This window comes from Ovis canadensis, chromosome 11 (genome assembly GCF_042477335.2).
Source record: "Ovis canadensis isolate MfBH-ARS-UI-01 breed Bighorn chromosome 11, ARS-UI_OviCan_v2, whole genome shotgun sequence".
Classification (NCBI taxonomy): Eukaryota; Metazoa; Chordata; class Mammalia; order Artiodactyla; family Bovidae; genus Ovis; species Ovis canadensis.
The window spans coordinates 34,278,903-34,350,991 of NC_091255.1; the positions used below are offsets into that span (position 1 = coordinate 34,278,903).

Consider the following 72,089-nt stretch of genomic DNA (forward strand, 5'->3'; position numbering starts at 1 on the left):
CCCTTTAGTTGGAAAATGCAGCCCACATGCCCTCCCTGGACTTTGGAGTCCAGGCAACCTGGGCTGGAATTCCAGCCCCATCATTTGCTGTGAGATCTGGCAAGTGCCTTAGATTCCTTGAGCCTCAGTCTCCTCATCTGTAACACGGGAAGAATATTTCCTTCCTGAGGCTGATGTACGCGTTCAATGATGCAAACAGTTCAGTGCCCAGAAAGTGGAACTGGCTGTGACTGCCATTCTTGTGGGCTCTGTACAATTACTGTCAGCCTGTGGGGCTCAGTTTGCTGTGCCCCTTCCCCTGAGGGGCAGACTAGCTCCCTCCTTCGAGTCTCAGACCCTCCCCTTTGGCCCATCCTTTGGGTCGTGGCTCTGGCTGCCACAAGGGTATTTTCTTGGTTAGCCAAGCTCGCCCTGGACAAATATCTCTTGCCAAAATGAAAAAACAAAACAAAACAAAACAAAAAAACAGCCCCAGAGACTTTGGGGGTAACCATGGCAACTGCTTTCTGAGTAGGATTACTGTTACTTTCTCAAAAAGTTCTCTTTTCCATCAGCTTTGGGATACTCCGAAGTTCACTGAATTTTTAAGTGTGGTTTTATTATATCTTGGAGCTAAATGTTTTTGTGGCAGAAACCCTTCCCCAATCAAGTAATGCAAGTTGACCGGAAAAAGACTAGAAATTGGTTCCAGTGACAACTTTTTACCCCCAAGTTGCTCACAACCACTGTCTATTTTTACCCCCAGTGAATGTGATAATCCGGGCAAGATGATCTGGCAGTCTTGTTGATGACCAGTTTTATTTCTCCATGTCTCCTTTAAGCTGCTCCATCCATCAGAAGAAGGGAGAGACTGTGGGATCCTCAGGGCAGGGACCCTGTGGATTCAGGTCTGTGGCTGAGCTCCTGGGGGCCAAAGCTGGGATAAATGATGGAGAAGTTCAGTGTTCCAGCAGTGGGACTGTAGGTGAGACTCTTCACCTCATGGGTCCCAGGTTCCTCACTGTAAAGGGGGTCCGTGGTACCAAGCTACCAGCCCAGCGACTGTGTGGCATCTGATAAGTGCTCTATAACCGAATGGATGGATGGATGGACAAATGAATGAACAAGTGAACCGTCTAACTAATTAATTCCTTGCTGTGTCTCTTGCAAGGCTCAAGTGAAGGAATGATTATGGAAGTTCATTATAAGCTGTGAAGTGCTCTTCAGTACATGGATTGCAGTTACTGTGGTTAATAATTAAAACATCGCCCACTCAGTCTGCCGAACCACCTCCTGCCCATCCTGCTCAGCTCAGGTTGGCTTCTTCATGCCCTGTCTCAAAAGTCTTCACTCCTCCGGGACTTCCCTGGCAGCCCAGCGGTTAAGGCTCCATGCTTCCAATGCAAGGGTCACGGGTTCTATCCCTGATCTGGCAACTAAGATTCCACATGCTACGTGGTCAAAAACAAAACACAAAAAAAACTTTACTCCTTATGGAGGAAAGTGCATGATCTTGACAGTGAAGACCCCACAGTTTGGTTCCACTCTGACTTTCCAGGTGAATCTGTTTGAGTCCTTCTGCCACGGTTCAGACAGAAAGCCTCCTCTTTCCCGGAAGGGTGAAGAAGGGAATGTGAATGCCAAGGTCACAATGTCAGAGCTCACTCCATCTTGTTGCTATCAAGGGAGAAAGAAAATCCTGGGGGTCATTCAATGATGTAAACTGTTTCCAGGAAATAGCCATGCTGCCCTTCACCCCCTCGAGCTTAGAGCTGCACAGACACTGAATGACCCCCATTCCACAGCCCAGCGCGTGGTCTGGCAAAGCTGAGCCCATTCCATGGCATTTTCTGGTGCCCAGGACTTGCCCGGGCAGCTGCCTGTAGAGCAGGGACGAAGAGTGAGTGAGGATGGCTAGAAAAAAATAGAGCAAGCACTTGCCAAGGGCCTAGCAGGTTCCAGCTACTAAGCTAGGCTCCGTGTATGTACTTAGCTGCTCAGTCATGTCTGACTCTGTGTCAGACAGACTGTGTGTGTCTGTGACCTGTGGACTGCAGCCCACCAGCTCCTCTGTCCATGGGATTCCCCAGGCAAGAATCCTGGAGTGGGTTGCCAGTTCCTTCTCCAGGGGATCTTCGCAACCCAGGGATTGAACCTGGGTCTCCTGGATTGCAGGAGAACTCTACCATCCAAGACACCAAGGAAACCCCAGGCTCTGTGTGCCCTCTCCCTAATATAAATCCTGCCCAGTGGAGATGGTTGGGACATTTAACAGATGAGACCCAACAAAGGAAGGAGCCAGCTCCTGGACCTTAGCATCAGTCTCTCTCACACTCACTCCACCTGGCCCCAGCTGGTGGCTGCATCCCAGGAATGTTGTGGTCCCATGTCTGGCTCTCTCGACCTCCAGAAAGCCCCTGCTAAGCCCAGAGCCTAGCCTTAGCAGAGCCTGAGGGAAGGATCTGCGGAAGGGAGAGTGGGGCTACCTGGGAGATAGAAAATCCTGAGGGCAGGGGAGTAGGGAAGGTCACCTGGAGGTGATGTCCACCGAGAAGAAAGCCTGGACCAGAATCCTGAGGGCCACTGCCTTTGAAGGGGAGCTTTCTCTGCTGACCTCCAAGGACAGGCTATTTATACCCACACTTTCAGTACCCCGGCCGGACCGAAGCAGGCACCCAATGAACACTGGCTTCATCCGTGAGCAATGCCGTCTTGAGGAGGCTTCATTGTAGTGACTCTGGCAAGGATGCCATTCCCTCTGCTATCCCGCTGATGTGAGTGTCTAAAATTAGCTGGTCGATACTGTAAATACTGCTGAAAGGTCAGGCCTCCCGCAGCCCGTGGCAGGGAAATCTCAACACTGAGTGACTTTGACCAAGTGAGAAAGCACAGCTGTTTGAAATTGTGAAGCTGGTCTGGAAAGAGCTCAGGGCTGGATCATCTAAGATTGCTCCCTTCCTCAACCACTTAAGACCAATGTCACCTCGTCCTGCTCATTCCAAGGACAGTTCCCCTGTGCCATCCACCCAGCCCTAGCTCTGGCCTCACTATTTTCACTTGGAGGATCATTCAGCATCCTTTCTCACTGAGCTCCCAGGCCCTCCATCCACTCCTACACTGGCCTCTAGAGAAGCTGCCTAAAGAACAGACATCATCCTCCTCATCATTAGTTTAGCAATGACTAAAGGATTAGTATCTGCCAAGCCCAGGGCTTCACTGGTGGCTCGGCTGGTAAAGAATCTGCCTGTAACATGGGAGACCTGGCTTCGATCCCTGGGTTGAAGGGAATGGCTAACCACTCCAGTATTCTGGCCTGAGAATTCCATAGAGAATTTCATGGGGTCGCAGAGTCGGACATGACTGAGCGATCATTTCACTTCAAGCCTAGGACCAAGCACTTTATGTACATTAATTCACTTATACCTGAGAACAACCCTGGAACAAAGCTGCTATCATCCCCATTTTACAGATGGGGACTTCGAGGCTTGGAGCAGTGAGTGCATTGCTTCAGGGCCACGGCTACGAAGGTGCAGATCTAGGGCTCCAACTCAGATTTGTCTGCCTCTGTTGTCCTCATTCTTGACTTTGACATCTTGCTGAGCAGCCAGAGATGGATGAGGCATGACTTCCTCCGGGAGCTCAGCGTCTTAGGGGAGAGAAACCTGCACACAGAGCACATAGTAAACAATGAGGTGGGCGCAATGCGGAATGAGCGAAGTGCTGCCAGAGGCGGTGCCTTTAACTGGCTGGGGCAACTGGGGAGGGTTCCCTGCCTTGCTGAGGGCCTGGCAGGGGAGCTGGCTGCTGGAGGGCAAACAGGACGGAAGTGCACTTTATGCGGAAGGAGCAGCATATGGGGGCCTTTGGTCCACTGAGTAAAATGCAGTTCTGTCCTGGGTATTGGAAGAAGTAATAGGACTAATAATTTCCTCACACTGAACATGTCCCGAACTGAGCCCCTCCTGTGTTCCCGGAGGCAGCTCCTGCTAGGGACTGTCCTCTTCTCCAGGTGCTCAGCCCAGGCCTCTGGGTGTTGCGCTTGACTCTTCTCTTTCTCTTCCATCTTCCATCTGGCCCGTTAGCAAATTCACTCCAGGCTACATTCAGACTACATCCAGAATCTGCTCCCTCACATCCCCCTCTGCTCCTGCCCCCTTATCTTACCCTTGGATTATTGCCATAGGCTCTGAACTTGTCCTTGCCTGAATAGTCTATCTTCCACGGTGGTCAGAGTGCCTCTTCTTAAAAGCAAGTCAGATCATGTTACCCTCAAAACCCTCCGAGGGCTCCCATCAGAGTGAATCGGAGGAAAAGACCAGGCTTACAACGAGAAGAGAGCCTCCAAGGCGACAAATCCATGGCGCCCTGCATCTCTCCTTCTCACCCCTTTTCCTGTCCCCTCTGGCCACACCAGCCACCAGCTATTCCTTCAAACTCCCGTCCGTCCCCTCAAAGTCCCTGCATTGGCTGCTCCCCTTCCTGACATCTGCCTGACCCACCTCCTCACTTCCTGCAGGGACCCACTCAAGTTACCTTCTTCCCAAGGTTACACTCTCCCTAAAACTCCAACCCACCTCCCTCACCATATTTCAGATCCCCTTTCTATAATTTAGGGCATCCCTGGTGGCTCAGAGGTTAAAGCGTCTGCCTCCAATGCGGGAGACCCGGGTTTGATCCCTGGGTCGGGAAGATCCCCTGGAGAAGGAAATGGCAACCCACTCCAGTATTCTTGCCTGGAGAATCCCATGGACAGAGGACCTTGGTAGGCTACAGTCCACGGGGTCATAAAGAGTCAGGCACGACTGAGTGATGGCACTTTCTACACTTTCTTTCTATACTTCTATAATTTAACTTTTGTTTTATTTATTTTTAATTTATTTGTCATTGAAGTAAAATTGAATTACAATGTTGTGTTAATTATTGCTGTACAGCAAAGTGACTGAGTTTTATATATATATACACATTCTTTTTCATATTCTTTTCCATTATGACTTATCACAGGACATTGAATATAGTTCCCTGTGTTCTACAGCAGGATTGCTGTTGTTTAGTCGCCAAGTTGTGTCCGATTCTACTGCGACCCTATGGACTGTAGCCCACCAGGCTCCTCTGTCCATGGGATTTCCAAGGCAAGAATACTGGAGTGGGTTGCCATTTCCCTGTCCACGGGATCTTCTTGACTCAGGGATCGAATCGGCATCTTGTGCATTGGCAAGTGGGTTCTTTACCACTGAGCCACTGGGGAGGCCCCATACAGTAGGATCTTGTTGTTTATTCTAATTTTTCTTTTAAACACAAGTTAATGCCACTATTTAGCGTCTGTGATATTTGACTTATCTGGAGAATTGCCTGTTTGCACCTCTAAAATGTAAATTGCATGAGAGTGGGGATTTGATTTCAATTTATTAACCACTTGGAGCTGATGGGCAGGGAGAAAGAAGGCTCTGGTCGAAAGATAGGAGAAATTAATTTGTGGTCAGGAATTGTGAGCCTCCTGGTGTTTGATATTCCTAAAGGGGACCCCTTCTAAGGAATGATCAGGCAGGGAGGGAGAGGTGGTTGGAGTAGATCCAGGAAGGGAGAGTCTCTACCTTCTGAGGCTTTGTCCCCTTGGCCATTGAAACCACATAGAATGCAGGCAGAAGACAAGGAAAGGAGAAGTGGGACCTGGGACCACAGTCTAGAAAAGCTATGGCGCTGGGCAGAGGAGAGATGGGAGGTGAGTACTTCCACTAGCGATGTCACTTTGAAGCAGGAGTTCATTTGTCTGGAAGTCACATTGCGATCCAGTTACCTCTGACCATGGTTCATACCTTTTCAAAGAGGCTCTTGGTCACCTATAGGCTGAACAAAATCTAAACATCCCAGTTGCATCAGAAGTCCCTGGTCATTTGCCTTGACCTGCCTTCCAGACTGGGCTCTTCTAAGATGAGCTTTTGAAAGGGACACAGACTTTGGAGCCAAAGGATCTGAGTCAGAGCCCTGGCTCTGCTATGGACTCACCTCTTTGAGTCTCAGTTTTCCCATCTGAAAAATGGGTCTAATATGCCTAATGCATAAGGTTCATTTAGGAATTAAATCCAATACACATATGCAAACAGAATACATGACATATACTTAGTCCTTGACAAATGACAACTGCGATTTCTACCACCCGAGTCTCTGAGTCTCCATTTCTCCATCCATATCATGAAGCCAGTGATGTCTAAGGATTAAATGACAGTGTGTGTGTTTGTGTGTGTGTGTTAGTTGCTCAGTCGTGTCTGACTCTTTTGCAACCCCATGGACTATAGCCCACCAGGCTCCTCTGTCCATGGAATTCTCCAGACAAGAATACTGTAGGTTGATGAAAATGCTCACAAACAGTAGATTCTTGGGCGTTGGTAATTATGCCATGTAACACCAATCTACCCACTCTTTCCTGAACATTGCTTCTTCTTTCTCAACCCTACACCGTTAATCATGCCCTTTTCTCTGCCTGGAGGGCCTCCCTCCCATGTTGGGTCTGCCCTTGCCTGACATTTACCCAATACTCAGCTCAGCTGGCCTAGTACTGAAGCTATTTGTTAGTCAGTTTGCTTCTGCTTCCCATTAGATTGTGAGCTCTGGCAGGGCACAGAGAAAGGGGTTCCCACACCAGGGAGTCTGCAGCTCCCTGCCCAAAGCTATGCCCATGGTGGGTACTAGATACATGTGGGTTTAACTGGATTACGACAGAAGGATCAAGGGGAGTTGCTGTCTTTCCCTTAACTCCTCTTCCAATCAGATGTCTAACTGCTCGTTCAGGATAGGAATTAATTGCATCAAGGACCATTTTCCTGGAGAAAAGCTGCCAATTTAGGATTTTAGAAATAATTGCAGTTCTGTGTTATGTCCCATTTGAGGAAGGAGAGGAGACTCAGATAAACAAGCTCACAGCAAGGGGCAGAGGTGTTCCCATCGCTCTTAATAAAGGGCGCACTTCATCTCTTATGATCACATTCAAAGTGCCCTCCCACCAGCTGAGATTCCTTCTGATGCCTAAATATCCCCACTCGCCACACTAGGGTTCAGAGTGGGAGCTGCAGGCCTGTGGCTCAGCTTCAAGTTCTGGCTGTCTGCACAGCTTTCAGGTGGGGTTTGCTCAGCCTTTGCTCGACTCCCAGAGGCTTCCTTTCTCAGGAGCTCCAGGCCGCTGGCCGTTTGCAGGTGCTTTTCACTGCCCACCTCTCAGTGCACCTTCAGCTTGGACCATCACATCAGCTCCCTTGCCAGGTCCGTGCTCTTCCAGGCTCCCACTCCAGTGCATCCTTCACAGTACCTTTCTGGAACACATATCTGAAGATGCCCTTCTCTCCTTTCTGACTTGGAAAACTCCTACTCTTCCTTCAAAACCCGGCTTAAATGTGGTCATTTCAGACGGTGAGATGTGAGGGGAGACGGAGCTGTGGTGGCAGAGAGCTGGGGAAGGGGGTAGATGTGGGGAGCAGTGCAGGATTCTGTGAGACAAGCATCTGAGCCAGAGAGAGCTGGGAGGGACATTGGAAGAGATGGGATGCTCGGGAGGCAGAAGAAAAGGAGCACAGGAAGGTGACGTCACAGGAAGGTGACATCACAGGAAGGTGGCGTCACAGGAAGGTGACGTGTTCAAACCCACCCCTCCGTGGTAGATCTCTCTGCATCCCTCCCGCCGCAGACTTAATGTTCCCACAAGAAGTTCCCAGCAGCTTGGTCAAGGCCTCATGCTCTGGGGTCTTATATCAGGTTGTACAACTCTGTTGTCTTATATGTATAAATGGTGCCCTTTGGAGCTATGCCTATGGTGACCCTACAGCCTGACCTTCTGGGCAGAGATTGTTCCATCAAAAAAGACCAGGTTAGTGTGAGGATAGGAGACCTTCATAGAACCTTCAAAGACCTTCGTATGGGGGTCCCACTGAGTCAATCCTGGGCTCTCAGGGATTCTAACAGAAAGTCATCAGCAGAAAAGGTCAGCTGAGATGACCCCACTTTACCTCTGTCAGTCACCAAGAATTTCAGGTTCTCATCACTTGCTGAGGCCAAAGTCCAAAGGCAGATGACCTCTCTTGAGTCTGGGAAGGGCATGAGAAAGGAGGACCTGTCATTAGGGAATCTGATGGGGTGCTGATTACTGCTCTCCAAGCTGGATTTTCCTTTTAAATTATTCATAAACACAAGTTTAAATGTTTGTGTCCAGGCAGCCATCTAAAATGAATAAATAAGCTGATACAGTTAGAAAAAATTGCCCTGTCAGAAATACCAAAACTGGATTTGACAACTCATTATTCTATAAATGAATTTATTCTGTTTTCAGTACCTTAGCTAGACTTTGGGACCTTGTGACGAAAGGCAGGAGGGGACACTTTGCATTCTGCTGTTATTTAACCCTCTACCATGCTGACCCAAGTAGTGGGTCTGGTTATCCCTGAGACTCTATGCAATGCAAATTAGCATTTTCCTAAGGCCTAAATTCCTACTCTTCCACCTAGGGACAGGGTTCTCTGGAGTCCTGTTAGTAGAATGTTCTGGAATCTTGCTTCCATAAACTGTTGGTTAGAGAAAATTGAGACTTTCCAGAAAGTCATACTTGGAGTCAGCAGATTTCACATTTGGGAGTCTATCCTAAAGAGATATATGACACGTTCAAAAAGATAAGGTCATGATTCCAGGGCTTGGAGTGGGGAGTGATGAATAGGCGGAGCACAGAGGATTTTTAGGGAGGTGAAAATACTCTCTGAATGATACTGTAATGGCGGGTACATGGCCTTATACATTTGTTGTGACTGTAGAAATTGAGACAATACTAAAATGTATGCAAAATTTAAAGGGCTAAGAACTTTCAAGACTATTAGATATCAAGATATTTTTAAATAAAGGGACAGGTATGGCACAAAAATAAGTAAATAGAGATCACACAAAATGGCCCACCTACATGTATGGATGAGTATGTATATACACACTATTGATTATGACAACGGTAGAACTGCCCAACAGTGGGGGGAAGACAGTCATCTCATTAAATACTGAGCTCAGCTATGGATATCTGTATGGGAAAACGAATGTTGACACCTACCCCACAACATACATAAAAATTAATTCCAGATGGAGCATAGGTTCAAATAGAAAAGCTAAACCAATAAAGCTACTAGGACACGATAAAGGAAATCATCTTCAAAACCTTGAGTAGGCAAAGTTTCTCAAACAGGACATCAAAGCAATACCCTTAAGTGAAAAGTTTGACAGGTTTTGTTGTTCAGTCGCTCAGTCATGTCCAGTTCTTGGCGACCCTATGGACTGCAGCACTCCTGGCTTCCCCATCCTTCACTATCTCCCAGAGTTTGCTCAGACTCATGTCCATTGAGTCGGTGATGCCATCCAACCATCTCACCCTTTGTCGTCCCCTTCTCCTCCTGCCTTCAATCTTTCCCAGCATCAGAGACTTTTCCAGTGAGTCAGCTCTTTGCATCAGGTGGCCAAAATATTGGAGCTTCAGCTTCAGCATCAGTTCTTCCAAAGAATATTCAAGGTTTATTTCCTTTAAGATTGACTGGTTTGAATCTTGCAGTGCAAGAGATTCTTAAGAGTCTTCTCCAGCACCGCAGTTCAAAGCATCAGTTCTTCGGTGTTCAGCCTTTTTTATGGTCCAACTCTCACATTCATACATGACTACTGGAAAAGCCATAGCTTTGACTATACGAACCTTGTAATGACAGGTTGGACTACATTAAACTTCATTCATCAAGAGACCCATTAAGAGAGTAAAAAGACAAGCCAATGTAGGAAAAGATATTTTCAACACATATAACCAACAAAGGACTAATAGAGAAAGTATTTAGAACACCTACAAATAAATAAAAGAAAAAGATAATAGAAAACCAGGCTAATTATTTGAAGAGGTGCTTTACAAAAGAGGATATTTAAATAACAAATAAACTGAAATTGTGTTAAAAAATCTTTGGTTATCAGGGAAATGCATTTTAAAACCACTCTCAAGACGCAGTCTAAAATAAGACTTTAAGTACTGACAAAAATGTGGAATAACTGCAGTCCTCTTATACTGCTTGTGGGAATATAATTTTGCACAACCATTTTAGAAAAGAGTGGCAACATCTATCAAAGGTGAAAAGATACATACCCTATAATCAGCAATCCGGTCTTAGACATCGGAACAACAGAATATACATCTATGTCTGTAATGTATAAGAGTGGGGACTTTCCTGGTGGTCCTGTGGGGGTTCCAATGAAAAGGGTTTGATCCCTGGTCAAGGAGCTAAGATCTCACATGCCTCATGACCAAAAAAAAAACACAAAACATAAAGCAGAAACAATATTATTACAAATTCAATAAAGACTTTAAAAAAGGCCCACATTAAAAAAAAAAAAAAGTCTTTTAAAAAAAGACCTGTGCAGGATCCTCTATGATCCACCTCCCAGAATTCTGGAAATAAAAGCAAAAATAAACAAATGGGATCTAATTAAAATTAAAAGCTTCTGCACAACAAATGAAAGTATAAGCAAGGTGAAAAGACAGCCTTCTGAATGGGAGAAAATAATAGCAAATGAAGCAACTGACAAACAACTAATCTCAAAAATATACAAGCAACTTATGCAGCTCAACTCCAGAAAAATAAATGACCCAATCAAAAAATGGGCCAAAGAACTAAATAGACATTTCTCCAAAGAAGACATACGGATGGCTAACAAACACATGAAAAGATGCTCAACATCACTCATTATTAGAGAAATGCAAATCAAAACCACAATGAGGTACCACTTCACACCAGTCAGAATGGCTGCGATCCAAAAATCTGCAAGCAATAAATGCTGGAGAGGGTGTGGAGAAAAGGGAACCCTCCTACACTGTTGGTGGGAATGCAAACTAGTACAGCCACTATGGAGAACAGTGTGGAGATTCCTTAAAAAATTGCAAATAGAACTACCTTATGACCCAGCAATCCCACTGCTGGGCATACACACCGAGGAAACCAGAATTGAAAGAGACACATGTACCCCAATGTTCATCGCAGCACTGTTTATAATAGCCAGGACATGGAAACAACCTAGATGTCCATCAGCAGATGAATGGATAAGAAAGCTGTGGTACATATACACAATGGAGTATTACTCAGCCGTTAAAAAGAATTCATTTGAATCAGTTCTGATGAGATGGATGAAACTGGAGCCGATTATACAGAGTGAAGTAAGCCAGAAAGAAAAACACTAATACAGTATACTAACACATATATATGGAATTTAGGAAGATGGCAATGACGACCCTGTATGCAAGACAGGGAAAGAGACACAGATGTGTATAATGGACTTTTGGACTCAGAGGGAGAGGGAGAGGGTGGGATGATTTGGGAGAATGACATTCTAACATGTATACTATCATGTGAATTGAATCCCCAGTCTATGTCTGACGCAGGATGCAGCATGCTTGGGGCTGGTGCATGGGGATTACCCAGAAAGTTGTTATGGGGAGGTAGGTGGGAGGGGGGTTCATGTTTGGGAATGCATGTAAGAATTAAAGATTTTAAAATTTAAAAAATAAAAAACTAAAAAAAAAAAACAAACAAAAAAAAATAAATAAAATAAAATAAAAAAAGACCTGTAAAAGAGTATCCATAGCAATGGTACCTGTGATAGGCAAAAATTGGAAACACGTCCAAAACCCATTAAGGCAGGATGAGCAAATAAATTGCAGTAAATTCATAGCATGAGATATTAAACAACAACGAAAATAACCAAGCAACTGAGAGTCACAATAGCATGGATGAATCTCACAGTGTTGAACAAAAGCCCAGACACAGAAAAACGCATACCCTATAGTCCCATTTATGTTAAATCCTAAATTAGGCAAAATCAACCCAAGGTCTTGGAAGTTAGGATAATGACTTCCATGGGGGAAGATTGATAAGAGGGGGACACAGATGAGATTCTAGGATGCTGATAACATTTTATCTCTTGATCTGTGCTTAGTTGCTCAGTTGTGTGTGACTCTTTGTGACCCTATGGACTGTAGCCTGCCAGGCTCCTCTGTTCATGGGATTCTCCAGGCAAAAATACTGGAGTGGGTTGCCATGCCCTCCTGGAGGAGATCGTCCCAACTCAAGGATTGAACCCAGGTCTTCTGCACTGCAGGCGGATTCTTTACCATCTGAGCCACCAGAGAAGACCATCTCTCGATCTGGACAGAGCTTATATGGATGTGGCCTCTATGAGAAATTTTAACTGTCGATCTCTAACCTGCATACTTTTCAGGACTTGTGTTGTATTCCAATAAGATGGTATACATATGTTTTATAAGAGTATTTTTTAATAAATAAATACATTAAAATAATACGCTTAATTTTTATCTGGAGGCAAGGTAAACAGGCAAGGAGTAGAAAGATGACGGTCTTAGATTCACCATGGGGTTGAGGCAAAACACACCTGTCAGTCAGGCCAGGAGTCCTCCTGGTGGACTTGGAAGGGAAAGATGGCAGGAAAAGACTATAGTTTCTCCTAAGTTTTCTTTTAAAATCAAGGTGAGGAAATTGTCAGCCAGGCTCTTACCCAATGGGTACTCACCACAGATCCTTCATAACTTATTCTTTGCTGAGAATAGACGTGTGCGTCCCAGTGAATTGATGATGATTTTCTTGCCTTGGGAGTTGAGGAGATTGTTTCTCCTTTTCTGCTTCATCACACTGTGGTCCAAACACAGCCTCTGTTGGAGAGGAGGAAAATCAATAGAGGGCTTGAGTTTATTGAGTATGATCTTACGACTTTCTATCAAGAAATAATTTCTAGAAGTGGAATCCGGAAAGTGAAACAAATCACTGAGTGCGTATAGATTTGGGGATGCTCTCTTTCCCACCTCCACCTTTGTCCCATCTGCCTAGGAGTTTAAACGCTGGCTCTTTCTCCACATTATACCGAAACATATGCATGCATGCACACACACACACACGCACACAGGGCGGCTTCCTGCCTCGAAGCCCATACTCTTCCCATTATTTCCTGTATTCACTTTGTTTTTTTCCCCCCTTGGCTGCATTGCGCTGCCTGGGGGATTTTAGTTCCCAGACCAGAGATCCATCCTGTGTCCCCAGCAGTGGAAGCTCAAGGTCTAACCACTGGACCACCAGGGAAATCCCATCGGCATCCTCTTTGGACATCCTTTTGCTAAGTGCTATGTTGTTGGCCTCAATTTACAAGATAATCTCTCTGGCCCCTCCCCTTACTCAGCCCTAGATGCTGGTTCTCTGAGTCCTCCTGCCTCTTTGGAAGCCAACAGGTGGTCACAGGACCAAAAAAAGGGCATGATGAAAGTCTGCTGATCCTGTTAAGGATTCTGTAATTTGAACTTTGGGGCACAAGGAATCAGCGTGGGCCCCACTGGGGCCTCGTGGTTTTAGGTCCATCCTCTATGCACTGTCAGGAGTTTCTCTATGCATGGAAGGTGATGCAGAACAGGTCCGTCTGAACTTTGAAAGGTCTGCTCCTCCCCTTCTCCACCAATACCTGCCTGGGCTGCCAAAGTCATCTTCCTGCTCCTGAAGCCACTCTTCTGCTTCATTCACTTGCTCCCTCATTCACTCCTCATCTATAACTCATGAATCACACTCTATAGGGACAAGTCCTAGAGCTCGAAAAGAACCTCCTCCCCCCCCGACCCCACCAAACTGACTATTGACCGTTGAGATTTGTAATTTCTTTGGCAATGTCAATGGCCAAAGAACGCACAGCCCCCTTGAGGAGTAACCCCAAATCTGAGTGTCATCTGGCTCAGGAAGGGGTGCCCGACCCCTGAGGTCACTGAAGTATCCAGCACCCATGATTGTCTAGCTCAAGCACCCACCTTTGCTAGATGTCTCTTACAATCATCCACGCTACCCCAGGAGACAGAGAAGCCAGAATTTGGAATGTACCCTCCCTGAACCAGCCCTTGGGCTGAAGGAACACCCCCTTGGGGTCTGAGGTACCCATGGAGGCTCCAGGGATGAGCTTGGATGGCAGCCTCCAGCATTCGTGTGACTTTCATGACAGTTACGTTAATGCTGCTCTTGACCCCACTTCATCACATTACCTGACTTCCTTTCAGCACAGAGGTTGCCCAGCGAAGGGTATAATTTCCTGACTCTAATGCATGACAAGGTTTCACTTAAAGGATGAAATAAAATTACCTTGAGAGGCTGACACTGGGAAGTCACAGATACGACTTGGTCTGCAGGGACCTTCAGGTCTGGTCAGATCAGAGAGAGCTCAGATGAGTCCCTAGCACAGCCTCCCTGTGACTTGCAGCTGCTGGTTCCATGGCCTGGGCCAGGGTTCAGCGAGGGCCAGGGTGGAAGCTCCGTGAGGCCAGAGTCAGGATGCACTTTCTGATCACAGCATGTGATGATCTGTAATTGAACTGGCCCTTCCATGACTGCAATCTATGGCCTTGGAGACATCCATGCCATACTCTAACCACTTAGGTTTCTGGCCACCATTTCCTCCAATAAGCATCCTTCCCGAAGTTGGAAGTTTCACCTGTCATTCATTTGGCTTCAGTGAAACTTCTCACAGCCCACTGAATCACATGGAATCATGTGGAGCTGGGGGCTGAGAGCAGGGCTGGAGCTTCCCCAAGGTTATCGAGGGAGTCACTGACCTAGAACAGAGTTCTTGAATGAAGGAGACAAGACAACGCCAATGGTGAAAGGACAATCCTGCCTTCTACATGATCACCATCTGATTGCCATCCTGATGGGTGAAAGAAGCAGGACAGAGGTGAAAGGAGTGAGTGAGACCCTTGAGAGATGCTCCTTTCCTGGGAAGTGGTTCCAAGCTGGACACCAGCCTCTGGAAAGGCACAAGTCCAGAGTGGAACATTCATTTCCTCTACTTGCAAATCTCCCTTTGGAAACGCAATGATCTGTGAGACACTTCTGCCTCTGAGACTCAGGAAGAACTCAATAAGCATGCAGTTATAAAATCAGATCTGTAGAAAATTCAGGCTGGCAGAAAAAGCCTCCTCCAATCCAGCCAGTTCACTGGAGCTTCAGGCTTCAGCCCTCAGAGAACTAACTGGCTGTACTTGAACTACTCTGTCTATAACTCACACCCCAACAGGTCTCTTTGGAGGACTGAAGCTTGGACTGTGGCAGTCTTCAAAGATGCAACACAAGTTATTTTTAATATGCATGGAGAGAATCCATTTGGGAGGAGGAGGTTTGGTGCTAAGCACAGCAGCTGGACTTGCAGGTTGCAATGAGACCTAATTTTAGAGTTGTTTTGACACTTTTCTAGGGTTTAGTCATTGGTGCCTGGGATCAGAGAAGCCCAGAAATAGGGAGTGAATGTCTGGGGGCTTCCCTGGTGGCCTAGCGGTTAAGAATCCGCCTTACAATGGAGGTGGATGCAGGTTTAATCCCTGATCTGGGAACCAGGAACCCACATGGTACCAGGAAATTGAGCTGGCAAGCTACAACTAAAGGGAGTCTGCATGCCGCAAGGACGAGCCCCCATGTGGCCACTAATACCCAACACAGCCAAAAATAAATAAAACAAAATAATGTGTGTCTGTCCAGTTACTTTGGAAGCACAAAAAACTTCCTAGATAGAAAGGGCCAGGAGTCACTCTAGAAAATTTTATTTTCTTTTTAAAAATATTTGTTTGTGTGGACCATTTTTAAGGTCTTCATTGAGTTTGTGACAGTATTGCTTCTGTTCTATGTTTTCCTGGGGGGTTTTTTGGCCATGAAGCATGTGGGACCCCAGCGCCCCAACCAAGGATCAAATGTGTACCCCCTGCATTGGAAGGCGAAGTTTTAACCACTGGACTTCCAGAGAAGTCCCAGAAAACAGTTTCTTTAATATCTAAACATACATTTACCTTTGTTATTGTTCAGTCGCTCAGTCGTGTCTGACTCTGCGACCCCATGGACTGCAGCACTCCAGGCTCCCCTGTCCATTTACTTTATGGATCTGATATTTCACTTCTAGATATTTATCCGAGACAAATGAAAACCAATGTCCACAAAAATCCTTGCATAAGAATGTTCAAGCTTTTTTCAAGATAGTCAAAACCCGGAAACAACTCCATTATCAAGAGAATGGATAAATTGTGGTGGAGTTGCGCAATGGAATACTACTCAGCAATAAGTTTTAAAAATCTGTTGAGATATGCTGTGACATGGAAAAGTCTCAAAAAATAATAACATGCTAAATGAAAGAAGCCAAATACGAAGAATACATACAGTATGATTCCATTTTTATGATATTCTGGGATAGGCAAACTCACCCACGTGTGCGTGCTAAGTCACTTCAGTCGTGTCCAACTCTTTGCGACCCCAGGTACTGTAGTCTGCCAGGCTCCTCTGTCCATGGGAGTCACCAGGCAAGAATACTGGAGTGGGTTGCCATGCCCTCCAGAGGATCTTCCCGACCCAGGAATCGAGCGCGTCTCTCACATCTCCTGCGTTGGCACGTGGGTTCTTCACCACTAGCGCCACCTGGGAAGCCCCAGGCAAACTCTCCTATGATGATCAAAATCAGATCAAGGTATTACCAGGTGGTCTAGCAGTTAGGACTCGGTCCTTTTACTGCCAAGACCCGAGTTCAATCCCCGATCAGGGAAATGAGATCCTATAAGCTGCACAGTGTGGCCAAACAAACAAACAAACAAAATCAGACCAGACGTTTCTCTCTAGTGGAGGGATTGACTGGGAGTGGACACAAGGGAAGTTTCCATAGTGATAAAAATGTCCTATCCTGGGTCCATCACATCTCTTCTCCTCCATGCCTCATGTTGAAGTCAAACAGATTGATTTCCTGTCTCCATGCATTCAGTCTTGTGTTTTGGGCTCATGCCATTCCCTCTTCCTGGAAATCCTGTCCTCAGCCATTGTGTGCAGGTGCAGATACTTTCTATCCTCCAGGACCTAGTTAAAATCTCCCTTTCTCAGGATTTCTTTGGTGGTCCAGTGGTTAAGAATCTACTTCCCAATGCAGTGGGCGTGAGTTCAATCCTCAGTCAAGGAAGTAAGATCCCATATGCAGTTTTCATTCCAATCCCAAAGAAAGGCAATGTCAAAGAATGTTCAAACTACTGCACAATTTCACTCAGCTCACATGCTAGCAAAGTAATGCTGAAAATTCTCCAAGCTAGGCTTCAACAGTACTTGAACAGAGAACTTCCAGATGTACAAGCTGGATTTAGAAAAGGCAGAGGAACCAGAGATCAAATTGCCAACACCCGTTGGATCATAGAAAAAGCAAGACAATTCTAGAAAAACTTCTGCTTCATTGACTACACTAAATCCTTTGACTGTGTGGATCACAGCAAACTGTGGAAAGTTCTTAAAGACATGGGAATACCAGACCACCTGACCTGCCTCCTGAGAAGTCTGTATGCAGGGCAAGAAGCCACAGTTAGAACTGGATATGGAACAACAGACTGGTTCCAAATTGGGAAAGGAGCATGTCAAGGCTGTATATTGTCACCTTGCTTATTTAACTTATATGCAGAGTACATCATGCTAAATGGCAGCCTGGATGAATCACAGCCTGGAATCAAGATTGCTGGGAGAAATATCAATAACCTCAGATATGCAGATGACACCATCCTTATGGCAGAAAGCGAAGAGGAACTAAAAGTGAAAGAGAGTGAAAAAGCTGGCTTAAAACTCGACATTCAAAAAACGAAGATCATGGCATCTGGTCCCATCACTTCATGGGAAATAGACGAGGAAACAATGGAAACAGTGACACATTTTATTTTCTTAGGCTCCAAAATCACTGCAGATGGTGGTTGCAGCCTTGAAATTAAGACACTTGCTCCTTGGAAGAAAAGCTATGACCAAACTAGACAGCATATTGAAAAGCAGAGACATTACTTTACTGACAAAGGTCCGTCTAGTCAAAGTTATGGTTTTTCCAGTAGTCATGTATGGATGTGATATTTGGGCCATAAAGAAAGCTGAGCACCAAAGAACTGATGCTTTTGAACTGCGGAGTTGAAGAAGACTCTTGAGAGTCCCTTGGACAGCAAGGAAATCAAACCAGTCAATCCTAATGGAAATCAGTCCTGAATATTCACTGGAAAGATGGATGCTGAAGCTGAAGCTCCAATACTTTGGCCACCTGATGCAAAGAACTGACTCACTGGAAAAGACCCTGATGCTGGGAAAGACTGAAGGCAGGAGGAGAAGCGGAAGACAGAGGATGAGATGGTTGGATGGCATCACGGACCACATGGCATCTTGGATGACAAAGAGTTAGATAGGAATGAGTGACTAGATTGAACTCATGCCAAGGGACAACTAGGTCCATGAGGTGCAACTCCTGAGCCCACGTATCACAACTAAAGAAGTTCTTGCACATCTCAACTACAGAAAGCCCATGCCCCACAAGGAAGACCCATTTTTTTTTAATTTTTAAAAAGATCCTCCTCCTCTAGGAAGTATTCCCTACTCCCCTCCTACTAGTGGCAATTACACTGTCCTTCCAGCATTGACCCTGTAGTTTGGAGGCTTTTTTCCCTATTTTTCTTCTGGTTTTGAACACTCTTTCTAGTTTTGTTAACAGCTGTTGTATCCATGCTTTAATTCCCTTGCTCTGTTAAGACCTTGCCAGCAGCCAGAGTTGTGTGGATTCCAGCCACCTCATCCCCTAATAAAAGATCCTCTGTAGATGTCCGATATATACACGGGAAATGAGTGAAACTCGAGTCTTCCTCTTTGTCAGCCACTGCATGGTATTGTGCTCTGACCCCTTTTATTTTTCATCTGTGTAGGATGCAAGCCACACTGATCTTTGCAGGAGCATCCTCTGTGCCCCCAGAGAGGGCTGGGCTGCCAACTTCTCATGAAGTAATTAAATGACAAATTACCTGCCGGCTCTCAGCTGGAAAACCTATAGGAGCACGGCCTTTCCATATTCATAGGATTTAATCAAATCTGAACGCTTGGAAGAACTTCATAGCCTTTGTTCCAAAGGCCTGTATTTGCAGATGGGGAAACTGATGCTCAGAGCAGGACAGTAGCTCCTTCAAGGATCCATGGGGCTTTTGTGGAATCAAATGCTTATCATCCTTTCCTCAAGTTTCCATAGTGAGAGGAAGCTTCCATTCCACTGGCCAGGATGGGGCAGGATTGGAGGAATATTTCTCATCACTCCAGTATCCTGGCTTGGAAAACTTCATGAACAGAGGAGCCTGTCAGGCTACAGTTCATAGGGCTGCAAAGAACTGGACATGACTCAGCATGCATCCATGCACGCACACACACACACACACACACACACACACACACACCCCACTCTTTCTCCAGAAAGAGGAAAGCCATATCATATTGGAGAGATGAGATTAAAGACCACAGGCCAAGCATTGCCCAGTCTTTCTCATAGACTGTTTTTGCCTCCAGGTGCTTCCTCCATGTAGTAGGCTCCAGGGCAGGCCCTCTTCCCCCGCTCCCACTCCACTAAACAGTCAGTCACCCAGGGGAGGCTCAGATTCTCTAGGTATTCCTGCACTCACTAGGTGAGTAAATGAAATTCAGGAGAAAAGAAAAACTCATGTGTCATATGTTGGGCTTGGACCAAGATGAGTTCATCATCCTCCTCTGTTGATTATACAGTTGATATTATATATTGATCCTTACATGGCTTCTTGGGTCTGTTTTCAGAGTTGTAGTTAATTGTCACCCTCAGTATCAATCTGGGGGCAAGTGGCAATGCCAAGGTATAGCCACCCACTCAATTCCCCTAGAAGTGAAGTAGGACCTGGGGAAGTCAGGACTGGTGGCCCAGTTTCTTATCTGGATGACCAGATGGGTGAGGAAGTTGATCTCTGGGGGTAAAAAACAGATGCTAAGGGGAGGAGCAGATTCAGGGAGATGAAAATGTGTTCAGTATTTGGCCACAGAGCTCTCAGGGGCTCCAAATCTGAGTGACAGATAGAGAATGAGGAAACCAGCAAGACAGGGATAATGAAAATGTGGTCCATAGGCCAACAGTCTCAGCATCACCTAGCAACCAGTTAGATACGCAAATTTCCCAGCCCCACCCCAGACCTACTGAATCAGAAACTCTGGCCTTGAGGCCCAATCAGTGCTTTAATAAACTCTCCAGGTAATTTGATGCCCATTAGAGTTTAAGAATCTCTGGTATCAGAGGTCATCTTCTTACATGTCTTTAATTAGATTTATTTCTAGGTATTTTCCTGGCATTTGGTAGGTTTTGATGCTATGATAAATGTTATTTTTGAATTTATTGTTCTGGTTGCTTGTTGCTGGTATATGGAGATACTGGAGCTTCTCTGGTGGCTCAGACAGTAAAGAATTGCTCTTGCAATGCAGGAGATCCAGGTTTGATCCCTGGTTTGGGAAGATTCCCCTGGAGAAGGGAATGGCAACTCACTCCAATATTCTTGCCTGGAGAATTCCATGGACAGAGGAGCCTGGTAAGCTACAGTCCATGGTTTCGCAAACAGGCGGACATAGCTGAGCAACTCACACACACACACACACACACACACACACACACGTAGAAATACAGTTGATTTCAATTTGTCTTGAATCCAGCAACCTTGCAAAATTCACTTATGAATTCTAATCATTGATCCACAGATTCATCCCTTTGGATTTCCTATGTGACTGGTGAATGATATGAGAGAGTGACAGAGAAGAGGTCATAGATTTGGAAATCAGTGTAACATCTGTAAACCCAATAGAAAGCTTTTTTTTTTTTTTTTTTTTTTTGAGAAAAGGAGTCCAAACTTAGATTGCAGGGCACTGTTGTGCACTCCAGGGGTATGCATGCTTGTGAACACACAGGCACAGAGAATGTTCCAGATATCATGTAGGTGAAGTGTGGGCTGGATTTCAGAGGTTCTGGCTTCCAGAACCTCTCCCTCTATCTCACTATGACTGCCAGACTTCCCCTTAGCGAAGTCAGAGGTTGGCACAGGTTGACTAAATGAAATACAGTTTCCAGGTAGGGAAAAGTAGATTTCTCAGGTATGGACAGGATTGTGTGCCAGCTAGATTGATCAACCATCTGGTTTGCCCTAGAACCAAAGGTTTTCCCTGGATGAGGGACTTTCAGTGCTAAAGCAAGGACACTCCCAAGCAAATTGAGCCAGTTGGTCACCCTAACTTCTAACTTGGCTTCCACGAAGCTGAGAAACCTGGTGGACCAAAGATACAAAAAGAGTCCATCATGAGAGAAATGCCCGACCCCAGACAGGTGAGGAGTAAAGATCTATTTTGAGAACCATGAGTGTTCTGGGCTTTCCCGGTGGCTCAGCAGGAAAGAATCCACCTACAATTCAGGAGCCACGGGAGACATGGGTTTTATTCCTGAGCCAGGAAGATCCCCTGGAGGATGGCATAGCAATCCAGTCTAGTATTCACATCTGGAAAAATCCCATGGACAGAGGAGCCTGGGAGTTGGACACCAGACTGAAGTGACTTAGCACACGCTCGTGAATATTCCCCAGCTTTCACATTGAGGCCATACTCCTTGATCTCTCCACCCTATAAGGCTGAAACTCTACCAGCCAAGTTGCCTGCTTCTTGATCGGTCTATCCTGATATGGGGCAGACTGGGGGTTCTTTGTTACCAGAGTTCTCTTGGAATCTCTGAGCAGTCAGTACCTTGGGGTTTTTGACCATGATCTTCAGCATCCAGGTACCATACCATAAGATGCCTGCTCCCTGTCATGTTTCCCCCTTGACACTTGAGACAAATACATTCTCATGCGTAATTTCCATTTCATAGCCCAAATTCCACCACTCTCCATCTTTCTTGCACATCTTTCTTGCAAGCGAGTAATACTATGACAAGGATAGCCTAGAATTCTCTCCAATTTTTTTAAAAGAAGGAATCATTTGCAAATGTCAGTCATTTATTATTAGTTACAATCTACCAGCAACATAACACATGTGGATGCTAGTGTATTGAGATACTTCCTTGAGCACTATCAGGTCTGAAACAAATCGTTTGGGGTGAAAGAACACCTGTGTGGGGACTGGTGGCAGCAGAGATGCTAGAAGACACCAAAGGTACTGGCCATGACAAGGAGTTCTGACTCACCAACCCAGATGGAGATTTCGTGTCTATAGCCTCCAGACTGTAGGGTCCATGGCCAACAGCACTAGTGAGTCATGGACATCACTCACCAGCTGTCTGCCCCCTGTCATTTCTCCTCCCACTCTCATGTCTCTTTGCAGGCAGCTAAGTCTCTGAGAGTCATATCTTCACATCCCTGTCCCAGATAGGGAAGATGTTAGATCCAGGTGTCCTTGGCATCTGGACCTACAAGGTCCCTGCCATGCCTCTTCACTCATGGGTAAATGGCTTTAGGAGCAGACTTGCATGCGGCTGAGAAAAGGGAAAGGAATCTGGGCATTAAATCATGAAACCCAAGCTTGGGTCCTAGCTTAATCCCTCTGAACCTTAGCCTCCTCATTCATCTCACATCTCTCAAAATTTGCATGCTGAAATCACTATTCTGCAACCAACCATGTAACAATTGATATAGGCAAGAATCCTTAATGGATGCCAAAACCATTGGGTGAAATGATATTGGGGAATGGGATATTCATGCAATGTCTGGGTATCATTCCGCAGTTACTTGTTAATTACAAAAAGAAAATGTACTTCTGCAGTGGCAAAGGCTGTTATGTGCGTGCTCAGTCATGTCCAACTGTTTGCAACCCCATGGACTGTAGCCTGCCAGGTTCCTCTGTCCATGGAATTTTTCAGGCAAGTATACTGGAGTGGGTTGCTGTTTCCTCCTCCAGGGGATCTTCCTGACCCGGGGATAGAATCTGCATCTCTTGCATCTCATGCATTGGCAGGCAGATTCTTTACCACTGCGCCAGCTGGGAAGCCCAAGGATTGGAGTTTACAAATCATTAAATCCTAATAATACCCATGTCATACTAGTATTGTCTCTGTAATAGTTCTCCCCCGACCAAAACCGAACAGAGGCAAGTTCCTTCTTGCGTATTCCTACTGATGGGCTGCTCACTACTTTCCAAGATAGCCTCTTTCCCGTGTGGTCAGTACTATCTGAGAGGCAGAAATCTTCCTGAAGCTTCTACTATCCAGTGTCGGCATTGTCTTTGGCAGTTTCAGCATATAACTGAATCCTTTCTCCCCAGGAGAACTCATCAGAAATGGGTAGACAGAGACTGTGGCCCTGCTGCCCACATACAGCTCTGCTCCTGGCAAGCCTTCAGCTTCTGCTGTCTCACCTGGATTAGCTTTCTGGTCCCCTCCTCCCCCTGGTGGCCCTCACAATGTGTCATCATCCACACTGTCTATATTCCTGATTCACTACCCTCCATGCCTCTAATGGCCCCCTCCACTACCATGTTCTGTGATGTCCAGCTTGGACCATCTATTCTGCACCACTCCAAACAGTACCACCTGCAGAAGTCATCAATCCCACTGGGGATCGTGTATGTGCATCTGCTGAAGGACAGGTTTTCCTCTTCACGCAAGGCTGGAACTAGCATCAAATACCTCCTGTGGTCCAGGTTGTCCCATTTAATCTTCCCCATCAATCCCATGAGATCAGTAGGAACACTCCCAACTTACAAATGAGGTGACAGGCTCAGAGAGCTTCAATAGAGACTTGCCAACTAATAAATGATGATGACAGATTTGTGGTCTCAGATCTGTGGGATTTCTAAGTTCAGGCTTTATCTTCCACATCACATAGGTGCAGCGTGGCTTACCCCCAAGGATGGGCTTGACAGAGCAAGACAGGTGATACCCATCAACACCTGAGGCGCAGGTGTCAGCCTCAGAACACGTACAGGGGACTCCTCATCTCCCCACACCTGCCCAGATGCGGACATGCGGTGTCACGGCTGATGGCTACTGTGTTTTGTTTCTGGACTCAGCCTTCTGCGTGTTCCCAAGTGAGCATCAGATTCAGAGCTGTATTGTAGCGCAGGGAGCACCAGTGACCTCTCAGCCCTTTATGCTATTCCTCTCTGCTGCTGCTGCTAAGTCACTTCAGTCGTGTCCGACTCTGTGCAACCCCATAGACGGCAGCCCCTCAGGCTCCCCTGTCCCTGGGATTCTCCAGGCAAGAACACTGGAGTGGGTTGCCATTTCCTTCTCCAATGCATGAAAGTGAAAAGTGAAGTCGCTCAGTCGTGTCCGACCCTCAGTGACCCCATGGACTGCAGCCTTCCAGGCTCCTCCGTCCATGGGATTTTCCAGGCAAGAGTACTGGAGCGGGGTGACATTGCCTTCTCCGATGATATTCCTCTTTATTAGTTCTTTATTGTGACAAAACCGCTTACTCCAGAACTCGGTAGCTTAAAACAAGAGATATTTGTCCCTTCACAGTTTCTGTGAGTCAGGAATCTGGCGGCTGCTTAGCTGTCTCTGACTCAGTATCTCATAGGCTGTAGCAACTGTATCAGCTGGTGCTGAAGTCATCTGGAGCTCCCCTGAGGCTGGAGGATTCACTTCCAACTTACTCTTGTGACTGTAGGAAGGAAGCTTTGGTTCTTCTTCACACGAACTCCTGTATGAAGACACTGACAACTCAGCAACTGGTTCCTCCCAGCACGAGTAACCCAGGAGAGACAGGGGGCTCAGGATGGAAGTCATCGTTGTCTTTATGAATCCTTTTATAGTCTGAATTTAGAAGTGACAGACCATCATTACCTCCAAAATAGTCTGTTGGCCATACAGCCTAATCCTTGTACTAAATAGGAAGGGGCGTGAACACAATGGCAGGAACACCAAGAGGCAGGGACCGTGGGCGCCAACCTGGAGTTGGCTATCACATCCCTGAACATGTTTTTCCCTAAATCATGTGTGACTTCTGCAATCTGCTCGGGCACATTTGAGAAGCCACAGGAGTTCCAAAGGTGCGCATGTGCACATGCCTGCTTACACACACACACACACACACACACACACATACACACACTCCTTAAAGAGACAATGATAGTGCCTTCCTCAGCCATTCTTGAATGATGCTTTTGAGAAACATTTGCTGGTTAGCTGCCTGGATGGAGGCACCTCAGGCTTCCCTGGTGGCTCAGATGGTAGAGAATCTGCCTGCAATGCAGGAGACCCAGGTTTGACCCCTAAGTCAGGAAGATCCCCTAAAGAATTGAATGGCTACCCACTCCAGAGGAGGCATCTCAGAGATGGGTGCTGGGTCAAGGGGGATTCAGGCTTCCATAGACAAGAGGACAAAGAAGAAAGGCCAGGAGGAGATGTTGTTATGACTGTGTCTAACGGGGAGAGGGGTGTATATTAATAGTTAAGAAGTGGATCATCTCCAATTGGAGATACCCATGCAGCTCCAGAACTGAAGCACTTGAAACAGCTTTCAGGGTCAGAGATGACAATAGCGATCCATGAATGTGGGAGTTTGAAGGCGATTGAGGTGGAGTTCGGGCGGGTAGGAACTGTAGCTGTGAGAGAATCAGTCAAGGAAATTAGTCATTTTAATTTTCTCTGTATTCATGGCTATTCCCGTATCCTCACTCTATCTTTGGAGATTTCTCCTACTCTTGTTTCTAATTTAATGTAGTCTCATTTTTTTCTCTATTTTTAAAAAAATTTTCTTAATTAGGTGAGCTAGTGGTTTATTTCCTTTATCGCATTTTTCTCCATGAAGTTCCAGCTCTTATATTTATTAGTGCTACTGTTCTTAATTCATTAATTTCTGTCTTTATCTTTGGCAGTTCCTTCTATTGCTTTTCTTAAGCTTGTTTTGTTCTTGCTCTTCCCAACTTTTGGAACTGAGCCCCTAATTTATTTTCCTTTCTTAAACGAAAACGTATTTAAAATCGTGACTTGTCTTCTGCCTTTAAATTCAACCTTATCTGATACTGAGACTTAGATTCCTGTTTTCCTTCGCTGCATTTGCCAGGTAGGGGGCTAAAGCATCCTTTGTTTGTTCATCTCTTTGGGCTTTGGTTTTAGACGCGTTTGTCTACAGCATATAATTTGCCTTTGTTTTTACAAGACATCTGAGAGCTTTTTCTTTAACAGGAGAGTATATGTCATTTGCAATTACAAATAAGACATGCTTGTTGGTTCTCAGGCTGTATAACAAACATTTTAAAAATAAACAGAAAGAAACATTAAAAATAAAAAAGAATATAAAAAGGATGACAGGGCTGTTTTCTTTTACTTTTTCTCAAAGGTTTTCCTGCTGGTAAATTGGAAAGGTTTAGTTCTTGTGTGTGTGTTTCTCTTAATGATGCTGGTGTCTCACTTCGTAAGCTGTAATTTTGTCAGGCATCTCCGATGCACCGCTCGGGTCCTCTTGGACTCACCTGTCTCTTGTTCTGCATGTCACTGCATCTACCAGCTTCAAGCAGGCACAGCCTGATGGAGCCAAGGGACGTCAGGAGATCACACACACACCACACGCGAGTGCAGAGGTATTTACACCTCACAGTGAAGGTGGAAGTGTCAGTCGTTCAGTCCTGTCCCACTGTTTGCGACCCCATTGACTGGAAGCCAACAGGCTCCTCAGTCCACAAAATTCTCCAGACAAGAACACTGGAGAGGGTAGCCATTCCCTTCTCCAGGGGATCTTCCTGACCCAGGGATCTAACCCAGGTCTCCCGCATGGCAGGCAGACTGAGCCATCAGGGAAGCCCTGTTTATACCTCATGGAATAAGCCATTAACCAGTAGGAAATGAGAGCTTGTAGATAAACTCTTCCCACTTTCTCTCCCTGGACAGACCATCCTAAAACACAGTTCATGAGTTTACTCAAGCTGCCATAACAAATATCTCAGACTAGGGGACTTAAACAACAGGAATGTCTCTTACCCCATTCCGGAGGCTGGAAGTCCAAGTTCAAGGTTCCTTCAGAGGCCTCTCTCCTTGGCTTGCATAGAACTGTGTCTTGCTGTGCCCTCACCTGGTCATTCCTCTGTCTGTGTCCTAACGCTCTCTTCCTGTAAGAATGCCATTCATACTGAATCATGGAATATTGTGCTCAGTCATGTCCGACACTTTGGACTATAGCCCATTAGGCTCCATTGTCCATGGAATTATCCAGGTAAGAATACTGGAGTGGGTTGCCATTTCCTTCTCCAGGGCTTATTCCTGACCTAGAGATCCAACCCAAGTCTCCCTCATTGTAGGCAGATTCTTTACCACTGCACCTCCTTGGAAGTCCCTATAATGGATCAGGGACCACCCATATAACTTCATTTTAAATTAATTACCTCTACAGAACTGAAAGAGACATGTGTACCCCAATGTTCATCACAGCACTGGTTATAATAGCCAGGACATGGAAGCAACCTAGATGACCATCAGCAGACGAATGGATAAGAAAGCTGTGGTACATATACACAATGGAATATTACTCAGCCATTAAAAAGAATACATTTGAATCAGTTCTAATGAGGTGGATGAAACTGGAGCCTATTATACAGAGTGAAGTAAGACAGAAAGAAAAATACCAATACAGTATATTCATACATATATATGGAATTTAGAAAGATGGTGATGATAACCCTGTATGTGAGACAGCAAAAGAGACACAGATGTATTAGAACAGTCTTTTGGACTCTGTGGGAGAGGGCGAGGGTGGGATGGTTTGGGAGAATGGCATTGAAACATGTATATTATCATATATGAAACAGATCACCAGTCCAGTTTTGATGCATGATACAGGGTGCTCGGGGCTGGTGCACTGGGATGACCCAGAGGGATGGGATGGGGAGGAAGGTGGGAGGGGGTTCAGGATGGGGAACACATGTACACCCATGGCAGATTCATGTCAATGTATGGCAAAACCAATACAATATTGTAAAGTAATTAGCTTACAAAAATAAATAAATAAATAAATAGAAGGGAAAAAATAAATTAATTACCTGTAAAGGTCCTATCTCCAAATACAGTCATATTCTGAGGTACCAGGGGTCAGGAAGTCAACATATGAATTCAGAGGGGTTGGAAGACAGTTCAGTGCATAACATACAGTTTTCTATGACTTCCCTGAGCCTTGTCCCAGGAGACAAAAGAATCATTTGCACCCAGTGGCAGCCAGCTGGATTTTAACGCTATGGACTTGGAACTTCCTTGGTGGTCCATTAGTGAAGAATCCACCTTTCAAAGCAGAGGACTCAGTTTTGATCCCTAGACAAGGAACTAAGATCCCACATGCCTAGGGGCAACTGAGCCCATGCTCCACAATTAGAGAGCCTTCGCACCACAGCAATAGATCCCATGAGCCACAACTAAGACCCAGACACAGCAAAAATAAATAATAAATAAATTTTTAAAATGGGGTCTCATTTTAAAAGATCTTACAGGCTTCCCTTCTTCTGTGTCATCCCTTTTGTCCTTCATCTCTACTTCCTGTGACTGACGTCCCTGATACATTATGTTCTCCAAGACTTTGCCAGAGGTGGTGCTTCCTGGGAGGCTGGATCAAGACAGTATTTAAACCTGGAGTTATCATCTTGACTCTGTATATAAGTGATGGGAACTTAAATATGGTTCATGTCCCCACTTTCTCCCATCTAATCTCATTTCCCAGTTTTGATGACCATATTGTTGTTGAATACTTTCCATAGTCATCTTTACACCTTTCAAAACATATTTATATACCCATCAGTTGCTTGCTTTCTCTAAGCCACATCATTTAGCCCCAGCTTCTTTGAAAAACAAGGAAATCTGCTTCTTTCCCTCTCACTTTGCTTTCCAGTATGTGTCAAAATGATTACATTATTACTGCATTAGCTTATAACACATTGCACATTGTTCACCTTAATGCTCTTTCTTATTATCAGCTCCACATTTTAATAGAAACACTGTAATCGAGCAGGAACTCATGGGGCCTTCCTAAGACAGACCCCCCCACCCCTTAGCCTGTGCTTTAGTTCCTCTCTGAAGTACCTAGCTAATAGTATTGGATGCACATTTCCTGAGTTGTTTTGCAGATGTGAAAATCCTCACCAAATGGGAAAACTACTTGATGACTATTCTCCTGGAGCCTAAGGATTGATAATGTTCACACCTGTGACAGCACCCTGCTACCTCACCGTCAGCCAGTCAGAGAACTGTGCATGAGCTGATTATTTACCCTGCTACCCGCCTCCCTCACCTGGCTTTTAAAAGTGCTTTGTCAAAACCTTGAGCTAGCTGAGACTTTTCAGGGCAAGAAATACCTCTTCTCCTGGCATGGCCCTGCACTGAAACTTTCTCTGCTCCAAACTCCGATGTTTCAGTTTGTTTGGCCTCACTCTGCACTGGGCACACATACTTGAGCTAACAACATTGCTCAGTGTTTGTCCTTTTATCATGATTTGCTGGTAATAAAATGTCATCTATTTTACTCTCTTCCAAGCACCAAAGTACCAAGTACCAAAAGGTACTCTCTTCCAAGAAGACCTTATCGTAATTATTACATGTTTAATGATAATCATGTCTCACTCTTTTCCAGAGTGACAGCTTAGCAGGGAATAAAATTCTTCATAGGTGACACTGGGGAAACTTTATCAGCATCAGTTGCTAAATATCAGTGGCTATCTCTATAAGAGGGCTACACATCCTTGCCCCCTGCCAGGTGACAGGCAGTGCCTCACAGTAGGTGAGAAGTTTCCCGCACCACCACTCCTGCCCCATTTCCCTTATTTCTTTTCCTAAGGGCTTTGTAGTTTCATTGTCCATTGCCTTCAAGCCCTGAATATGCTGTGCAAAATCCAAGAGCAGTCTGATTTTCTTCTTTATTGGATGTTTTGTATTTTTGGCTTGAATATCCATTGTAATTTTTTTTATCTTTGAAGTCCAGAAATGTCACTATGATGCATCTTCATTTTAGGTATTAGGTTGGCCAAAATGCAAAATGTTTGTTTGGGTTTTTCCATAAAGTCTTCCAGAAAACCCTGAGTGAACTTTTTGGCCAACTCAGTATTTTAATCTTTATTTGTTTTGGGGCAGAGTATATCCTTTCAATTTGCCTATTCAAGTTTTTATTTTAAGCAAGTTTTTTTCCATAGATATGGATGATATTTCCATTACTGATGTCACTTAAGCAGGAGAAAAGGACAAATTGAAATGAAAAATAAATTTAGTGATGATAAAAGATATATATCCTCAAATCATTTTATATATATCTGCAAAGGTCTCTATTCAATTTTTTCTGCGCTCTTTGGTCTTCTATAGTTAATGCTTGTCTCTAATCCTTTTAAATACTTTTCTTTCATTTAATTGCATTTGATTTTCTCCAAAAAACTTTATGTTTTCGGCAATTTTCCCCCTCTTATTGCTGATTCTAATTTGACTTGTTTCTTGTTATAATGAATATAATTATAATGATAGCAACAATTATATAACACTCACTGTGTACCCACTCCAATATTCTTACCTGAAGAATTCTATGGACAGAGGAGAACAACTGAGTAAATTTCACTGTTTACCAGGAACTATTCTAAATGCTTCTACAAATGTTTATATATATTTATTTATTATATTTATCCTGGCATCTACTTTATGACATGGTGCTATTATTATCCTTATCTGAGGTACAGAGGTTCCAGCTGAGCTATTTCAAATCCTAAAAGATGATGCTGTGAAAGTGTTGCACTCAATATGCCAGCAAATTTGGAAAACTCAGCAGTGGCCACAGGACTGAAAAGGTCAGTTTTCATTCCAATCCCAAAGAAAGGCAATGTTCAAACTACCACAGAATTCACTCATCTCATAACGCTAGCAAAGTAATGCTCAAAATTCGCCAAGCCAGGCTTCAACAGTACTTGAACTGTGAACTTCCAGATGTTCAAGCTGGATTTAGAAAAGGCAGAGAAGCCAGAGATCAAATTGCCAATATCCACTGAATCATTGAGAAAGCAAAAGAGTTCCAGAAAAGCATCTACTTCTGCTTTATTGACTACGCCAAAGCCTTTGACTGTGTGGATCACAATAAACTGTGGAAAATTCTTAAAGACATGGGAATACCAGACCACCTGACCTGCCTCCTGAGAAATCTGTATGCAGGTCAGGAAGCAACAGATAGAACTGGACATGGAACAACAGACTGGTTCCAAATAGGAAAAGGAGTACGTCAAGGTTGTATATATACCCTGCATATTTAACTTATATTCAGAGTACATTATGAGAAACGCTGGGCTGGATGAAGCACAAGCTGGAATCAAGATTGCTGGAAGAAATATCAATAACCTCAGATATTCAGATGACACCACCTTTATGGCAGAAAGCAAAGGGGAACTAAAGAGCCTCTTGATGAAAGTGAAAGAGGAGAGTGAAAAAGTTGGCTTAAAACTCAATTTTCGGGAAACTAAGATCATGGCATCTGGTCCCATCACTTCATGGCAAATAGATGGGGAAGCAATGGAAACAGTGAGACTTTATTTTTGGGGGCTCCAAAATCACTGCAGATGTGATTGCAGCCATGAAATTAAAAGACGCTTACTCCTTGGAAGGTAAGTTATGACCAACCTAGATAGCATATTCAAAAGCAGAGACATTACTTTGCCAACAAATGTCCATCTAGTCAAAGCTATGGTTTTTCCAGTGGTCATGTATGGTTGTGAGAGTTGGACTATAAAGAAAGCTGAGTGCAGAAGAATTGATGCTTTTGAACTGTGGTATTGAAGAAGACTCTTGAGAGTCCCTTGGACTGCAAGGAGATCCAACCAGTCCATCCTAAAGGAAATCAGTCCTGAATATTCATTGTAAGGACTGATGTTGAAACTGAAACTCCAATACTTTGGCCACCTGATATGAAGAGCTGACTCATTTGAAAAGACCCTGATGGTGGGAAAGATTGAAGGCAGGAGGAGAAGGGGACAACAGAGGGTGAGATTTTTGGATGGCATCACCCACTTAATGGACATGAGTCTGAGGAAACTCTGGGAGTTGGTGATGGACAGGGCGACCCAGCGTGCTACAGTCCATGGGGTCGCAAAACGTCGAACTGAACTGAACTGAGGTACAGATAGAGCAAGTCACTTGATAAAGGTCACACAGCTAGTGAGTAGCAAAGACAGGACATGACCCCAGGCATATGGTTTTATATTCTCTTCTATTTATTCTCTTTTCCCATTCCTCCCTACTGATTTGGGTTTTTTCCCTACCATTTATGTTCTCAGGTGTTCAACTCACTTTTATCCTCTACCTCTTGCTGTCTTCTTTTCCTTGATTTTTTCGTATGGAGAACACCTGACTCATCATTTTTACCTCCTTCAAAGCATTATCTTTCTGGAGTTCTTCATCCATCTCTTGATTATTATCATCCTTGCTTCTTTTATTCCCAAAGTTCCTTTGCACAGAGGCTGGGGTTTTTGTTTGTTTGGTTGGTTGGTTGCTTATTTATCATTCCTCCTGCAGTGAAGGAGGTATAGTTTTTGTTCAGCTGACTCTGTGTGAAAGGATTATTGGAGCCTGGAAGTAAGCTGAGGGTTGTCAGAAAGATTGACTTGAGTCTGCAGTCCACTTCCTCATTCATTCTCTCCCCAGGGTACGCCTGTGCTCTAGATTACCAGGAAATCTCCTTGGCTCATAGCAAAGTCGCACACTCGCCTCTCACCCCTCCTGGCGTGTCACACATTGGTTTTGGTGTATTTTGATTATCCTTTATTCCTCTGCTGCTGCTCAGGGCTGCTTGTCATGCACAGCCTCCCTGAAATTTGAAACTTGCTAATTGCCAGGGTGATGTTTCTCCCTCCCTATGGGGCTCTGCCTTGGAGATCAGTCCACAGTATAAACCAGGTCTTAGGAAATTCTTGCAGCCTCCACCTTCCCGGGTGGCTCAGATGGTAAAGAATCTGTCTGCAATGCAGGAGACCGGGGTTCAATCCCTGGGTCAGGAAGATCCCCTGGAGAAGGGAATGGCTACCCACTCCAGTATTCTTGCCTGGAGGATCCCCTGGACAGAGTAGCCTGGCAGGCTCCAGTCAATGGGGTTGCAAAGAGTTGGCAGACACAACAGAGCAACTAACACTTTCACTTTCACTTGCCCTTCCTGGCCGTGGGTCATGAGTTTTGATCCTTAGAGCTCTACTTTGCCTGACTTTCTTGGAGGTTTATAGAAGCAAGTCACACACTATCCCCCCTCCCCAATTTTCACTGCATTTGCAGTCTAGTTCCATGCAGTGTAGTTGAGAATTATAGGTGTTTCTGAGTTTCTTCAAAGATAAAACTAACTTGTCTCTTTCAAGAAAGAGAGGGACAGAGACATCCTGAATCAAAATCCTCACCCACTTAAAGTCTTGGACTGGGAGGAGATGAGGATCTCCCATCTGAAAGATTAGGATGGTGGCAAACTTGCCCCATCCTGTAATATATCCATGCAGTGTGAAGCCATCCATTCCTGAGCAGGATCTACCCTGAGCACAACCCAGGAGACATTCGGGAGCTGCTTTCTCTGGCCACAAAGGCTTTTCAGCGTAATATATGTTGGCACATTAAACAGGGACACTGATGAGGGGATTAGAGGAATTTAGATTCTCTATCTCTCTGGTTGAGGAGGGAATGGCACTCTTGACCCCTAATGGAACAGCAGCCAGTGCTGGGGTCCTGGCACTTCATTACCTAGGCTAGAAAAAGAAGGGAATGATGGCCTAGCATCTTCTCATTCTTCCTCTTTTCCTACTTCTCCTCCTCTTCCTTCTTCTCCTTGATTATCCTGACTCCCATCCTGCATGGCCGCCAAAGGCATGACCACCACACAGAGTCAGGCAGAAATCCCTTGAGTGCCAAGCCAGTGATGGAGGGAACTAACATAAGCCTGTATTTTCAGGAAGACAGTGTCATAAGAGGAACAGCATACAGAGGGGGGAAACAAATGTAAGTTTAGGTCCCAGCTTTGGGTCAGATGTGGGGAGGGCTTTATAGTTTGGAAAGTAGGGGGGAAGATCTGAATTTGGGAGATGGAGTTAACTAGGTTTACCTCCCAGTTGTACCACTTACTCAGAAGGACCCTAGGCTGCGATTTCCCTTCTTTTTAAAAAAATTTTTTGAAGTATAGTTGATTTGCAAAGTTGGGTTAATTTCTGCTATACAGCGAAGTGATTCAGTTATACTTATATATTATCTTTCATGTTTTTCCATTATTGTTCATCACAGAATATTGAATGTAGTTCCCTGCGCTATACAGCAGGATCTTGTTGTTTATCCACCCTACATGTAAAAGCTTGCATGAATTCCCCTTCCTCTCAACCTCTTAGTCAATTAAATGGAAACAATAATACAGTTATATTAGAAAGTTGTTGTGAAAGTTAATGGAATACTTACGGTTCTGGAAGATAATGGATTTAAATTAATATCAATCCCTCCATCAATAAATATTTAGAAATTCTAGAAAAATACAAAATAATTACTTAAAATATAGAATTCAGAAAAAGGAAAACCCCCAGAAATAAGAGTGATAAATGTGTGAGCTCAAAGACACAGTCCCAGTGCCACATGCTTAGCAGAAGACATAGACAAGAAGAGCCCATAGCTGCATTCTCCTTAATAACCCCAAACTGGAAACAGTCCAGATGTCCACCATAAGTAAAATGGATTAATCATGATATATTCAAATAATGGACCAGTGTAGACAACTATAGAAGGGAAGTATGGTTATATACTACAGCCCGGAGGAAGTTTACAAGCAATTTTAAATGAAAGGAACACATACAATCTGAATCTCTTTATATAAAGTTCAGGGAGAGATAAAGACAACCATTCTGCGGTGCTGGATACATACATCTACGTGAATACAAACATCTATTGCAAATATTACTGTAAACAAGGGATCAAGGTTCACATCACCAGAGAAAACATGATGAGTAAATGTAACATGAAACTCTGGGTAGGATCCTGGAACAGAAAAAGAGCATCAAAGAGAAAATTGGCCAAATCCAAACAGAATATAGAGTTTCGTTAATAACCATGTACTGATGTTAATTTCTTAGTTTTAATAAATATATCATGATTATTAAAATGTGCATATTGTAAGAAACTGGGCAGCAAATCTATGAGAATTCTCTGTACCATCTTTGAATCTTTTCTGTAAATTTAAAATTATGCCAAAATAAACCTTATTAGATGTATCAGTCACTCTCCTAGCTATTATCTGACTGACTTTTATAAATATATGTCCATCCAAAACCCTGCACATGAATGCTTACAGAATCTTTACTGTAATTACCTAAAAGTGAAAGCAGCCAAGATGTTCTTCAGTACATAGGTGACCCAATAAACAAACTTTGGTACTCTCATACAATAGAATACCATCCATCAATAAAAATGAATGAGTTATCAAGCCACCAAAAGACATGGATGAATCTTAAATGCATATCACTGAGTTGAACAAGCCAGTCTGAAAATACATACTGTATGATTTCAATTATTTCGATTATATGACATTCTGGAAAAGGCAAAACCAAAGACAGTAAAAGGATCTTTGGCTGCTAGAGATATGGTGGAGGGGGTGGTATTTGAATAAGTGAAAAACAAGAGATTTTCACATAAAATTATTCTATATGGTATTTTAATAATGAATATGTGATACTGTGTGACTGACCCTATGTGTCAAAACCCATGGAACTTTGCAGCACAGAGAATAAAACTTAATGTCTACAGATTTAAAAACACACACACACATTTAGGAGGTCAGAGAACTCCCAGATGAAATGCAGAATGTGACAAGAGAATCTAATGTTACAAATGCAATGTTACAAAAGAAAAAATCTCACCAAAGAGAGAAGATGGAAAAGATGATGATCAAACTAACTAACTTTGGAACTAAGTGGAGTCTGGAAGACTAAAGGCAAAAGTGTACATAAGGACTCTACTTCATAAAGTCATTGCCCATCGAAGTGTGGGTTATCAATTCTGAAGCCAATATACCTGTATATTGAAATTCAAAAACTAAGTAAACAGATGGTGAAAGGTGGGAGCCAGGTTTCTCACTGTTAGAGTGGGAAGTGAGATAAGCAAGGAGAGGAAGAGAGAATAATCCACGTGGTGATGGATTCGAGCCAGAGGCATCAGCATGAACTCATATTTAATATAGAGACAGAAGCTTATAAATAAAAATATTGATAGAAATGTGTATATACATGAATTAACATACATAAAAATATTTTATCTTCTATCGGCTGAGAGGACCTAGAAGCCACTACATCTCAATCCTAACAAACCCTCTCATGCCCCAGATCTTGGTTTCTGCGAACATTTCTCATGTAATAGAAACCAGGACTCCTTGGAGAAATGGCTGCTGATTCTAGGACTGGGTCTTCCCTGGTGGCTCAAACGGTAAAGAAGCTGCCTGCAATGCAGGAGACCAGGTTCAATCCTTGGGGCAGGAAGATCCCCTGAAGAAGGGAATGGCAACTCACTCCAGTATTCTTGCCCAGAAAATTCCATGGACAGAGGAGTGTGGTGGGCTACAGTCCATGGGGTTGCAAAGAGTTAGATACGACTTAGCAACCAACATACACAGGACTGGGCAGGAAATATATGAGTCTGAAGTATTTTATAGTGCCAGAGAGTAAGAAGGTGGTTAACACACACACACACACACACACGTGTGCACATACACACAAAGATGGGGATATGTCAGAAGGACACAGAAATCATCTGAAAGAGCTCCCAATGGCCAACGCTGGTGCAATTTGAGCCACAGAATAAATAAAGTAGTACTGGGTGAAAGCTCAAGCATAAGATAAATATTCACAAGTTCCTACTGATATAAATAAATGATTGAATAATTACAGAAATGATGGAGAAGAGTCAGATCTCTCAAGCAGAATTTCAAATATTTTATGTAGAGACTCAGCCCTTAAGTTCTTAAGTCCGGACTCTGCATAGGGATCCCCCCTCAAAAAAGTACAAAATTGAAAGCAAGGGGAAAAAAAGAGTAACTTTACAGCAGAGAAAGCCCACACACACTGCCTGAAGCCAGGTGATCAAGATGAACAGATACAAGAGATGCGTCATGTTGATAGTACATATCTTGGTTTTGATGTGCTGAGAATGGCACTTTGCCTCTGTGATCTCCTTCCCCACAGGGCATAATTCCAGTCTAACTAAGAGAAAAACATCAGGCAAATCGGAATTGAGGTCTATTCTCCAAAAGACCTGATCAATATTCTTCAAAACTGTTTAGGTCATAAAAACAAGGAAAGTCTGAGAAATCACCTCAGCTTAGAGGAGCCTAAGAAAATACAATCACTAAACGTAAAAGGTGATCCCTTAGGAGGGATGCTGAAAGAGAAGAAGAACATTTGGTAAAAAAAAAAAAAAATTACAATCTGAATAATATATGGACTTGCTGCTGCTGCTAAGTCGCATCAGTCGTGTCTGACTCTGTGCGACCCCATAGACAGCAGCCCACCAGGCTCCTCTGTCCATGGGATTTTCCAGGCAGGAGTACTGGAGTGGGTCGCCAGTGCCTTCTCCACATGGACTTGAGTGGATGATACTATAGCAATATTAGTTTGAGCATAGTAACAAATGTATCATTATAATGTAAGAGAACATACTCTGAGTATGGGGCATATTGGAACTCTCTGTTCTACCCTCACAACTGTTCTATAAACCTAAAACTATCCTAAAATAATAAAAAGTTTACTTAAAAAAAAAATACTCTTCAAAAAAGTAATTGCCATAGTAACAGTAGGGGAAAAGCTTACTAGGAAAAAAAAGATATTAATGCTTCTGGGTTTATTGATCTTATAGAATGACAGATTGTCAGAATAAAATCGTGTTTAGGAAAACAAAAACAATGACACATATGCAGAACAAATAGAATTAAAGCTTGGTGTTTAGTAATGCATCCTTGGGTGGTAAAGCTCAAGGAAAACCCAGCAAGTCATCACCATAAAAATCAAGGTGCTGATTCATTTTGGTGGGAAGGGACCTGAGGGTAATTTCTGAGACCACAACGCTCTATTTCTTGAACAGGGTGGTGGGTATGTGGGTGATAAATTTGTATTATATTTGTGATAAATTATAGAGCTATATTTTTCTGTTTTGTGAATTTTTCTATGTGTGCTATAGATCACAACAAAGGTTAGGGCAAAAAAAAAAAATGCATGAAATCGAGAGAATGGGTAAGAATGTTCTGTAGTTGGTGAAACATATACATCCGCAGAAGAATTTTGAAACTGATGAAAATTCTTTAAAAAAAAAAATTCACACCTGGACACATGACTTAAAAGACAAGAGAAAAACAAATAGGGCAAAACATTAACAATCTATTAAATCTAGCAATTGGGATCTAGGGGATTATATTATTTTGTATGATTTATGAATGCATGGACTATTTTATAATTAGCTTATTTTTAAAAAAATTAAAAAGCACTAATAAGAAAATATAGATAAATAAATAAAATGCCTATTAAGAGAGGTCAGAATAGTGGTAACTTCAGAAAAGAAGTTTTGAAATTAACTGTCATTGACAGGAAAGCAGTACAAAGATCCCATTGGGGTCTGGAAATTTTTATAATTTGATCTAGTCACTGGTTATATGGTGGACACATACCTAAAAATCTGTGTAGGTATGCATTTAGAATTAGCCCACATTGCATACTTTAATGCATATGTTAAATATTCATTAAACAAGGATTTGCCTGGTAGTCCAGTGGCTTAGACTCCACACTCCCAAAGCAGGGGGCTCAAGTTCAATCCCTAGTTGGGGAACTAGATCCCACATTCAACAACTAAGAGTTTGCATACTGTAACTAAAGACTCCGCATTCCGCAATGAAAATCGAAGATCCTGAGTGCTGCAATTAAGACCCAGCACAACCAAATAAACAAATATATTTTTTAAATATATTAATTAAGCAGTTTAAAAGAAGCTTACAAGAAAATGCCTGTGGCAGCACCTGGCACCTGTGTGCATGCTAAGTTGCTTCAATCATATCCAACTCTGCGACACTATGGACTACAGCCTGCCAGGTTCCTCTGTCCATGGGATTCTCCAGGCAAGAATACTGGAGTGGGTTGCCATTTCTTTCTCCAGGGAATCTTCCCAACCCAGGGATCGAACCTGCGTCTCATGTCTCCCGCATTGGAAGGCAGGTTCTTTACAACTAGCGCCACCCAGTGGCTGGGACCTGCTCCTACTGCTAAGTCACTTTAGTCGTGTCCGACTCTGTGCGACCCCGGAGACGGCAGCCCACCAGGCTCCCCCGTCCCTGGGATTCTCCAGGCAAGAACGCTGGAGTGGGTTGCCATTTCCCTCTCCAATGCATGAAAGTGAAAAGTGAAAGTGAAGTCGCTCAGTCGTGTCCGACCCTCAGCGACCCCATGGACTGCAGCCTTCCAGGCTCCTCGGTCCATGGGATTTTCCAGGCAAGAGTACTGGAGTGGGGTGTCACTGCCTTCTCCGGAGAAGGCTGGGACCTAGTAGGTATTAAAAGAATATATGCGTGCTCTGATGCTGAAACTGAAGCACCAACACTTTGGCCACCTGATGCGAAGAGCTGGCTCATTAGAAAAGACCCTGATGCTGGGAAAGATTGAAAGCAGGATCATGAGGGGATGACAGAGGACGAGATGGTTGGATGACATCACTGACTTAATAGACATGAGTTCGAGTAAGCTCCAGGAGATGGTGAAGAACAGGGAAGCCTGGCGTGCTGCAGTCTGTGGAGTCGCAAAGAGTTGACCCAGTATACAGATTGGTATGTTAAGCCCAATATATATGGGTTTGATCATGGAAGACAAGTGACCGTGGAAGACAGTGATCACATGCTGAGTACGTAGATAAACCAGGCCTCAGCCCCAGGTGTGCATCTTGGTGTGACTGTTGGGCCTGGGCATCCCCGCCTTCTCCTTGGTTACAAGCCTGAGGCTGAAGCTGGCTTTGGTGGAACCAGAGGCTTAGATTGTGGATGTTCACATATGGCTCCCCCATTCCTCTGGCCAGCCTGTTTACAAGACCCACTACAAACCCGTCTACTGTTAAAGCAGTTGCCACTATGAGAATGCCTGCTGCCAGTTCAAGCTCCAGGTGCCTAACAGGTCATAGAGCCACCTCCCCACCTCGAGCACCATCCACCTTGCAGGCCTTTGGGTAGCACAGGGCCTATCACTCAGTCTCATGATAATGCAAAAGTTCAAGTGCGTGTGGAATGGGAGAGAGCAGGGCCACTGTAGAATCAGTGCCTGCTGGTACATTCTACCGCCTACCTCTCCCTACCCCAGAGAACACCTTGCTCTCCAGGATAACTTCTGAATTGTTGCATATAGTCACTAAGTCATATCTGACTCTTTGCAACCCCATGAACTATAGCCCACCAGGTTGTCCATGGGATTCTCCAGGCAAGAATACTGGAGTGGGTTGCTATTCCCTTCTCCAGGCGATCCTCCCAACCCAGAGATCAAATCCATGTCTCCTGCATCTCCTACAATGCAGGTGGATTCTTCACCCACGAAGCCACCCAGGAAGCACATAACTTCTAAATGTGTGTGTGTTAGATGCTCAACTGTGCCCAGCTGTTTGCGATGCCATGGATTGTAGCCCACCAGGCTCCTCTGTCGACAGAATTTTTCAGGCAAGAATCCTGGAGTGGGTTGCCATTTCCTCCTCCAGGGGATCTTCCTGACCCAGGGATCAAACCCATGTCTTCTACACTGGCAGGCAGATTCTTTACCACTGAGCCACCTGGGAAACCCCTAACTTCTGAATAGCACATCCCAATTCACAAGACCACCGCAGTGCCCATTGATTGACACAGTGGATTCTTGTTATCACACTGGGAGTGCCGGTATGAGACCAGGGAGTTAGGACCCCCAAGGGTTTACCGGCAGAGGTGGGATTGCAGCCAGGTCTCCTGCCTTTCCATGCTGCCCACTGTATATATTGCTCTCTGCACACATGGGAGGAGCAATGAGAGAAAACAACAAACATACACGAAGTGACTGCTCAGAATTTCAAGTGCTCTGAGAGAGTGAAGCCTCTGTCTTCATGCTTTAAAAACAAAAACAGAGGACTTCAGGAAACCATGGAACTACCCCTCCGAAGTGACTCCTGTCACCACTGTCCCCCAACTCCAAAAAGCGGGGCCTCAAGATCTTTTCTGCTTTTGGAGGAAGCCCAGAGCAATAAAGGAGAAGGGGCAGAGTCCGACATTTTAAAGCTGGAAGTTATAAACTTTTTATTAAGGCGGATTCCGCTTTTATCATTAGCATGTAATGAATTATTCTCAGCTATCAATGCCTTGGTAATTGTCTCTCCGAAGAATCTCATTAAACATTGCAGGAGACTTTTGATCATTATTAACAAAAGTGATAACTTGGAATAATCTTGCATTTCTCAGTTGAGGCTGCAAACCTGAAGCGTTAGGATAGATAATTAATGACAGGTGAAAATCTTCAGAGAGAGCCACCAGCGGTGTTTTGTCTTTGTTCTTCCCAGCGGGTCCTCCTAGGTTAGGGGGGAAGGTTGCTCACTAGCGTCAGACCGGCTCCCTGACCAGTAGCTTGAATTCCTTCTCCACCACTTCCTGGCCATAGATCAACATTTCTTCTCTGAGCATCCATTTCCTTCTATGGGTTCCTTTAGCTACTAGTGAGAGAGATTGAACTTCAAGGCTAAAGCACAGAAAATGTTCACAGGATGCCAGATTCTATTGTTATTAGTCAAGAAATATGTACTCAGATATTTTTCTTCAGAACTCAAAATCATCAAAATTTATTTGAAAGCTCCAACAGTAGCCAATGAGAAATCACAGCCTCCCATTTGAATCAGGATTCTTCTGTGTTGTTATAGGAATAACACACGTTATGCTCTCATTATAAGCCAAGTACTAAGCTAAGACCTTTAATATGAAGTATCTCATTTGATACTTCACATTATGACAGTTCTAGGAAGTAGAAACCATTTTCCCCACTTGACAGAAGAGATGAGGTCCAAAGTCACTCAGGCAATAAAGAGTGGAGCTGGGATTCAAACCCATGCCGTCCACTTCAGGCACCGCTGTGCTCCACCACATCACATTTGTTTTAATCTTTTCGGATGTGAAGTGACCTTTTTGAAAGCAGAGAACTGATGATCTCAGAATCCTCTCCATTCTATCCCAAGTTTCTCTCATATGAGCCAAAGATGATTCCAAGACTTCCCAGTGGATTTTCTAATATGCAGGCAATGCCCAGTCCTCACCAGCCTGCTTCTAAATCTTAGTCATAAGGCAGATCATGCTTTCTGAAAATAGTCTGTCCAGTATCTCACATTTCACATGCCCTTCTTATAATCTGATTTTGATGCTCTTCCATTCTGCGGTGGGTTCCATGTTCCCTCCCCTTAAATGCGGAAGGGTTTGTTGCTATGTGACTTCCAAGGGTAGGCCATAATGGCTTCCACATGATTCCCCTAGGAGCTGTTTGCTCATGCAACTCATCATCATCATGCTGTAAGGAAGCATAGGCATTCTGTGACAAGATCCTTGAGGAGAAACTTGCATGGAAAGGAATTGAGACCCCCAGGCTTCAGATGTAGCTAAGATCCAGGCAACAGTCTGAGCCCACCTGCCACCTACATGAGAGAGTAGCCGTATTGAAGATTAATTTTCTGACCCTCCATTGAGCCAACCCAGCTGATGCCACATGGAGCACAGGCAAGCCTTCCTCACCAAACTCTGCCTAAATTATGGATTCACGAGCTAAACTGTGCTTTAGGCTACTATGTATTGAGTGGTTTGTTCTGAGGCCATGGACAAACTAGAAGAAGCTCTATTTTGCTTTCCAGACCCATATTTTCAACTGCTTTCTGTACATGAATGTCCCCAGGTCACTTCAGACTTAACGTATTTAGGGAGTTCTACTTCCATTTTGAACATAGAAGTGAACGTAGAAATCCCCCCAGACGTGTCACTTCCATCCTCATTATGCAAACAACCCAGATAAACTACAAAATCATGACTTTTGTGGAGCCCATTGGAGAACTGAGCTCCTAAGGCAGCCAAGGGATCTTAATGCCAAAGCATAGCAAGCTCCTTCAAGGAGTGACCACATGGAATGTTTCACCTTCAGAATGCAGGTGAAGGGATGTAACTACCCCCAAAGTAGGTAAGAAGGAACCAGCTAAAATTGTCATGAACTTTTAAAGGTTTGGCATAGGCTTACAAAAGACCCTCACGCTAGGAAAGATTAAGGGCAGGAGGAGAAGGGGGTGACAGAGGATGAGATAGTTGGATGGCATCACCGACTCAATGGACATGAGTTTGCACAAACTCCGAGAGATGGTGACAGGGAAGCCTGGCGTGCTCACAACCTGGTGAGTGAACAACAGCAATAGCACAAGGGAAGTTTGCATTTCCTTGCAAACTTTTCCCTAGGGGTCTCGGCAGTGTGCTCATGAGAAAGACTAGAAGCAGGGCAGGAAATGTGGGGAGGTTGGAATAGGAGGGGTAGGCATACAGCTGATGCTCGACTGCAGCTGGGTCACAGACAAAACCCACCCTTTTCACTCCCCCAGACCCTTCTCTCTCAAAGCAAATGTTTTGAGATCCTGGGAAGAGTAAAAGAAGCCCTCCTGCTCCCAAGGCTTAAGCAAAGACAGTTTTCTTTGGGGGAAAGAGGTAGAAGCAGAAGTCTTCTTGTCCTTGGGGAAAGGGGAGGAAACACTCCCAGACCCAGGGTCTTGCTCTGATACAAAGCATAGGTCTGCTAGTGCTGGGGGAGCAAAGGGTCCTGTGTCAGCCTTAGACACAGAACAGTATTTGGCTGCCACAGAGGGAAGAGCAGGACTGTTGATAATGTCCCATCCCTGAGGTCCACGTGCAGAGCAGTGTTAGTTGCTCAGTCATGTCCAACTCTATGTGACCCTGTGGACTGTAGACCACTAGGCTCCTCTGTCCATGGGATTCCCAGGCAAAAATACTAAAGTGGGTAGCCATTCCCTCTCCAGGGACTCTTCCCCACCCAGGGATAGAATCCAGGTGTCCTGCATTGTGGGCAGATTATTGACCATCTGAGCCACCAAGGAAGCCCCCAAACAGTCTAACATCTATGTAATTACAGTCCAAGAAGAGGAGGGGAATGGAGAAATTATTTGAAGGAATAATGGCTAAGGATTTTCCAAAAGTAATGAAATATAGCAAACCATAGGACTTCCCTGGTGGCTCAGATGGTAAAGAATCTACCTGCAATGTGCGAGACCTACGTCCAATCCCTGGGTGGGGAAGATCCCCTGGAAGGGGGCATGACAACCCTCTCTGGTATTCTTGCCTGGAGAATCCCCATGGACAGAGGAGCCTGGCAGGCTATAGTCCATGGGGTTGCAAAGAGTCAGACATGACTGAATGGCTAAGCACAGCACAGCGAAGCATAGATGCAAGAAAACTGAAGAAAAAGCAGAATAAATAACCACACACACACGTGTGTGCGTATTTGGATACACACTCAGGCACAGACACCTAGACGTTTCTTAATCAAATTGCTGAAATTCTAAACATCGGAAAGAAAAAGAACATCTTGAAGATAGAGAAAAAGGGAAACATTATGTACAGAAAAACAAATACAAGAATTCGGCGGAAGAGGGAAATGATGCAAGCCAGAAGAAAATGGAGTGACAGCTTTAAAGCACCACTGGAAAAAACTGTCAACCTAGAATTTCAAGTCAAGCCAGAATGTCTTCAAGAAATGAAGGTGAAATCAAAAATTTTCAGAAAAATGAAAGCTGAAAGAATATACTGGAGCAGACTTACACCACAAGAAGCTTTAAAGGGAGTCCTTCAAAAGGACTAAAATACCAGATGGAAATTTGGATTCATACAAAGAAATGAAGTACAACAAAAAGTGTAAGAATGTGGATAAATGTCTTTTATGATATTTTTTAACTGATTTTTACATTGCTTTAAAATATAATTGACTGTTGAAGCAAAAGCAGTCATAATGTATCTGGGGTTTATCGCATATGTAGAAGTAAGATATATGTCAACTATAGCATCAAGGCAAAAACGGGAGTGAGGAAATGGAAGTATGTATAGAGACTGTGGCAAAGCTAAAGACATATATTATAAACCCCAAAGCCATCGTTAAAAAGCGAATGGGAAATGAAGCAAATAAACCAAGAGTGGAGATAAAAATGAATTATGAAAAATACCCAACTGATCCAAAAGAAAGCAGAAAAAAGGGAATAAGGAAAACAAACAAAAAACGATGCAACAAATAGCAAACAACCAGCAAGATTCGTCAGAGCCTTTTTCCTTCAGCTTTATTTCCTCCTGAGCCTGATGTAATATTTAAACGACAGTGCAGAGTTCTGAGTGAGCCTCAGCCTGTTTAATCAGCATCCAGCATTCTTTGGGTTGTTTCTGAAGATGCTGAGGCCACTGGTGGAGATGGCTCCTCCTCCTCCATCATTAGCTCACAGCCACAGAAAATTACATGCTCTACATTCTTTATAGAAGGTGATTGAATTTTATCAAGGGTGGATCAGAGTAAAGTCTGTTATATAAAGACAGGATTGTTCAGAGCTGCTCAGCAAATGAAATGCCGCCTGGGAAACAAAGACCCCCGTGTCCTCCTTCTCTCTCATGTCTGGCTCCTGCTCCTCATCCCAGAGCTCCAGCGTGTTTGTTTTCAGGCTGAAATAGATTTTTAAATGTAAGGTGTTCTTAGGATAAAATCAGGTGTTTTGAAAAAGCAAAAGAAGAAAAGAGAAAAACAAGCAAAACCATGTATTTATGTATATTAAACACAACTAGATCAGTATTTGAATTAAATATAAATAGTCTAAGAAACTCAATTTAAAAAAAGAAATGTCAGTAGACTATAGGAGAGTAGATAGAGATTATGATTCCAAAATCTTTGTATTGTTTTGGAGAAGGGTAAAGATACTAATTAACTTCAAACTTTGGTGAAGTAAATGTACTAAAAATTTAAGACAATCACTGAAGTAGTAAATGGTGCCATTTCCCCCAATGTGAAGGATAAAACAGAATCTAGAAAGTAAAATGGGATAAAGCAAATAAATAAATAAATAAAGGTCAGGTTTGATGAACAAAGGCCAGATCCAATTCTGTGCTACCTACAAATACACACACACACTAAGTATAAAATCATAAATAGAATAAAAAGAAAAGAATGGAAACACATCATGTGAAAATGAATCAAAAGAAAGTTGGAGTGACTATATTAAGACAAGTAGACTTCAGAACAAGAAATATACCAAGAATAAAAAGAGACACTTCATATTCAAAGGGCTTCCCTGGTGGCTCAGTGGTAAAGAATCTGCCTACAATGCAGGAGACGCAGGGGCCTGGGGTTCGATCCCTAGTTCAGGAAGATGTCCTGGAGGCGGGCATGGCAATCTGCTCCACTGTTTTTGCCCAGAAAATCCCACGGACAGAGCCTGATGGGCTACAGTCGATGGGGTCTCAAAGAGTCAGACATGGCTAAAGTGACTGAACTCCCACACATACTTTAAAAAAAAAAATACTTCTTAATGTGTAGGCCCTTAACAACAGAACTTCAAAATAAATAAAGCAAAAATTGATAGAACTGTAAGGAGGAAGAGACAAATCCAGCATTACAGCTGGAAACCTCACCACTCTCTCAGTAATCAATAGAACTTGTAGACAGAAAATCAAAAGCGATATAAACAGCCTGAAATCAGAATCGGAGAACATGAACCTAAACCCTCTTCCAAAAAAGAGGAAGGAAGATTCTAACTCATTATATGAGACCAACATTATCCTAATACTTTAAGTCAGTTAAAGAAATTACAAGAAAAAGGAAACTACAGACCAGCGTCTCACAGACCCGTGTTTTGGATGCAAAAGTCTTTAACAAAATATTACCAATTGAATCCAAAAATCTGTTCAACAGGATAACATGACATGATCTAATGAGAATTATCCCAGAAGTTCAAGATCAATTCAAAACCAGCAAGGGTTAAGATCTCACATAGGGCTGCACTGTTTTTCTACCACTTCCTGAATGCCATGTCAATGGAACCACTCCCTGTGTTAATAACATTTAGAGGAGGTGGGACCATATATATGAAGTTAGCAGTAAATGGTGTCTTCTTGTTTTGTTGTTGTTTAGTCACTAAGTTGTGTCCGACACTTTTGTGACTCATGGACTGTAGCCCGCCACTCTCCTCTGTCCATCAGATTTCCTAGGCAAGAATACTGGAGTGGATTGCCATTTCCTTCTCCAGGGGATCTTTCTGACCCAGGAATCAAACCTGGGTCTCCCACATAGCAGGAAGATTATTTACCATATGAACCATCAGGGAAGCCCCAATTCAATTTGTAATAGGCCTCAGACATAGAGAGTTGTGAATCCCACAAGCTGAAAGAGCCTGTCCATAAGGCAGCTGAGTGAGAGTGATGTTCACAAATCCAAACAAGTGTCAGCCCCACCAATCACAATCAATCCCATGGATCATGGGTTGTGGGTTCTGGTGAATGAGATGGGCAAGACCAAAGCAGCAAACTTCCAGACCTTTATGTGTATCCCAGAGTACAGGGTGAAATGTCAAGTTCAGACCTTTAGGAACAAACAAGGCGGGGGAGGGGGGGTGTCTAAGTATGACTGAGACCAGCGGCAGGGCCATTTCTGGCCCGAGTCCCTTCCTCAGGGCTGCTGAAAGCTCTGGCAATCTGGGTCCCTCTAATCTTGTATGTGACAGGTAAGGGGTCCCTGCTAAGAGGAGAGAAGAGCTGGAGGGGAGCTGCAGGGGGCAGGGATCCAGGGCAAGGCAGACAGTTCTCCTCAAGAGATAAACTCTCGGGAGAAAGTCATCCCTTCTTGATGTCCCCTTTTGAACCTAAGTTCTGTCTATAAAACCAAGACAGGGTCCCTCCACACTAAACCACAAACCCTTCGTTGTCCTGGCTTCTCTGCAATGACTCACTGCTCTGAGCACGCTTCTCCCCACATCAGGGATGGGAGACACGGAGAAGACCATGGTCCGGTGCCCTCTAAAGTCATTGGCGACTACAACGGAAGTCACTGACAGTCGACAGTAAGTTAGGGACTGAAATTATTCAAGCTGTTAAAATGGGATAATAAGGTAACTTTCCTCCTCCTGCTATGAGCTCATTTAATTGTAAAGATCTTAATAAATTCAGCCTGATTAACTCCAACCTTGTGGGGGAAGGTTATTCAGTGTTGTGGAATTAATTTTAAACAGAAGCAAAAAAAAAAAAAATGGAGCAAGGAAAAGAAAATCTCCAGTGAGCAATGAGGAGGGAGGATATTTACGTGCAGGAAGGCAGCTCAGAGGAGGACCACTGCGGGGGCCCAGTCTGCTTTTGAAATCTCACAGCACGGGCTTTGATTAATAATTCACTTTCTCAAACTTGGCGGAGCCTCAGGCAAGCTCCCTGGGCCCAGGACCAGCTTGACTGTGCACCCCCAGTGCTGAAGATGAAGAGTGAATCCTGGGGCTCATCCGCCCTTAAGTGCTTTCTGTGTCCCTGTTCTCGCTCTGCCTGGGACCCAGGAGCCCATGGTTTATGGTTTCCCATCTCAACTCCTACTCACCAGCTGCCTAACTGTGGCTAAGTTGATCCCTTTGGGCATCAGTTTTGTAAGGAAGGTACAAGGTAAGATCAAAACGCACATGAAGTGATTCTCCCAGTCCCAGGAGTGTGTCAGCCACCAGAGCCATTGTTGCTGGGTGGCCTTGGGGTTGGTGTGGGCTTTCTGAGGCTCTCTTAGCCCTGCTCTCTCCATGGACTCTGCTGAGCCGCATCCCTGACTCTTCCCATCTCTGGTCTCTCTGGTCAGCCCCTTGAGCTGCCCACCCCACCCTGACCTTGACCCACAAACAGCTTGACTGATTTAGAAGAAGAGTCCATTGGTCAAGTTGGACTTCCTGTGGCCCACATGCTCTGCATGTAACAAAATTTATGCTGAAACCTCTGACCAGCCTTAGAATTTCTGTGGTAGGGAAGTGGGTGGGGGGTCTTAGAGAGGCCTATTGACCTGTGTTTGAGGGCCCAGGAAGCCTGATGAAATACCACACCTAAGGACTTCCCTTGTGGTCCAGTGGCTTAGACTCCTAACTCCTAAAGCAGGAGGCTCAGGCTCCAACCCTGGTCAGGGAATTAGATCCCACATTCCACAGCTAAGAGTTCCCATGCACAACTAAAGAACCTGCATGCAGCAACTAAGACCCAGCACAGCCAAAGAAATAAATATTAAAAGGAGAGAGAGATTAGATTTTGTGCTTTCTTTGCTATTGGAAGACACAACAAGAAGGTGCTCATTTGCAGGAAAGAGCACCAAATCTGCCAGCACTTTGATCTTGGACTTCCCAGCCTTCAGAAGTGTAAGAAACAAATTTCTGTTGTCAGCCAGTCCATGAGAATTTGTCAGACATAGCCCCAGCCAACCAAGACTGCCCCCCCAAGTTCTCCACTCTCTGCTTATCCGGGTTAAAAGAGTTGCTTAATGGATGTGAGTGGCCCAGATGGGCATCTGTTGACTGGTTGGTGTCCTGCAGGTACACCTTGAAAAATTAAGCTGACTCTTAGATGGGGGCAGTGATAGAATTTGCCATCAGCTACCAAGTTTTACTGTACCCCAAGCCTGAAACTCCTGTGGGGCCTACCTTTGGCAAGAAGCACATACTTGGGTTTCCCCGGCAGCTCAGTGGTAAAGAATCTGCCTGCAAGGTAGCAGCTACAGGAGATGCAGTTTCAATCCCTAGGTCAGGAAGATCCCCTGGAGGAGGGCATGACAACCCACCCCAGGATTCTTGCCTGGAGAATCCCATGTACATAGGAACCTGGCCAGGTTCGGTCCATAGGGTGGTAAAGAGTTGGACGTGACTGAAATGTCTTAGCACACACACACGCGTATACTTGGCCTTGGTGCTCCTACCTTACTTAGCCCATGGCTCAGAGGGAGTGTTGTGGAGGCCACCCAATGCACACCTGGTTTCGGATCCAGGCCCACTGGCTCCCTGAGAATAGCACTTAGCCGACTTCCATAAACAAGGACATTCATCTTAGTCAGCCTTAATGAACCGCATTTGTCAGACAGGAACCAGAGAGCAGCTGTGTTGGAGGGAGACGAATCACTTAATCCAAGGCTCCTGATGTGGGAGCCCCTGGCACAGTAGCGATCATGGCATTTAACTATGGAAGGGGCCTGGAGGAGCCCCGTCGGGGGAGGGCTGGCTGCCCTTGACTGTTCCTGTCGAGACAAAGCATGTGAGCTGGCAAGTCAGTGTGTGCGCTGGCTGGTGCTTCTCTCCCTGATGAGCATCTGTTTCTGGGGCTGAGTACCCTGCAGATGTCTGGGCAGGAAGAGAGATGTAGGGGGTGGGCAGCCTCTATTGGCAGCAGAATACAGGCCCAGGAAAAAGGACTCTGTTCAGAGTCACTCCTTTGGGTTCCACCAATTTGTTTCCTTTGAGATATTTTTAGGAAAGATTCTTGTGTACCAGAGACAGGAACCCATCTCAAGTGAGTTTAGGCAAAAAATGTATGTATGGACTTCTGTGGGCTGTGAGGTTGAACATCTGTGCTGCAAGCGAGGTTGGCAGCAGCTGGGTTTCATGAACAAGTACCTCTGGGAACTCAAACACACTTCGAACACCTAGGTTTCTCTCCATGCTTCTTCTGCCTGCTGGCTCTGTCCCCTCTCCCTATAGTCTTCCTCCATCAGTGGGACATTCGGAGATGATGGCTCTCAAGTTTTACCTCTCAGGGTTTCCACCACTGGGAAGGGGTTGATGTAAGCCTTTTCTGACCCTAAACTTAAAAAAATAAAATAAAAAACCCGGGAAAGAGCTCTGATTGGTCATTGTAAGTCAATCAACACAGTCATCTAGCAGCAGTCCCAATCTTTTGGCCCCAGAGACTGGTTTCATGGAAGACAATTTTCCTGCAGAACTGGGGAGCAGGGGGTGGTTTCGGGATGATTCAAGTGTGTTACATTTATTGTGTACTTTATTTCTATTGTTATTCCATCAACTCCACCTCAGATCATCAGGCATTAGATCCTGAGGTTGGGGACCTCTAATCTATGGCATAAGTCCTGGAGTCACCTACAGCAGCTCCCAGGGGAATCCCATGGCTGGAATCAGAAAAGAACCATTCTCAGGGTAAAGTCAGAGGCCTCAGCAGACCGGATAGCACATGTCTGCCCTCATGATCTCACTTTGCCCCAATCCCATATCCAGGTCAGCTTCTCTCTGTACCAGGAGAAGGTCCAGGGACCACTACTTACCTTGAAGACACTCAGGGAATAGGAGTGGGGAGGATGGATGGGCTTTTCAGAGGCTGGTTTCTACCAATCCAATCTTCAGGGCTCTATGTGACACCAGGAAAAATGCCGGGCAGTTTTTCTCCGTTGGTTTTGACAGTCAAGTATCCCTGAGGCCAGGATCCTTGTGGATTTTGCATATTTACTAAGCTGCTCCTCCTCTGTACTAGCCCCAAGTCCTCAGATATACCTGGAATAAGGACTGTACTTGTGAATGACGACAGCACACTGCAGGTGGCAAAAACGTGGCACAATCACTCCCTGAAATTTTCAGTCTTGACCAAGAACCTCCGTACAAAGTTTATTTTTAAAATGAAACAATACATTTCACATCATGATCCAGGACATATAAATACACACATGCACACACACACACACACACACACACATAAAACTGAAACAAGTTTTGAAAACCTCTATTTGCCTCTGTTATGCAGGGTGCAATTTGATGTTTTGTTTTCTGTTCATTCCTTTTCTATTCTATTTTTACAATGCCACTAAAATTTTTTCATGACCCACAGATGAGACTGAGCCTGCATGGTTTTATTTCTCCTTTTTTTAATTGGAGGATAATTGCTTTACAACGTTGTATTGGTTTCTGCCGTACGTCAACATGAATCAGCTACAAGTATACATATACTCTCTCCCTCATGAGCCTCCCTCCCACCCCAGATCCCACCCCTCTAGGTCGTCCCCGAGCTGAGCTTCCTGTGTTATACTGTGGCTTCCCGTTAGCTATCTGTTTTGCACATTGTAATGTGTGTCAAGGCTACTCTCTCAATTTGTTCCGCTCTCTCCTTCCCCCATTGTGTTCACAAGTCCATTCTCTACATGTGTGTCTCTATTCCCACCCTGCAAATAAATAGATAGACCAAATCACCATGTTGGCAAGAAACATGCATAACCTCACTGAGTCTTCACACAATACAGACCTCATTAAACAGCCATTTTTAGAGCAAAAATTTCATATATAATGTATATTCTGGATGCCAGACCCTGATCTGGGCTATTTTTTTAATAGATCTTTATGGACATTTTTTTTTAAATTTTACCCAATCTTTAAAGGTTACTTTCAATTCCCAATTATTACAAAAGACGGCCTGCATTCCTCGTGTTGTACATTACATCCTTGAGCCTAGTTTGTTCCTCCCACTCCCTACCTCTAGGCAAGGAGCCAGACCTGGGAGAGAAGCTGCCTTCAGTCACACCAAACTAACTCATGTGGAGATGAAGAACCTCCCAGCTGAGCCCTGACTTGATTCCTGACCGCACAATGGTGAGATGTCATAAATCAGTGGTTGTCTTGAGTCAGTAAGTGTTGGATACGTTGCTACACACAATAGACAGTGAGTTTCAAGAGCTCCAAGCCACCAGCAGCGTCCAGGTTCCTGGAATGCCTTTTCTCTTCTCCCTGCAACTGAAGGGAGGAAGGCTTCACTCCACCAAATGGACTCTGCTGAGAATGTGCCAGACCAGCACATCTCGTCTCTCCTCCTCTGCTGCTGGGGCCACTGTGACTTGGGGCGGAATCCCAACTTTATAAGCCAGGAGGATGCAATCAGTCAGACCTTTGGGGTCTTCTGGACCCCCATCTCCAGCATGCTAATCTGCCCAGGGGGCCACTGGACACCCATAGATGCCCTTCATGGAATGGAGGGGGAATCAGAGAGAAGGAAGTTACCAAATGAGGTGAATGTGTCGGGTATGGAAATAGACATAAAGAGCAGAAAAGATTTCCTTGTGTTTCGACAGTAGTCTCAGGGCACCACCACTGACTGACAGTGGAGGGAGAAACACTGCCTTGAAATAAAAAAATGTTTCTTCAGAGGAGGAGGCTTTGTTGTTACACTCAGGCCCAACACCACACAGTGAAGGAAAAAAGAAACCCCCCACCTCCCCCACCCCAAGGGGCTGTCCCATAAGGGCTGGAGGCCAAGGCCAGAGAGGTGAAAGGTAGAGGGTAGTGGAGGGAGGGGTAGGAACTGTTTATTACTATTTATTCGAATTAATAAGATGTTGAGCAACAGCCTCTACATAAAAGCCACAGTTAAAATTAGCAGGTAGTTCATCCTGGTCTAACAATACGGAATAATTAATATCCACACTCATGTGCTTTTTTTCTTTCATAAACAGTAATTAAAGAGAAATATTATATCGCTGCACCTGTTTTTCTCTTTCGGCTTACCACAGTGAGTAAACCCCATCTTTAATTGATGAGAGGAGATGCACATTGGAAAAACCATAGAAAGAGCATGAAAACCCCTCCAGCCTTCCCTGGAGACGTGTAAGAAATCTCAAATTATTAAACCATATGGAGTGCGTAAAGCGAGAGGGCCGTTCCCACTGTGGGGCCAAGACCTAATTTCCCTCTGACTTTCAGCTCCTCTGGCGAGTTCCAAGCTGTCGAGGGAATCAGGCTTGTCTGCCCCGAGGAAGGAGACATCTGTGAGCTGGTATTCCTGAGGGCAAGGAGAGAACTGATTTCTGTGGCCTGTTTCCACTGCTTTCCGACTGGGCCTGAATTCTCTGCCAAGTCCCAAGGCTCTGGGTCCCCCTGTGGACTTCAGCCACCTCCAGCCAGCTCACCCCTCCTGGAGTCGAGGGCTTCAACCAACCTGACAGGTGAGGTCAGGGCAGGAAAAGTTAATGTTTGAGGGCACTTTACAGTTTGCTCTTTGCAGCTCTTAACACTCAGTATGCAAAGTTATTCCGTTCTCCTGCTGAATCCCAGCAGGCCTCCGGCCGCAGCTGCTGCCTGGAAATTCTGTTCCTGCCTTGGGGCTCTGATTCCACCCAGCACCCTGGGCACCTTGGTGAGGATGCTCCACCCACCCCACAGTGTGGATTTTGCAGACGCTCATTTACTAAACCTGCCCAGTGTCTAGATCAGCCCTTGAACTCCTGGAAAAGGGCCCAGATGTCAAAATAATGTGAGCATCCTCCAACTTGTCACTCAGGCCGGAACAAAGCTGTAACTGGAGACAAAGAGCCCTGAGAGAGGACTTGGAGTAGACACTTCATAGACGCAGACACGAGCCCCCTTTATTAAGCTCCCAGTGATGAACCTTGGGCTCCGTGGGTCCCCTGGTTCTGCAGCAACGTGTCAGTGCAGTTACTCATCTACAACCATCCCTCCCATGGGTTTCCTTGGTGACTCAATGGTAAAGGATCTGCCTGCCAGCGCAGGAGATGAGGGTTCGATTCCTGGGTCGGGAAGATCCCCTGGAGGAGGACATGGCAACCCACTCCTGTATTCTTAACTAGAGAATCCCATGGACAGAGGAGCCTGGTGGGCTGTACAGTTCATGGGGCTGTAAAGAGCCAGACATGACTAAGCATAGACATGCACAAAAGATGGTAGAAGGAGCGCTGCAGTCAGCACAGCATTGCCCCTTGAGGCTGCCTCCCAAGCGGCGGAATCCTGCAGGCACAAGGACCGAAGGCTGCCTCCCGTCTGCTGTTCTCCTGCTGATGCCCACTGATGGCACTGGCCATCCAGCCTGGCTGGGGCTACTGCTCCAAGCATCATGGGTCCCTTAGACTCATGATGGGTCTGGGACACATCTTGTCCCATTTCAAGGAAGCAGGGTGAGCTCAGAGAGTGGGCTGGGGTGGAGGGTTCCCGGGTCATACTTTGGTATGACTCGGTAAGTATCTTAGGCAAACGAAGGTAAAGCCATGAACGAGGTCCCAGAGATTACTGTGGGCCACACCCCAAGGAAACCAGAGCTGTCAGCAAGGTCAGAGGACTAAGGTGGCCTTGTGGATGGACCCAGAAGTGAGGCAGAATGAAAGGGAAGAGAGTGACTGTGAAGAAGCTTGGGGCTGCTGGACCCTGTTAAGCCTTTGTTCTGAGAGGGAGTCCCTCTTCCCTGTGGATATTCTGCACGTGGCCTGTCTGCTCCCCAGCCCACTGGGTGAGACCACCTAGTGACCCACCTCTTGGCACCTGCGGCAGAGCTGATCCTCAGTCATTGACCTGACTCTTGACTCTAACTGATTTTGACTGGTTCACCCACCTCTGACCACAGAAGTGATACACTTTGAATTTTTGTCATTATAAGCAGTCATGCAGGGCTAATGGGAGCAATTTGGCAAAATGCATTAATAACCTCAAAAATATTCAAAACTTCTAGCCTGATAATCATCCTTCTGGGAGTCTAGCCTAAGGGAATCATTAGAGATGTGGACAAGGATTTTGCTCAAAGGAGTTCATGACAGTGTAATTTCGAAGAGAAAGCAACAAACAACCAATTGCTTAAACGTTCCGTGAAAGGAATATGGTTGTATGTAGAAAATTCCCTATATTGTGAAATATAATGCAGTCACTGAAAGTGATTACAAGCATGTTTTTGAGTGGTGAGATGCCCATGACATATAATTGCATTAAAGAAAAAACAAAATCTGAGTTCTTGAGTTTGGATGTTTGCTACTTATTTGTTCATATATATTTTCTACATTTTCTAAAATTTCCACAATAATCACACAATACTTTTGGAATCAGAAGAAAAGAAAGAACTGCTGCTGCCTTCTTCGGGCCTTTAAAGACTTGGTTTCCTGAAACCCATGTCTCTCATTAACCCCACTGAGGTTCACAAAGCCGGCGCCATGCGTTCCCTGTCAGACCTTGCCTGGCACAGCCCAGCGGGAAAGTTGTGTGTTTGGCTCTAATTCCAAATCCCAATAAAAACATCACAGCTGTTTTTCTTCTGAATTCTCGTCACTGCAGAAGAGAAAGCTTACCCCACGTTTTTGATTCTCTGCTGCACTGCCAATGTCTCTTTTCATGCAAATACTAAATATACTTTAATGGATCCAGATTATTACTGATGTAACCCAAGATCTGGATAATATAGGCATCATCAGCTGAGTTCTCAAACTCTGAGTTCGGTACTCACAAGTCTCTGCAAAGCATGAGGGGACACAAATCCAGTTCTGCCTTGAGAATTGTCTCAGTTCAGAATGGAAAAGCAAATTCAACTTGGCTTAAATGATAAAGGAAATTTATTGTTTCACAGAAACACAAAGTCCAGAGGTAAGCAGATTTTAGGCTCAGTTTGATCCAGGGGTCCATGGTGATATCAAGGCCCTAGTGCCATTAATTTCTGCTATTTACTTGGCTCAGTTTCATCCTCAGTCTGGTTTCCCTTGGGGCTGTAGCAATCCAGGGAGGTGAGCCTCTATCCACAGGGCCCTGCTTGGCAGGGAGGATGCCACTGTCCCAGCTGGAATATTGAGATTAGATCTGACTGACCAGCCTCCACTCAGGTAGTCACACTTGAACTGTGACAGAGAGATGAAATGCACTGATTATCTTACACTATCGTGTGCCTGAATCAAACTGGGAGTGAGGGTAGTCAGTTCCACTAGAATCATATGGACCCCCAAGCAGAATTCAGGACCTCTAGACAGTGGAAGATGAATGCCCAGAGTCCCCACAAGTGTCCACCATGGGAAAATTGTCTTTTGACATTTCTTTTAGGAGAATAGCTTAGGGTTGCTTTGCAAGTATCAATTACAGACATGGACATTCAACTCTAATAATTTAGTCAGCAAACCATTAATTTACAAATCTAGTTAAATAAAATATTGTAATTTGCCATTGTTTCTGGCACTTCAAGAAAATAAATGGTGTAAAGAACATTGATTCAAAATACTTGAGTGGCCCAAGGAAACAAAGGTTAGAAACCTAATTGTAGCTTTTCTTTTGGGGTAGAAAATAAAAAGTGAGTTCAGTCAATAGACCCATGAAATCCATCTGTGAGAAGAGACTCTTTCGTTGGGATCTCACCTAACTTTACCGAAGTTCAGCCCTCTGCCCAGATGCCTGCCCTTCCCCTCCCTTCTCTGTTAACATTCCTTCTCAGATGTCCATGGTCCTCTGACATGCCCTCCTCTAGCAAGGCTTCCCAACCTTCCCAACCAACCCGTGGTTCTCTCCTGTGCGCTCAACCTGCACTTGCTACATTATTCCACGGTGCTGTGCTCCCATCTGTTACCCTGTAGACCATAATAACCAGGAGGTCCAGGGACTGGGATGAAGTGAGAGGAAGGACAGTGATCATGAAAACCTCCTGTTGGTGGTGGTGGTTTAGTTGTAAGCATCTAGAGATTCACTTTCACCTTTCACTTTCATTCATTGGAGAAGGAAATGGCAACCCACTCCAGTGTTCTTGCCTGGAGAATCCCAGGGACGGGGGAGCCTGGTGGGCTGCCATCTATGGGGTCGCACAGAGTCAGACATGACTGAAGCGACTTAGCAGCAGCAGCAGCAGCAGAGGTTTACTACTATACAGTCTTAAGGAAACACAGGACTTAAATGGAACTCAGCTGTGTCTGAGACTTTGTGACCCCACAGACTATACAGTCCATGGAATTCTCCAGGCCAGAATACTGGAGTGGGTAGCCTTTCCCTTTTCCAAGGGATCTTCCCAGGGACCCCGGAAAAAGTTTTATTGAGCAAAATCGTGTCTCATTTCAGAAAATGTTTCCAAGCCAGAATCAACCTCTCCCCCCTCCTTCCTGCCTCTCTCTCCCTACATCTCTCGGCTACAGGCTGCCCTCCCTCCCGCTCCACCCCAAGAAAGCTGCTCTGGCCACAGTCTGTTGGCACCTTCTGGCCCAAGGCACGGGAGGCCCCCTTCATCATTTGCATCAGGGATCAGCAAGCTATCAGTTACTTACAGGCCATATCCAGCCTGCCACCTGCTTTTGTGCGACCCATGAAAATAGTTTTCACACTTTGAAATGGTTGGCCAAAACCATGACAAGAAGAATGCAATTTCATGACATGTGAAAATGACATGAAATTAAAATGGGGACCTCTGTGGAGGTTCCACTGATGTTTTCCTGGAACACGCTCGCTCATGGACATAGTCCCCGTGTCTGCTTTCTGGCTGCAGCAGCAGAACTGAGCAGTTATAGCAGATGCCTTCTGACCTGCAAAGCCAGAAATATTTACTCTCTCGCCCTCTGCAGAAAATGTTTGCTAACCCCCACTTTAGATGTTTAAACTGGGCTCTGCTCTGAGAAGTCAGACATATCAGTGACCTTTCTCTCTCTCTGACTCCACCAGCGACAACTCAGTGTGGTAGACTAGACAAAAGAGACCCGCTTTCTGCTCTCTCCTATGGACAACTTCCCATACTCAACCTTGGGGAGGAGTTTCTGCCAAGCCCAGGACCAGGTTAAGAGACCCTCACCTTGACAAGGTCACTTATGAAGGGCTGAAGTTTCAAAAACTGGTTCGTCCCTGGGCCCAGAAGCCCCGCCCACACTCCCAAAGCTGTCCGTCATCTTCTCCCCTCTGGAAGCAGGAAACAGTCCTTGGGAGCCCAGACACCAAGGCTCTTCCCCTCTTGGGGAGTCTGCCACAGCCCTTACAGTTTCTGGACTTCAAACGTACTCTGACCACCAAAGGCAGCCACCAGCTTCAGAAAACTCATTTGAAATTGAAAAACGGGGATGAAATCACCTACCCGACTGTCTGAACGAATGCCGTTCTTCCTTTACAGACTAAGGCAGAGAATTGAAGTTGCTATTCAAACTGGAAAGTTCCTTTTGATGGTTCAAACAAGGAGAGGAAATGGCTTCAAGTGTGTTCTTCGAAGCTAATCAAGTCTGTGGTGTTCCTCAGCCCTGCTGTTTGGATTCATGGGAGGGAGGCCCTTGTTTGAAAGACATCCCAGAGAACGCGTGTCTTAGCCTTGGCTTTGAAGCAGTTCTCAAACCTGGCGGAGTCCCTGTCAGGCCCTTGTTAGATGTACTCAGACTTGAGCTGGCTTTGTGGCCTCCAGGCTGGGGTCACAAGGGGATCTTGTGATGGTCAGGATGTGGGCAGCCCCAAATGTGACCCCCCTCCCCTACTTCAGCTGTGCAAACTCAGCAAAACCATTTCCCTCTCTGAGCCCCAGGCTCTTCCTCTGTGGAATGAGACTCTTCAGAGTGTTCTGCAAAAGACTTTGCAGATTAAGTAAATGACGTCAAGTTTACGAGCACACAGATTGTACATAATACGTCGTAAACCAATATTGAAACAGCAGTGAAGCAAGCATCTTGTTTCCCTTGGGAACTTGAGCCCTCTGGAAATAGGTAAACTTTGTGTTTTCTTACCACCTTTGCTTAAAAACTGACAAAGACCATCTGCTAAGCTTCCCCCAACACACACTAACAACTACCACCAGCAAACAATAACAAAACTGAGACAGGTGCAGCGTAGTTACAAGGTGTTGGGGCAAATGCTTTACATCCTTATCCACTGGATTCTCATAACAGCCCTGGAAGGCAGGTATCAGTACTGTGTTTTCTCACTTCTTAGGTGAAGACCTGAGGCAGCTAGTAAGCTGGGAAAACAGGATCAGAATCCGTAACATAAACCATTTTTCTATATTGTCTTCAGTAAAGAGACAAACAGACATGAACTTGGGCAAACTCTGGGAGATAGTGAGGGACAGGGAAGCCTGATGTGCTGCAGTCCATGGGGTTCCAAAGAGTCAAACGCGACTTGGCGACTGAACAACAGCAACGACAGAGACAAATAATGGGTAGATGTGTGGACAGCTAAGTGAATGACTAAATGAATACATTAATCCCTTACATCCAGGCTGCCCAGGCTAGCAGCATTTGCAGAATTTTAGAGAAACAGTCTGCTAAGGGCAGACGATGCAGATGAGGTATTCAGGGGCGGTGTGTCTGTCTCCTGTGTCCATCCAATGCAGCAACTCAGGCCATTGTCCTATCCAAGCCCTTGAAAGCAAAGGTCAAGGTGCCAGAGAAAGGTCCAGAGGTAAGGGCTCAGAAATGTGACCAAAGGGACAAGCCTTTGTGATGACAAGCAATGAGGCCGAAAACACATGTGAACCTGCCGCCTCAGCAGTCCTGAGACCCAGCCCCTTCAGAGCCCTTCTCCAGTCTCCTGGCAACACCACTTTCTCCCTTTTATTTCTCCGGCCCAACGGGAGGTCAAAGATTCCTGCAGGTACTAATCTCTGAGCCACCTCTGTATACACACTTGTGCTCTTTCATTCTTCCCATATCCAGGTAACCCATCTCCTACATCGTTGTTGCTCAGTTGCTAAGTCGTATCTGACTCTTTGCAACCCCAGGGACTGCAGTGCTCCAGGCTTCCCTGTCCTTCACTGTCTCCTGCGGTTTGCTGGAGATAGTTTCAAACTTAACTGGAGTTTGTTCAAACACATGTCCATTGAGTTGGTGATGCCATCCAACAATCTTATCCTCTGTCACCCCCTAATCGCCTACATTAAATCCCCTCCATTTGAAATACTTAGTGTGACTCCAGGTTTCCTAACTGCCTCACCCTTCCTCCTGACTTAGCATAAATGAGTCTCAGGTCCTTGTAACCAAAAGTTCCTTGACAATAACAGAATGGGTTTGTGACTTGCCCAGAGGTCTGAATTCAGGTCATCTTATTCTTGTCCAAGATCCTTGTTCTCCTCTCTGCACCCTTGGGTCATACAGACCAAAAGGAAGTGTGCGGCATGAATGCATGAATGTGCCAGCAACCACAGGCACTGAGTATTCTCACTCACACTCTCTCCTTGGACTAACAATAGGTTAACCCCTTGCTTCCTGAAAGAGTTTAAGCTACCCATCCTTCAGCAAAACACAGAGAGACTAGGCTCTTGTCCAAACTCCACTCACAGCTCTGTCTGCAATTTCCTCTGGACAAAGAGTCTGCACTACCCTTTTACTGGAGAAGATTAGTCTTCTCAGCCAGGTGACAGGCGCCAAATGGGAGGTGAAGCGCTCTGCCCTCCCTCTACCATCTGTTAACATAACCCCAAGCCATTCTCAGGTTTGTGCTGAACCCGCTTAGCTTGTTCCGAGCAGGCTGCCAATGCTTTGATTGCTTTTCTCTCGGTGTGTGCGCTCTGAGGGTACCCCAGATTCCGGCCTACTTCTCCTGCCTCTTGGGAGGAAGCATCTGATGTGATAACATATCAGCTGGCTGAGCAGAGGTCCAGGAAGGATGGTGGTAATTGTAGACAACCAGAATCAGCATCATTTTGCACATTCAGGACTGTTTCTTATTACTTTGTAGGCTTCTGTTCACATGTTCTCAGCCTGGGATGTCATGAATATATGGCCCGTAGGGGCTGAGTTGAATTTAATGAGATGGCCCTTTATTGCTGCAAAAATATGACCTGACAAACTCAACATCTGTCTCTATGGAAACTGAGGAGGGGCCCAAATCTAACCACAAAATAGGGTCCAATGTCCCATGCAAATGCTTTCCTTTAGATCTGTTTAGGGGAGAATAGAAGGTGGGGGCCGTGACCCACCCCTGCCCAGGACATCTGTACCATCTCATTTATGCCTCTCCTGAATAAGGTGAAACAGACATCACTGCTCAGGGCAATTACTTCTCTTCGAATCATTTTACACCACTGACATGACAAGAGCGAAGAGAGGCAGGAAATTCAATCCCTTCCAATGTCTGCACAGAAGATTAACCACCTCAAAGAAATTAGGAAAGTGTCTTCATAACAGTGACAGAAAGACATTGCTATTCAGTATGTTAATGAAAAATCCATTGATGTTTGGCATTTATCAAGTGTCAAAAATTAAATTTAGCTGTCCTGTGATTTTAATTAGCGGTAACCCAGTTAAGCCAGCAGGTAGCTGCTATGGTTCAGGCAGATGCCTTCATCTGCATATCTTTTACCAGATAACATGAGTGAAAGGAGTGGGAGGCACAGAAAAGCTTCAGGAGAAGGTGGTGTTTCAACCAGACTTTGAAGAAGTTTGACATCTCAAAGGGGATAAGCTCGCTTTAGGAAGAATGAAGAGCACGTGCAAAGGGGAAGAGAGTTAAAAGAACAAGACACATTCTCAGAATAGCAAATAGCCCAGTTTGCCTGGAGAGTGATGGGGAGATGAGAAGGCGAGGCAGACAGGAGATGGGCTGTGAAAGGTCTCAAAGCTAAAGCAGAAATCATTATGTAGAAATGAGGAGCAGTTAAAAGCTTTGGGGCAAAAACCTTATATATACATATGTTTGCAAAATGTATGTTTATATATATATGAATACAAAGAAAATATACAAAGAAAATATACCAAACAGATAACCGTAGCTACTGCTGGAGAGAAGAGTGGCCTTGGATGGAGCAGACAGACCTTCTACAAATTGTATGATAGAATGTTTACCAATAAATGAATGCATTGTGTAATTAAAATAATTTCATACAATTTTAGACAAATGTCCTAGGGCCACAAACTGACCCAACTTTGCTCAACCATAAGAAAACACAGCTTACTTCTTTCTTCGTGTACTCAGTCGCTCAGTCATGTCAGATTCTTTGCCACCCCGTGGGCCATAGCCTGCCAGGCTCCTCTGTCCATGGGATTTCCCAGGCAAGAATCCTAGGGCAGGTTGCCATTTCCTACTGCAGGTTTCTTCCTGACCCAGGGATCGAACCGCCGTCTCCTGTGTCTCTTGCATTGGCAGGCAGACTCTTTACCACTGTGCCTTGGCAGATCTAATCTTCTGGCCATCCTGCATCCCTCTAACTGACAGAGGGCAGGAGCTGGGGAAACAGACAAACATTAAACTTTCCAATCAATAGTGTCTTGGTATCTGACAGTTTGATGGTCTCTGCTAAACAATGAGACCCTTTCCGATACCATCTTCATCTCTCTGATTTCTTCCTTCTGCCTCTGCTCTTCTCTGAAAGAGAAGCTTTCCTGCCCTCATGGTAAGAGGTGAAGGGGGCTTTGAGCCTAATAGGATCCTTCAGGTCATCCTGGTCTGTCTCAGTGGCCAGCCACACCAGCTGGTCTTTGGGGTGGTCATGCTACCACTGAAACAGGAGGGAAGGGGGCAGGGCACGACCTTTAAAAGAATGACATAGCCCGAGGACACAACACAAACTGATTAGAACTGTATAGTTCCAGGATGGTGGATGAGTCGACTGTCACCAGACCACGAGCCTCAGCATATGCTCACTCATAACACATCAACAAGCTAAATGACATACCCACAGGTGCCTTGACAGTTCCAAGGCCAACCATAAAGGTCAAGAAGTGGTGGTTGTTGTTGTTGTTCAGTCACTAAGGCGTGTCCAACTCTTTGCGACCCCATGGACTGCAGCGTGCCAGGCTTCCCTGTCCATCACCATCCCCTGGAGTTTGCTCAAACTCATGCCTGTTGAGTCAGTGATGCCATCCAACCATCTCATCCTCTGTCACCCACTTCTCCTCCTGCCTCAATCTTTCCCATCATCAGGGTCTTTTCCAATGTGTCAGCTCTTCCCATCAGGTGGCCAAAGTATTGGAGCTTCAGCACCAGTCTTTCCAGTGAATATTCAGGGTGGATTTCCTTTAGGATTGACTAGTTCGATCTCCTTGCTGTCCAAGGGACTCTCAAGAGTCTCCTCCAGCACCACAGCTTGAAAGCATCAGTTCTTCAGTGCTCAGCTTTCTTTGTGGTTCAACTCTCACATCTGTACGTGACTACTGGAAAAACCATAGCTTTGACTATACGGACCTTTGTTGGCAAAGTGGTAAGTAAGTTAAAATGAGGTCTGAAGAGTGATTTCTAATGAGTAGAGTAGCAATCCCAAAAGCCTAGCTCAGTGTGCACTGCGAGCACCCCTTGTATCTGCTCTTACACCCCCAGCCACACCATCGCCTTCTGAATGACCAGCAGAGCATTTCCATCCTTTGTTTCACCTTAATCAGAAAAGCCTCTGAGAACTCTCTGCTTCTCAGTCTAAGCAGCTTAAGGGGCTGTCTCTCAGAGAAGGAGGGGGTGCTGGTCCCCCAGGCTCCTTTGGACAATCCTCACATCTCAATGCTTGCTCCCAGTCCTTTTGTGACATAAAGAGGTGTCTTGGGGTTGATCAACCCCAGTCTTCCTCATCCACTCTGAGTCCTGCAGATAGCTGGGGGCTCTGACCCTCTGCACTTGGAAAGAGCAGTGGAGTTGCTTGTTTGGGACTGAACAATGGCTGAAGAGCAAGGGGCCACTTGGGACGTCAGCCGCCTGTACTCAGAAAATATCAGGCCAAGCCACAAAGAGACCAGGTCAGGATCCACACCAAGGAAGGAGGTCACTTTACCTGCCAGCCTCGGAGTCTCTTTCCTGGCTCAGCTCCAAGTATCCAGAATCCCTGAGCAGCAGAGATAACAAAAGGAGATTTGTTTGTTCAGGGGCTGTAGTGAGGGAATGATCTGGGAGAGCCAGAGAGCAGCTGGGCCTCTGCCTGTGGCTTAGAAGTTGACTTTTCCTGTTGTAGTAAAAAATAATTCATCTCTTCTTGAAGTGACAGGTGGCTGGACCAGTTTCTTTGACTTTCAGCAAACACAAGAAGCCCCATGCACAGAAGGGAGGAATTAGTCAAATGCAACATTTGGGACCCAGTTCTTTAGCAGCCAGACAAGAATCAGGAACAGAGGCTCAGGCTTTCTGAAGAATCTTTTTTTTTTATGGCTTCCAGAAAACACATCCCAACCTAAGTCTTTTACTTTCACTTTTGAGTAACAGAAAACCCAGAATAGGACTTCCCTTGTGGTCCAGTGGTTAAGAATCTGCCTGCCAAGGCAGGGGACGCAGGTTCAAGTCCTGATCCAGGAAGATCCTACATGCTGCTGAACAATTAAGCCCGTTCACCACAGCTACTGAGCCCATAAGCCCTTAGAGACCATGCTGCACAATGAAAGAAGCCACCGCAATGAGAATCCTGTGCTCCACAACTAGAGAAAGGCCGCGAACAGCAACAAAGAACAAAGACCCAGTGCAGCCAAAAATAAATAAATAAAAAGAAAAAAAAATTAACAAAAGAAAACCCAGAATAGACTCATTAGGACCAAAAAAAAAAAAAAAAATCCCTGCCATAGAACAGAAGAATCTGAAGCAAGCATCAGGCATGAGCTGATCCAGGGTTCAAATGATATCACCAGCAAGCTCTTTCAGTGTCTCTGTGTGCTCTCCTTTCTTATTTAGTCTCTCCCCTCATGGCTAAAAATTGACCATCAGAAACTTCTGGGACCTGGGACCGTGTAATTCCAGGTTCAAATCAGTGGACACAGGAAGGTGGAAGAGACCTTTGTCCTGGCAGTCATAGCTATGAAAATCAAGACAGTCTGTCTGTTTGTGCTGGCTCCATCTGGAGACAACCTTGAACCAATCATCGACGTCTAGAGAATGCAGTATACCACCTGGTTTGAGCCTGCGTTATATGTCCCAGCCTGACACATAACTGAGACTGAGGGAATGACAATCCATAAGCACAGTTGGAGCTGTTACCGGGAGACCAAGGAGGGAGATGTGGATGCAAGAGAAAACAGCCATTGTCCTTTACAGTTGCTAACTTTTAATGGGCTCCAGCTGTGTGCTGGGGCTTTCCATGCCATCTTCTCACTTATCCTCTCAACACCACATCCTTATTTTACAAATGACAAAGCAGGCTGTTAGAGGTCCATCAAGAAGACTGTCTCAGAGGTCCTGAATGAAGACCCTTAATATGATCCATGATGCCCAACACTTCTTCCAGACACTGCAGTCATATGACAATAAATTTTTGCTTTTTGTTTAATGAGTTTAGTGTAGGTTTTTCTAACAGAGATGGCAATCACTATTAGCAGAGTTGCTCTGTTTTCAGAAGGTGAACTTTCACGGACTCCCTAAGAACGGAACACCTACAAAGATCAAAAAGTGAAAGTGTTAGTTGCTAAGTCATGACCAACTCTTTGTGATCCCATAGACTGTGTGGCCCACCAGGTTTCTCTGTCCATGGAACTCTCCAGGCAAGAATACTGGAGTCGGTCGCCATTTCCTTCTTCAAGGGATCTTCCCAACCCAAGGATTGAACCTGGGTCTCCTGTATCACAGGCAAATTCTTTACCATCCGAGCCACCAGGGAAGCCCCAAATTTCACCACAAAGATCGAACAGTCCATCTATTCCTGGACCATCTTCACCCCACCAGTTCTGGACACATCAGCAAGTTCAAACTCATCTTATTTTCCAAGTGAATCACCATAAGCCCCATCCCTGACTCCTTCCCAATAATCCATGTTGCTTTCCTTTCTATGCTGAATCAGGAAGCTTCTTATCTTAACTAAACCAGATACAGCCCCCTCCAGGGAGCCATCAGGCAGAACATCTGCAAAGAACACAAAAAGCTGGATGCTGCCAAGCACCCATCTTCACAAGGAGCAGACTGAGGTCACTGCCAGAGCCAGGGAAATCAAGATGGGAGCAAAGATAAGCTTCCAGATGAGTGGTGGGAACAAATGACGGCCAGCATGGCTGCTTCGAATGTCCGCAAATTAGATCGTCAGAACCTAATAAGTAAGTGTCAGTCCCTCACTCATGTCTGACTCTTTGAGACCCATGGACTGTAGCCCACCAGGTTCCTCTGTCCGTGGAATTCTCTCCAGACAAGAATACTGGAGTGGGTTGCCATTCCCTTCTCCAGGGAATCTTTCCAAGACAGCGACCAAATCCCAGTCTCCTGCATGGCTGACAGTTTCTTTACCATCTGAGCCACCAGGAAAGCCAAGTAGAGAAACTCAACTCCCAAATTCAAGAGTTTGGACTACAGATAAACAGAGTGAGACCTGTCCCCTTTATTGGCAAAGCTTCTGATGGCTCCTCCCTGTAAGCCAGTACACAGGAAGAAGGAAGCTTTTTACCTGTTTACATTGTGCTCAGATATAGTCCCATCTTCAAACTCTGTCTCTGCCACCTCCCCTCCGCCCACCTCCCAGGTATTCTTATATGTATATTCTTTTATATATATGTGTGTGTATGTATATATATGTACATGTACATATATATATATATATATATATATATATATATATATATATATACACTTTAATTTGGCTGCTCCCGGTCTTAGTTGTGGCACACAGGATCTTTGTAGTTCCGGCACTCCAACTCTTAGTTGTGGCAAGTGGGGTCTAGTTCCCCCACCAGATATGGGACCCAGGCTCCCTGCACTGAGAGTGCAAAGTCTTAGCCACTGGATGACCAGGGAAGTCCCCATATACTCGCTTTAGTTAATGGTTTTAGACAGGCTACAAATATCAGCGTTTTTTATTTCTCCCCCTCTCATCTGATCAATCTCGAAGCCAGTGGCTCTCAGACTTAGCTGCCCTTTAGCTTCACCTGTGATTTGTTTTATTTTCTCAAATACAGATGCCTGGGCCCCATTCATCTCTTGCAGGAGAGTTTCAACTTTTTCCCATGGTGACCTGTTGGGAAAAAGTACATTTTATATCATAGCCCAGCACACTTACATCTAAAAGTACGAAAAAAAAAAAAAATCACACTCTTGCTATGTGGGAGGTACTCTAATGTTTTCCTATTCTTTTCCATCATTGCTGTTTTTAAATGCCGATCATGATCTGCTCAGAGCTCATGTAGACTGGAAAACCCTCGCTCAAGACGTTAGTTTGTGTCATCCTGTCTGAATTTCCTCTTCTTCCAGTTTCAGGCTCATAACCCAGTTCTTTGCAATTCCTTGCTTTGGGGATTTTTTTAATGCAGACACTGCCTGAAGTCAAAGGCTTTCCCAGACTTTTGTAAAAACCTAAACCCTTTGATGAGATTACACATGATGTCCCCCAGGGGGAAAGAAAGAAATGGCCACGGAAGGTGATGGAATATTAGAAACTGATTTCCACCAGACCGGAAATGGGAACAACGATGTGGGTTTTGGGAGTAGCTGGAAATGTGTCCTGGGAAAGTGGCAAGACCTCCCCAGTGGCTGCATGGCCTCTCTGCAAGGCTGGGCTCTAAAACCTCTGGACTGTAGCAAAAATTCTCATGCCCCAGAATTGCAAGGAATCAGAAGGTTGCTCTACTTCAAGGGACCTCACTGAGAAAGGGGGATACCTGCAACCATTCCATAACTAGCTGGAAATTAAACACCCAGCTCTACTTCAGGTGCCACTTAGACTCCTAAAATTCCCATGGAGCCCAAGAAGTGGGGAGGATGAGATACCTGCCAATCAGTGAGGCTGGCTCTCCCACCATCTTGTTGAGATGCAGACACAGGCAGACTTAAGTCAATTTAAAATAGAACTAAGAGGGACTTCCCTGGCGGTCCAGTGACTGAGACCCCTGTGCTGCTAAGGCAGGGGGCCCAGGTTTGATTCCTGGTTGGGAAACTAAAATCCCACATGCTACAACTAAGACCCGGCACAGCCAAATAAATAAATATTTTTAAAAATAAAATGGAACTAAGAGGTGTAGTATTTCTTTATACTTCTAGGTCCATGAAATATGACTCATATCTATCAGACCTTATCCTACACCCACTCTTCCCACTCCACATTCTTTCATCCCTGCCACCCTTATTTCACAACAGACTGCTGCTACTGCTGCTGCTGCTGCTAAGTCGCTTCAGTCGTGTCCGACTCTGCACGACCCCATGGACTGCAGCCTACCAGGCTCCTCCATCCATGGGATTTTCCAGGCAAGAGTACTGGAGTGGGGTGCCATTGCCTTCTCCACACAACAGGCTAGAGTCAGGCTTTTCTGATTTTCCAAACAGAAAGGCAAGGCCCACAGTGGATAAAGGACTTGGTGTGATCACTCAGCAAGCTAATAGGTGAATTAAGTTTCTAAATCCAGCTTCTACTTTAGCCCACGGGAGAAGTGGGGAGGGAGGTGGATATCCTGGGGGTGAGAGAACCACCCCATAAAGGGAAATGCCTTGAGGATGAGAGACTGGTGCTGCTCACAGTGGCTTCTGGGCAGTCCCAGCAGTGCCCATATGGACACAACAGATCAGTGGGCAAATGGCCAGCATCCACCCACACAGTGTCTTGGAGAACAGAAGGGCGTGGGCTGTGCTGCCCTCTTAGATGGAAAGGTGTACCAAGAACCCCAGCATGGTGGGCAGGCTGAAGGACAGAGTTCACTCAAGGTCGGTTGAAAGCTGAATGGCAGCACGTAAACTATTTTCAAGGGCAAATTTGGAGTGTATGTCGATTCAAATCTGGGTGCACCAAACTGAAGGTGGGACCCCCCACCAACAGGAGTGAGGGGAGGATTTTACAGGGAGGAGCAGAAGTGAAGCCAGTGTTTGGTGGGTGAGAGGTTCCGCGGTGGCTTTACTGGGGAAGCGAAGTAGGCTGTGTTTGACTGTTTGCTCTCAAGAGTCAGTTTCTCAGAATGAAGTGCACAGACCTTGGCTGAGGGTGTGGTTGGCCCGTGCCGCAACCAAGCCATCAGAGTCACCCCAGTCGAATGGCCTCTTGTTCAAATACTTTAACAGGTCTCAGTTCAGTACAGGTGAGTGTGGGGCAGGAAGCCAGCAGAAGATGGTCCAGCAGTTGCTACAAAGGTCAGCCTCCCTGTGCGAGACCCAAACTCACCCCCCGATTCCCAAACTCACCCCCCAATTCTCAGATTTCCTAAAGTGTTTAAAACTGACAGCGCCATCCATTTTAAAACCTGTGCCAATTAAGATTTTCTAGAAACCTAGGTCTTAACATATGTCCTTCTACTGTTTAAAAATGGTCTCTCCATAATCCTGCAAGTTCCCAGGTGGCTCAGATGATGAAGAATCTGCCAGCAGTGCAGGAGAACTGGGTTCCATCCCTGGGTCGGGAAGATCCCCTGGAGAAGAGAATTGCTACCCACTCCAGTATTCTTGCCTGGAGAATTCCGTGGACAGAGGAGCCTGGTGGGCTACACTCCACGGAGTCACAAAGAGTTGGACATGACTGAGTGACTAACACTTTCACTAGAAAATTGCAAAATGACATTTCTTATTTGTTTATTTCAAATGGTGGTGAAATACACATAACATAAACTTTACCACCTTAATCATTTCTAACCGTATAATTCCACGGCATTAGGTTCATTCACATTTTTGTGCAACCATCACTACCAACCATCTTCAGAACTCTTTTCATTTTGCAAAACTGAAGCTCTGTGCCCATTAAACACTAACTCTCCCCACCCTCAGTTCTTAGCAAGCATCATTCTATGTTTTGGTCTCTATGGATTTGACTACTCTAGGTATCTTACATCTAAGTGGTACCATATATATATATAGAATTGGTCATTTTGTTACTGGCTTATTTCACTTAGCAGAATATGTCATCAAGTTTCATCCACATTGGAACGTATCAGAATCTTCTTCCTTTTCTCTGAGTAATGTTCCATTGTACGTATATAACAAGTTTTGTTTATCCATTCATCTATCGATGAACCCTTTGGTTGCTTCCACCTTTTCAGCTACTGCGAATAATGCTGCTGTGAACATGGATATATGAATATCTCTTTAAGACTCTGTTTCCGATTTTGGTGTGGTATGTATGCAGAAGGGGCATTGCTAAATCATTTGGTAATTCTATTTTTAACGGTGTGAGAATCTATCATACTGTTTTCCATAGCTACTGAAACTGCATTTCTTGAGGAATTTTCTGATATTTAAAATGATCAGGGAATGCAGCTGACCCTCCCCTATTATTCTGATGCAGAAGGGGTTTATTGTCTTTATTTCTAGAAGGTGAGTAGAAACCGCATAAAGCATTAATGCAGAATGTCTTATCCAACTTAATCACACTCAGCCCAAACCGGCCACCTCAGAATGGGATGCTGGGTTCCAGCTGCATCCATGGCCTCAAAAGTGGCCTTTCTCCTTGCCCTCAGTGGGCTGCCTGGACCTCTGGCCACAGTCACACCTCTCAACCCCTCGGGGTCTTTGGGCAGCAGTACTTTGGAGTATGGAGCCTGGAGGAAGTGGTTATTATCCTGGGTACCAAAATTAATGGCTCTTCTGGGACCACGTCGAGTGGGGAGGGGCAACTCCACCATCCCCCCCAAATCATGATATGTTGACATAAAGAAGGACACTGGGCATGTCATATGAGACACTCACTCACTACACACACATACTTATGAAAGAGGGTCTTTAGTGGGAGCACGCTTACACTGTACACTGCACATTGGTTCAGAATATATTCCACATCTGGCAAGATGCCAACTTATAAGCTCTTCTTTCCAGCTGAGACTTACTCTAGCTGATTTTTCCATAGATCACTGGAAAGGCAGTTGTAAAAGGCAGCTGCTTGTTGAAATTGGGGTACAACAAAAAACCAAGAAGACTCACGTGCATCAGTACCTTGCCTGCTTTAATGGCGTGCACACTCGGTCGTGTTCGACTCTTCGTGACCCCATGGACTGTAGCCTGCCAGATTCCTCTGTCCACATAATTTTCCAGGCAAGAATGCTGGAGTGGGCTGGCATTTCCTACTCCAAGGGTTCTTCCCAACCCTAGAATCAAAGCTGTGTCTCTAGTGTCTCCTGCACCGGCAGGTGGATTCTTTACTATGGTCCCACCTGGGGAGATCTTTTCCTCTAATAGGACTTTCTGAATAGAAGCCGATGCTCTGTTAGATGTCATGTGCTATGGAGACCATTCAGCAAGTCCATGCTGGCCAAGACATGACAGGTGGGGAGTGGCAAACTCAAACTGCAGATAAGTGTCCATTCTGGGGAGATCACACAATGGAAACAGCCAGTCGGTCGTCAGGCTACCACTAAGTGGCTGGCTGTTCCCCTAAGAATACCATACAGTATGAAGCCCAACCTTGGGGCTCCCAGATCTGTCCTGTGTGAGTCCATTTCCCTGACCCTCCATGTTATCACCTATAAAATGGGGATAATAATAAAATCCACTAAGGATTAAATGAGTGAATGCGTATAAAGCACTAAGGACTATGTCTGGCACCAGTGGATTTTGGAGGTGTTCTGCACTCTATTACTATGACCAAAGCAGTTTCAGGAGAGTAGTGTGCTCTGTCATTCTCCCCAGTTTCTGCAGGACTTCCAAATAGAGGCTTGACAGCTTTTGTCTTGGGCTGTCTTTGCAAGCATGTCTGTATAACAAACAGCCTTGGAAGTTATTATGTCTGTCTCCAAGGCAGAGGGCAGATTGGATTGCTGTCCAAGACA

At 45.0% G+C, this 72,089-nt stretch overlaps 1 long non-coding RNA gene across 2 annotated transcripts; it reads right to left on the minus strand.

Annotated features, from left to right (window-relative positions):
• Positions 1-577: 577 nt before the first annotated feature.
• On the minus strand, positions 578-58,940 carry LOC138414666 (uncharacterized). 2 transcript variants are annotated; one of them, XR_011246938.1, is made up of 5 exons: positions 58,628-58,940; positions 12,550-12,688; positions 7,974-8,051; positions 3,403-3,641; positions 578-1,656 (listed from the first exon to the last, which is right to left on the minus strand). It is a non-coding gene; the product is annotated as an uncharacterized lncRNA (long non-coding RNA). The 2 variants fall into 2 exon arrangements; XR_011246939.1 differs by lacking the exon at positions 58,628-58,940 and adding an exon at positions 16,250-16,479.
• Positions 58,941-72,089: the final 13,149 nt, after the last annotated feature.